General features: G+C 36.8%; 6 protein-coding genes and 1 long non-coding RNA gene across 9 annotated transcripts; 3 read left to right on the top strand and 4 right to left on the bottom strand.

Annotated features, from left to right (window-relative positions):
* Positions 1–3,469: 3,469 nt before the first annotated feature.
* On the bottom strand, positions 3,470–4,186 carry LOC110711399. The gene has a single exon (XM_021889776.1). It carries the CDS (start codon positions 4,184–4,186, stop codon positions 3,470–3,472), a length of 717 nt encoding a protein of 238 aa, XP_021745468.1.
* Positions 4,187–29,548: 25,362 nt separating this feature from the next.
* On the top strand, positions 29,549–31,418 carry LOC110711418. Its single transcript, XM_021889796.1, has 2 exons — positions 29,549–29,897; positions 29,973–31,418. Exon 2 carries the CDS (start codon positions 30,004–30,006, stop codon positions 30,742–30,744), a length of 741 nt encoding a protein of 246 aa, XP_021745488.1. The 5' UTR covers positions 29,549–29,897; positions 29,973–30,003; the 3' UTR covers positions 30,745–31,418.
* Positions 31,419–31,531: 113 nt separating this feature from the next.
* On the bottom strand, positions 31,532–32,536 carry LOC110711419. The gene is made up of 2 exons (XR_002509351.1): positions 31,827–32,536; positions 31,532–31,731 (listed from the first exon to the last, which is right to left on the bottom strand). It is a non-coding gene; the product is annotated as an uncharacterized LOC110711419 (long non-coding RNA).
* A 7,865-nt stretch (positions 32,537–40,401) lies between these two features.
* Positions 40,402–43,638, top strand: LOC110711408 (VAN3-binding protein-like). 3 transcript variants are annotated; one of them, XM_021889787.1, is made up of 9 exons: positions 40,402–40,714; positions 41,131–41,414; positions 41,519–41,584; positions 42,041–42,109; positions 42,209–42,590; positions 42,759–42,923; positions 43,004–43,053; positions 43,185–43,242; positions 43,341–43,638. In XM_021889787.1, the coding sequence occupies exons 1-9, from the start codon at positions 40,708–40,710 to the stop codon at positions 43,535–43,537; spliced, it is 1,278 nt and encodes a 425-aa protein (XP_021745479.1). In that variant the 5' UTR covers positions 40,402–40,707; the 3' UTR covers positions 43,538–43,638. The 3 variants fall into 3 exon arrangements, with proteins under 3 accessions (XP_021745479.1, XP_021745477.1, XP_021745478.1); XM_021889785.1 differs by lacking the exon at positions 40,402–40,714 and having other exon boundaries at positions 40,777–41,414; XM_021889786.1 differs by lacking the exon at positions 40,402–40,714 and having other exon boundaries at positions 40,782–41,414; positions 43,344–43,638.
* Positions 43,614–55,264, bottom strand: LOC110711409 (putative lactoylglutathione lyase). The gene is made up of 9 exons (XM_021889788.1): positions 54,881–55,264; positions 53,565–53,769; positions 53,357–53,481; positions 53,131–53,195; positions 51,861–52,073; positions 51,711–51,758; positions 45,068–45,175; positions 44,816–44,956; positions 43,614–43,823 (listed from the first exon to the last, which is right to left on the bottom strand). The coding sequence occupies exons 1-9, from the start codon at positions 55,035–55,037 to the stop codon at positions 43,782–43,784; spliced, it is 1,104 nt and encodes a 367-aa protein (XP_021745480.1). The 5' UTR covers positions 55,038–55,264; the 3' UTR covers positions 43,614–43,781.
* Positions 55,265–61,351: 6,087 nt separating this feature from the next.
* On the top strand, positions 61,352–67,749 carry LOC110711416 (aquaporin TIP4-1-like). The gene is made up of 3 exons (XM_021889795.1): positions 61,352–61,677; positions 66,274–66,515; positions 67,230–67,749. The coding sequence occupies exons 1-3, from the start codon at positions 61,548–61,550 to the stop codon at positions 67,605–67,607; spliced, it is 750 nt and encodes a 249-aa protein (XP_021745487.1). The 5' UTR covers positions 61,352–61,547; the 3' UTR covers positions 67,608–67,749.
* A 1,583-nt stretch (positions 67,750–69,332) lies between these two features.
* On the bottom strand, positions 69,333–71,231 carry LOC110711410 (protein JINGUBANG-like). Its single transcript, XM_021889790.1, has one exon. It carries the CDS (start codon positions 70,526–70,528, stop codon positions 69,632–69,634), a length of 897 nt encoding a protein of 298 aa, XP_021745482.1. The 5' UTR covers positions 70,529–71,231; the 3' UTR covers positions 69,333–69,631.
* Positions 71,232–72,089: the final 858 nt, after the last annotated feature.

Below are 72,089 nucleotides of genomic sequence, written 5' to 3'. Positions count from 1 at the left end.
TTACTTAATTATCTTCTGAGAATTGTACATCATATAAATAGAGTTTACAAGGAAAATAGGATAATTACAAAATATACAAAGTTAATATTTATCCCTAAGATTAAGGGAAAACTAAGCTAACAATATTTACATGGATAATAATAGCTGCGAAGATAACGCCGATCATATAACAACGAGATGATCAAGATCATTATCCAACATGCCCCCTCAAAACGGACTGTGATGGGAATGACAGACCGATTTTGCTTGTTAGTGTAGTAAATGTGAGCTTAGGCAGTGGCTTTGTAAGAGCATCAGCTAGTTGGTCGTTTGTTGATATGTAGGCAACCCGTAGCTTTACCAGCTTGCACATTTTCACGCACGAAGTGGTAGTCCAACGCAAGGTGTTTCATACGTGAGTGAAAGACAGGATTTGCACTTACGTAAGTCGCTCCAGCGTTGTCACAATAGATGACTGGAGTAGTTGACAGAGAATAGCGCAATTCATGTAGCAAATTTTGTATCCAGAGAAGCTCGGCGGAGACAGCAGCAACAGCCCTGTATTCGGCTTCGGTGGAAGACTTTGCTCTTGTCTTCTGCTTTCGAGATGACCATGAGATGGCATTTTTGCCAATGTATACTATGTAAGCAGTTGTTGAGATGAAATCGTCCGTGTCTCTTGCCCAATCAGCATCAGAGTATGCATGAAGAGACATTGGGGTAGACTTATGGATGGTAAGACCCATAGCAGAGGTGCCCTTAAGATAGCGTAGAAGTCTGTTGAGGCATTGCATATGAAAATCAGTAGGTTGTTGCATATATTGCGCTAGTTTGTTTACAGCAAAAGCTACGTCTGGGCGGGTTAGACTGAGATATTGTAAGCTACCAATAAGGGCTCGATAGTGAGTAGGGTCGGAGAGAGGAGTGCCCGTTTTTGTCAATGGTGGGTGAACAGCAAGGGGCGTGGGTGTTGGCTTTGCTTCATCCATTTTTGCACGGCATAAAATGTCGTTGATGTAGCGTTGTTGACTTAGAAATAGACCTTGGCTATGAGACGTTACCTCAACCCCTAAGAAATAGGAGAGTGTACCAAGATCCTTGAGGGAGAAGCGGTTTGAGAGTTGAGAGATAAATACGTCTAGATAGTCAGGCATATTTGATGTGATGATAATATCATCAACATATACCAAGAGATACACGGTTATGTTGTCTGCAAATAGAGTAAAGAGAGAAGGATCAGAGATGGTGTTGCGGAAGCCAAGTTGAAGAAGATGGTGACGAAGCTCAGTGTACCAAGCTCTGGGAGCCTGTTTTAAACCGTATAGAGCTTTATGTAATTTGCAAACATGGGTGGGATATTGAGGGTTTACATACCCGGGGGGTTGGACGGTGAAAACATCATCGGTTAGTGTGCCTTGAAGGAAGGCGTTGTTGATGTCTAGTTGGCGTAGGGGCCAACCGTTTGTGACTGCAATGGTGAGAACTAGTCTGACTGTGGTAGGCTTGATCACGGGACTAAATGTTTCCCCATAGTCAATGCCTACACGTTGGGTGAAACCACGAGCTACTAGGCGAGCCTTGTATTGTGTGATGTCACCGTTTTTATTTTTCTTGATACGAAAAACCCATTTGCAACCCACAACATTTTGGGAAGCAGAAGAGGGAACAAGAGTCCATGTGTTGTTGTTTTGAAGAGCATTGATTTCGGCTTCCATAGCTTTTCTCCACACGGGACTCTTAAGGGCTTGGGTGATGTTTTTGGGTAGGGTAGTGTCATGAGCTTCGACGTTGAGGTTTAATTTGTTTATGGGCTTGCGGATACCATGTTGGAGGCGAGTGATTATTTGAGGGGAGGTAGGAGAGGGTTGCGGGGAAGGTGATGAGGAGGTTGGTGAGGATAAGGAAGGATGGGAGCATGGCGAAGGAGTAGGTGATGTAGGGGATGTGGTGATTGGCGAAGTAGGTGCCATAGGAGGATTAGGTAAGGGAGTAGGAGTGGGCGTGTGTAGGGAGTGGATGACTAAGGGAGCCCATTGTTCAAGTAGTTCATTGTTGGATGTGCATGGGGATGTCGTTAGTGATTTGTAAGGGAATATAGACTCAAGAAATTGGACATGCCGTGATGTGTAGATACGCATGGTTGATGGATCAAGACAGTAATATGCGCTTTGAGAGGGAGAATAACCTATGAAGACACATGGTTTGGATTTTGGGTCTAGTTTGTGGGTGGTATATGGTTTAAGCCAAGGATAACATAGACACCCAAAACTACGAAGTTTGGTGTAGTTTGGGTTCGAACCAAAAAGTTTGAAATAGGGAGAGACGTTGTTTAGAGTAGGTGTGGGAAGTCGGTTTATGAGATAGGCGGCTGTAGAAGCGGCATTGGACCAGAAATCAAGAGGCATGTTTGCATGAGAGAGTAGAGATAGGAATGTTTCGACTATATGTCTATGTCGACGTTCAGAATAGCCATTATGTTCGGGTGTATGCGGAGGAGTGGTGAGATGAGAGACACCATCAATGGTAAGATGATGTTGTAGAGTTAGGTATTCTGTTCCATTGTCCGAATAAAGGGTTTTGAGTGGGAGTTGAAAATATTTTTCTACAAGTGCTTTGTAGCGGAGGAAAACAGACTTAGTATCCGATTTTTGTTTTAAGTTGTATAGCCAAATGTATTTGGAATAATGATCAACAAAGATTAAATAATACTTGTAATTGTCATGGGAGTAAACAGGAGAGGTCCACAAATCAGTGTAGACATATTCAAGAGGAGCATAAGATTGAATAGAAGAGATAGAGAAAGGAAGTTTGTGACTCTTATTACAGGCACATGAATTACAGTCTAAAACGGAAATTGAAGAGACATTTAATTTATTTTGCAAAATAATATGCTTAAAAATAGCCCTAGATGGATGACCTAAACGATGATGCCAATCAATGGAAGACGATGTGCTTGTGAAAACTGATGGAGTCGAGGTGGAAAGCTCATAGATGCCTCGACTAGGTGTCCCTTGAAATAACACTCTCTCCGTTGAAGGGTCCTTCAGGTGAAAAGAGTTAGATTCAAAAGAAATAGATATATTGTTATCACAACAAAGCTGAGAAATAGAAATGATATTGTTGGTTATAGATGGAACAACTAGAACATTATTAAGTTTGAGATTGGAAATAGTGCAGGAGCCAATATGAGAAATATGAAGGCCCTTACCATCCCCGACGATTAATTCTTCAGTACCATCATAGGGTGCATGGAGGGAGAGATTAGTGAGATCATTAGTGACATGATGTGAGGCGCCACTGTCAAGGAGCCACGAGGAAGAGGAAGGAGACGATAGGTGAGTGTGGTGTGCTTGCGGCTTAGATGGAGGCCGAGGGGATTGTTGTGTGGGTGAGTGACGTAGTGGAGGTGGTGAGGCAGAGGGGAATTGTTGTGTAAAGACAGGACAACGAGCCACTACATGACCCTTTTCTCGACACCATTGGCATTTTCCTAGGAAAGGACGGGGAGTGGATGTATGGGAGGGTGTGGGAAGCAGACCATTGGACGGCTTGGGGAGGGACGATGCTGCGGCTTTGTATAGGCAGCAAAAGCGGTTGCAGGAAGGGCCGGGGCCATGGTAGATTGGGTTTGAAAGATGGAAAGCTCTTTGTTAATGAGTTTCTCGTGAAGCTCTTCAAAGGAGATAGGTGTGTCTCGGCCATTTACAGAGTCTATGACGGATTTGTATGAGTCATCAAGACCAGCGAGAACACGGTCTATGAAATCCTCATGGTCAATAGGCTTTCCTAGAGCAGCTAGATGATCAGCACACTCTTTTAGAGAGCGCATATAATCAGATATGGAGGAAGGGCCCTTAATAATACGGTGAAACTTATCCCGTAATTGTTTGATATGGCCACGGGAAGGAAGGGCATAGGTTTGATATAATTTGTCCCAAAGTTGTGCCGATGTTTTGGCTTGGTTGATAAGAGGAACTAGGTTGGGATCAATGGTACCGATTAAGGAGCCAAAAAGGAGACGATCTTGGCGAGTCCACCATGCAAAATCAGGGTTGGGGGATTCGACATCATTGGTGATGAGTGTAGGAGAAGGACATGGTGTGCTTCCATCAAGGAAAGAAAAGACGTCATGACCAACAAGCAATGCTTCAACTTGGAGTTTCCAAGAGAGGTAGTTGGTGGGAGTGAGCTTGAGGACATTGTGCATGTTAACGACAATGAAAGGTTTCATGGGGTTGGAGGGGTTTGACAACTGGGAAGAGGCTTCGGTGGTGGAGGGAGACATGGTGAGGCAGCGTAGAGGAGGTGGGCGTGGGGTTTGCTTGGTCGTCAGATCAAGAATCTGATACCATATAGAAGATAGAAGAATTGTATTTTGTTTTACTTAATTATCTTCTGAGAATTGTACATCATATAAATAGAGTTTACAAGGAAAATAGGATAATTACAAAATATACAAAGTTAATATTTATCCCTAAGATTAAGGGAAAACTAAGCTAACAATATTTACATGGATAATAATAGCTGCCGAAGATAACGCCGATCATATAACAACGAGATGATCAAGATCATTATCCAACACTTTTGGTTGGGATGATCCTCTAACAATAACTTCCTTTACATCTAAAGATGAGAGAGTAGCATAGTTTCAAAAAATGGATCGCATGATGAGTATACAAATGCATTCCCATCTTTATTTACATCTAAAGATGAGAGAGTAGCATAGTTTCAAAAAATGGATCACAAGATGAGTATACAAATGCATTCCCATCTTTATTTACATCTAAAGATGAGAGAATAGCATAGTTTCAAAAAATGGATCACAAGATGAGTATACAAATGCATTTCCAAGGCCACGGTATTTTATTTTCAGCTTTTTAAATTTTCAAATTTAAATGTGGTTGCCTACCTTAGGTCATACTAGAGCTGATCATAAGTGGCCCGTCCCTATTTTGGATGGGATTTGAGCAGTTTTTTCTGGCCCGAAACCGGCCCTTTTTTTAATTTTATTTTAGTTTGGGCGGGCTTAGAAAGACATTTTTATGCGAAATTAGTTGATTTGTTTGGCTCGGCCCGAAAAGTCCGCATGGCCTAGCCATTTTGGATGGGTTTGGGAACAAACTTTTCGCCCCAGAGTTTGAACCTGTCCGACATACAGGATATTTTTTGGCCTAGTCCCAGCCCGATCTGCCCAATAATCACCTCTAGGTCATACAGGTTTGCTCCTAACTGTCTCTTGTGTGCTCACATAATTTTTATTTTTATTTTTTTGGTGCTAGTTTACATAAACCAATTAATTGCACAACACACTACGTAATAAGCTTGCAAGGGCATAATTACTTGTGATGAATGTTTCTTTTACTCGTATATTTCAGTTTGGATTCGAGTCCAATAATGAGTTAAAATTTGATTGTTAAAGTTTGAGTCAAATCCAATATGAATTTTCAAGAACTTCAATACAACCCAACTTAATTTAAAATTAGGTGTTTTGGATCTTATTCGAAATCCAAATTTTTTGATAATACCACTTCATCTATTTTATTTGGTATATGGGCCATAAAACTTATTTTCTAATAGAGATTTACGGGGAATATACACTACCTCCATTTCATATTATTATCAATTTTGAAGGTGACATGACACCTAGGCAAAATTTCATAATATCTTTTGTTGGTAAGGAGAACCCTGAGTAGACCTTTACCCTCGTGTTTTTTTTTTTTGGGAAATTATCAATAGTACACCCAAGGTTTGGGCCTTTATTGTACACCTGCTAAAATATTGTCTATCAGCGGTACATTCAAGGTTTTATACCATTATCAACCGTACACCTACCGTTAGACAAACGTTAAAAAAACGTTAGTTTTGGCTTTTTTAACTTAAAAACTGACACGTGGCGGCCTGTGATTGGTCCAAAAAAATAAAAATAAAATAAAATAAAATAAAATTTTAAAAAAAATTAGATTAATAAAATAAGATAATTTTTTTTTTAATTTTTAATAATTTTTTTTTAAACAACATATATATATATATATATATATATATATATTTCTTTTTTTTTCGACAGCCCACCCAGACATCCCAACCCCCTTGCCCCCGGTGCTGGCTAGCCAAACCCTCCTCGCCGGCTGCCGCCCCTCCCCTTTCTCGTAGCCACCATCCCCGAAACCACCTGACTCCCCCACAAAACCAACAACACCACCACCCTCCACCAATTCACGAACCCAGCAGCCGCCCTTATCACCGCTGCTCCATTTCAACACCCACCATCAGTGGCCGACAATTGTAGAAGTTGTCCACCATCCGACCATTTTCGACCACAAATAACATACCCAATAGCAACACCAAATCCCCTGCACCCAATCTCCACTTCACGCCACCACAATTCGCCACCCACCATCACCGTTCAATCCACACTTCGCGCCGGATTTGGTTACTTATAGCAGGAATTTATGGTGGTGGAAGGGAAGAGGAAAGAGAAAGGAAGGAGGAAAGAGAAGGGGAAGGGTGGTCAGAGGGGGTGGGATGTCTGGTTGGCTGCTGGAAGTTATGGAGGAGGAGGAAGGATGGAGGAAAGAGAAAGGAAGGAGGTAGGAAAAAAAAGGAAAAAAAATAAAATAATGTTGTTTAAAAAAAATTATCAAAATTAAAAATTAAAAAAATTATCTTATTTTATTAATCTAACTTTTTTTAAAATTTTATTTTATTTTATTTTATTTTTATTTTTTTGGACCAATCACAGGCCGCCACGTGTTAGTTTTAAAGTTAAAAAAGCCAAAACTAACGTTTTTTAAACGTTTGTCTAACGGTAGGTGTACGGCTGATAATGGTATAAAACCTTGAATGTACCTCTGATAAACAATAGTTTAGCAGGTGTACTATTGATAAAGGCCCAAACCTTGGGTGTACTATTGATAATTTCCCTTTTTTTTGTCCAATATTTGCAAGCTAGGCACTTGGGATTAAAGGAGAGGGTAAAGCCTAAGGGAATGTTCTTTAAGGTCATTTTGCATAGTTAATAAGTGATTAGTAATTTCTTTTTTTTAAAAAAAACACAGTGACTAGTAATTAATAATTAATGTTCTTCAAAGTCATTTTACATAGTTACAACTAACAGTTATCAGCTGATTTTATCAAACAAATTTATATATAACCAATAGTCAAACAACTAGTACAAACCAACAACCAATTGTCAAGCAAGGAGTTTGCATCTTTTTTTTTTTTTTTTTTGTTTTTTTTTTTTTTGAGGAAAGGAGTTTGCATCTCACAACCAAGAGGTTGTGGGATCAAATCCTACTTGCACTATAGAGTGAAGATTCTCTTACCCTTCACCCCCACTTCCAAAGTGCCTAACTCGCTAACCCAGGATGGGAGGACTTGCAAAGGTTCCAACCCGGTAGGACCATTCTCCTTACCAACTAAAAATAAAAAAAATAAAAAAAAAAAAGGCCAAACAAGGCATATATCAAATACGAAACATTATGAAACAAAGGGTGTATTGTTATAAAATAAGGAGCAACATGATAGAGATTGTGAGAGAATCGATCAGTATATTTCAATTCCATATGACGGGGGTGTATATATATATATATATATATATATATATATATATATATATATATATATATATATATATATATATATATATATATATATAATATAATTAGGGTTTGGTTGGATAAGAATATAAACCCTAGATTTATCTAGAATATTCTGGAATGATACAACATACAAGGAGTATAATGAGCATCCACACAATATTTCATAACACTCCCCCTTGGATGTCCATTATCGAAAATTGTGCCTCATTAAAACCTTATTAGGAAAAACCCTGTGGGATAAAAACCTAATGAAGGAAAAAGAGTACAACATTCTTCATAATACGTTCGATATGCTGCCTCATTAAAAACCTTACCAGGAAAACCCAATGTGGGATAAAACCATGGTCGAGGGAAAAAGAGTGTAGCGCGTATTTTCTCCCCCTGATGAATACATTACTTGAGATATACTAGTGTCACAGCAATGAATCCATTATGTTGGATATCTTCTCATATGTAGTAAAATATCACTCGTTGATCTTTGATCCTCCTAAACTGAAATTGCATCTTCAAGTCTTCACGCGAACATCTGAAGTGTCTTCATTTCACCATACATGTGTTTATCTCTAGTATCATTATTTCAAATCTCTGTTTAATAGTTGATTTAAAGGTTAAACTTATGCAGTTATGACTTCTTCTGAAAGTCATTAATAATAAATATCGATGATCATTATTTGATCAAACATTCATTAATAATAATTTGATGACAAAACTTGATATTATTAATGTCGTTCTTTAATCTCACATGAATTATAATATAACACATGTAATTATATACGCTAATCATGGTTCTTCTGGACCATAAGAAAACATTCTCATGTATAATTATTCCATTGATATTCTTTAGACGTTTCATAATTGACATGATAGCCTCTTGCAAATACAAATAGTAAATCTCATTAACTCTCATATGCTCAAACTTCAGATTGAGATGTAAATGATGTAGTTACATAGACTTTTCAAGAATTTGATAATAATTGCAATATTCAAGATATAAACTTTGTAGGTAAATACATCGTATATAAGTTCTTTAGGAACTCTTCTTACATGATTCACAACGTGCAATTAAATCAGTGTCATCAATAATTTCATCACAATTATAAGCCCATTGGAATATAAATATCTCTTTCTAATTTTTCATCAAAGTTTAAAGTTGTAAATATGTCTTACTATACTTTGAATGAACATTCACATACCACAGTTATTGTAAGAAACTAATGCATGCAATATGAGATATAGAAAACATGATAACATATTAAACAAAATGTACAATGAGTAATGGGTCTAACAACTTCCTACATATGCAATAAATAATCCATTAACCTATAACTCACACATGCACATGAACATAAGACTCAAAATGATGCAAGACACTGTACAGTGTGGATTTTAAAATCCATATTTCATTGGACTTCTGGTCCATAATAAACTTTTGATCATTTTATGTCGACATCAAGATGTACATATATTTCAGATCCCTTATTCACTAGATAGTTCATTCTATCATGCATATGCATATTATTTATCGGTTCCATAGTAATCCGGTATTATAAAATTCAGTAAGACATGATTTCGCATGCTAATTTACTATGATATCTGAATACATCTCCAATTGATACCATTATAACATTTTTCATATCATAGGCCATCTATTATAATTCTCAGATATCTATATATACCACTTTTATTTGGGGTATTTTATACACTATGGTATTTATATACTATTACACTGTTAAAAGTGTTAACTACACTATCTTGCCACATATCATATCTTTATTTTGGAACCGGTCATACAACATACACTTCAGGTGTAGTGATTCAAGTATAATTGGTAATATTTTATCTCAATGTATAGACATAATTTAATATGACCAAAATGTATCTTCAACGCTATGCAACATGAGTCATAACTGAATACAAATCAAATCATAAATGTGCAACATATCTTGATAATATATAGACAAAAGTTGGCATGTAACTTTCAAACTACCGTTATAGGGATCATCAATTAATTTATTTATTTTTATTTTTCCAACTTTTGTTAATTCATCTCTCCCTAAGTTGGTAAAATATTTTATTTATAGGGGCGTTTAATTCTATACCAACTTAGTATACAAATTTGCATTAAAATTCATTTCAATGGGAGGATCACAATAAAATATAATCTCTTAAAAGATTTGTATTAAGCAAGATTTATCTCTTCTGAAGAACAATTTCAATAAAAAATCATTTATTCATTAACTTTACATTACATATATATTTGTTATTACATTTTCCATAATATGTTCTCTTTTGGAGATCAATGTCAAGGGGGAAACATGTGGTTGTGCAGTTGTACATTTTTCCTTCTTCTCCTATTTCTTATGTGCTGACATATAATAGCCCCAATTAAAAGAATTGGTATACAAGTGTAAATCACTTGCTTGCTTGTAATTCTATTAGGTGGTGATCTTCTGGATCTTTGAAGACTCAAATAGTGTATTTGATGAGGTTCTTGTCACCTAACACTTGACAATAATATATAAGTTATACTGGTGAACTTCTGATCACCTATTACTCTTTCGTATGTATAAAAATCAAAACCGATTAACTCTTGAAACTTTCATCAACACAAATTATTATAGCTCAATCTCAGTGTTATGTCTTGGCATTCAATTCATTTCATATATCTAACATTGAGAGAGTGTCAGCACATTATCAAATGAAACTTCAGATTTTCATAACGGGTAATTATTAAACCCAGATGGCCTAATCTAATTATCACATCCAATCACTTCTCTAAATTACTAGTGATCATTTTATTAAACTTACTTTATGCATGGCCATGAATATGATGTGATATTTGAACACCAACATGTGTTTCTTTATACCATTGGCAAGACAATCAACTAATATTTTATCCAATAATTAATCATACTCTGCTGGAGTTTTGACTATAATCTTGATACATGTTAATCTTGTTGGACATTTCATACTCTTCTGGAGTCTTTTATATAATCATGGAACATATGAATTTTACTAAAAGTGATTTTTTCTAGAAATGTAATGGGATTTATCACTTTCTCAAATTTGTTATTGTCAATAGTTGTTCCTTTCCTTTTCGACGATACTGAATTATCTTTAGAACCTCTTGATCTATCACGCTTCACGCGTGCTATAGGTTCATAAGCAATTGATGTTGTCCTTCTGGGACATCAATTTTGATTGTAGCATTTAAAACTAGTATATATGATCAATGACATTTATTTTTATCCATCTACAGGATGGTATCGTTTCAAAATATTTAATTAACATGTGGTCACTTTTATTAAATAAATAGTTGATATTTAAGTTAATGTATGTAACAAACTGACCATCAATATATTTTTATTATTTATGTGCAAGGATTACAAAAAATAATGGAATAAATACAATCTCCCCCTAATCCTTGCATGTGGGGCATGAAATGAATCCAACAATTCCACCTTTTAAGGCATAAATTCTTTTAGTAGTGCATGTATCAAGCATAATAAAATTATTCTTATAAACTCGTAACTCTTGCCCAATTATATTAATCGATCCCTTATAAGTATGGGCATAATAAATATATATTTTTAAATAAGTTGCTCATAATGTCATGATTAGTTTCTTGAACTCATGACACTATTTCTAGCTTGTTCAAATAGATATCCCAATGAACTTTTAAATGAATTATAATCAAAAGTATATCATACAAAAACAAGCTTGTTACCTTTTTAATCTTATAAATTCTCATTCACTTATGGGATTGAGTAAATCTAATAATCTATAAATTAAATCATCAATTCTAACCCAGCGTTGGATATCCAAAGTACTATGTATTAATTTTTTTTTTTTTTTTTTTTTTGTGTATTCTTTCTTATGACATTGTGTTTATAGAATCTCACATCAATTAATGGAGATTATGACATCATGCAAATATTAGCAATCTCACTCATAAGGGTAATTAGAAACAATGCTATCATCAAAGAACCAAATCATACTCATAAATTTTAATTCTTGATAACGACGTCAAATATCTATAGACAAATATTCATGTGATCAATGAAATTATGTATCACCCAAATTCAAATTATCTCACTCATAAAGTACCGGCATATTACGATTATCGTCAAAGACTTCATTGCATTCCCATAAAAATTAACTCTACAAAGTTTAATTCATATTCATCAAAATCACTAATTTAATCAACGTTAGGCTCCTTGAGCAACTAGCTTAAATAGACTTATCACCCAATATGTACTTTCCTTAGGAGTGAACTTAATTAATATACCAAACGCATGCCAGCTATAATATGGATTATAAGATATAAACATAGCCTGACAAATAAAAGTTATAAATGCGGATTTAAGAAATAGCTTAGATAGAAATATTTATAATAAATCATATCATGAGTAATTGAAATCTTCTTAGATTATTATAGTGAACACATGACGTACACGTAACAAAAAAAAATCATACGATAAGGCTAATTAATGATAGCCCTAAAATCCGAAGGCGAAACTTGAAAAAGATAAATTTTAGTGGCATAATTATCCATTTACTTAATGGACGATTAGTTGATTGGAATATCTACTAGTATAATATATACATACAATTAAAGATTCAAAGGTTGCCCAACAAAGCAACATTAGGAACAACTACCCCAACAACAAAAGAGTCTAGCTAAAAGTGTAGCAAAAATAGACGCAAACTCACCAGAAAACTCTTGGTTACACTCTAAGGGGTCGATAGTATATTAAGACACTGGCAGCAACTGAACTAATCACTCACCCCACATTATAGGAGGATTAAAAAAAAAAAAACAAAGCCAATGTTAATCCTTGATGGGTAAATAATTCAAGAAGTCAAGCACTATGAAAAATAACAAATTCAACTTGACGTTTCACTTTTAAGAAATATAAATGCTAAGTCCTCAAGAGTTCACTGTATAAATATATAATCCTCATCCTTCTTTAGACACTTATAGAGCACCTTTTTTTTTAATTAGTAATTGGAGGAAGATCAAATATATTAGACAAAATCTTGTGCAAATAAAGCAAAGTCTATAAGACATACGATCACCGAAAACAAGAAAATCCAAATAAATGTTACAATAAAATAACAATGGAGAAAATACAAGATTGTCAACATTCCATCATATTAGAGTATAAGATTGCAAATCATTATTATACTTGCAAGAGTGCATATAACAACATATTTGCCATTAGCAATTAAAATTAAAATAGTGTATAGAGCATGAAACTAACGAGTAAACATTAACTACTCGAAATTAGCATGAAGCCATAAAAGAATTAGAGTACTCAATCGACATCTAATTAAGCGGCACAACCTCCATGCATAACATAACACATTAAATAAAAGAAATTAGAATACATGTGCTCTTAAATTTAACCAAAGATGAAGGCTCAACAATAAACCCACCTAACAAATTACAACCCTTTTCAACGTAAGTGACAACCACAAATAAATTCTATCACCAATTTTAACGACATCAATCATATGCACAACATGAATTTGCTCCAACTGAAATCATTATAAATTCGACATATCAAAAATCAGATATTTGAAATCAATAAATCATCTTTAAGATTGTTAGTAAAATAAGCAAATAAAATGATAAATACTTATCTTAATGTTGCGTGGACCAAACTGATAATTACCGCATCGTGGTGAACCATGGTGCTGATAACGTGTTATAAAATAAGGAGCAACATGATAGAGATTGTGAGAGGATCGATCAGTATATTTCAATTCCATATGACGGGGTATATAATATAATTACGGTTTGGTTGGATAAGAATATAAACCCTAAATCTATCTACAATATTCTGGAATGATACAATATACAAGGAGAATAATGGGCATCCACACAATATTTCATAACATGTATTTATATATTGGAGGATTTTTATTTATTTTAAAGTAGCTTTTTTTTTTTTAAAAAAGAAAGTAATTTCGACATCACTTTTAATTCCAAGAATAATTCAATTTGGATTGAAATCGACTTTAGATTAAATGCAAATAACTTTTCAATTAGTACTTGTAAACCCTCCAACTTCCTCCACTGGCCCACAGAAAACCCCATCTGAAAATTGACACTCATCTCTTCACTCGTCTCCTACACTTCTCAGTAGTGATCATATGAATTCTTCGAAGCGTAAGAATTCCAAGAAAACCCCAGAAAATTCACCTCATTAACACTTCAAACGCTCACTCTCTCTCCTACTTTCATCAAAAACCCTAATTCTTCTCTTAATTAGAGTTCAACTAATTAACCCTTTCCTCTTCCATTGTTATTTAACCCTAATTTTGCTTCTTTGGTTTCCTTTTATTTCATTAGGGTTTAAACAATACCCAAAATTCACTCAGGTGTGAACGCCATTGAAGATTGAGAGAAATTATTAAGTATGGTCATCTCTTCATTTAACCTTTCGTTAGACTGTAGACTTCCCCTGTTTTGGATTCTTTTGGTCCTTTTTTCGTTATTTTTTATGTGTATGTTCTTTTGTTTTGTAGGAATGATGGGAAATCGTGGACCAAAGGAGGGAATTGAAGTTGTGGAAATTTCAAAGAGGACCCAGGTGAAAATCAGTTTAATATTTTTTAGGATTACCTTTTCTTGATGTTGATGTTTGATTACAGTGATAGATTGTTGATTATAGTTTTTTAAGTTTTGAGATTATTATATACTTCATCTGTTCTTTTTTTCAAACTTTAACGATTAATAAATACAATTTTTAAAAATTATAAAAGTTATATATTAAGATAATACACGAATTTAAAAAATCCCACGTGAATATATTTTTCCTTCCCTATTATTTACAAAAGAGGGTCAAAGGAGGGTGGCGAATAGTGTAAAAGTCAAAGTGGGTTAGGTAAAAAAGAACGGAGGAAGTAGTACATTTTCTTGTTGTATACTTCGTATGATTTAATATAATTCTTGATATTGATGTCTGGTTATAGTGATGGATTGTTGACTATTTGCGTGAATTGTTTTATTTTATGCTGGGGTTATCTTGGAAAGGGGTGCAAATGTGAACTTATATTAGGAAGAAAAATTATTAGTACAGGGTTATATCACTTCTATGGTAATAAATCCAAAATTTTAAAATTAAAGTTGTTTTGTTGTTTAAAAAATTCTGTTGGTTGTCAAAAAGAGTTTCTGTTGTGATTAATATTTGGGGTTTGAAATATTGATGGTTGATTGTGGTCCTTTATTGTTACTGCAATTCTTATTTCCTTTTGGGAGACGAAAATTTCCACTTGTTGTGTTTATAGGATAGAAACTCATCATATAGTATGGATGGGAGTGATCCTGAAGTTGCATTCTACTGCTTACATTACAAAGTAATAATTAATTTTAGCTTTTCTGTGTTACTGCTAATGGTGGTGCATTGATGTAGTTTTGTGGGCGGTGTTGTTAAGTTTCGGATTTGTGGATCATTGAAGACCTTTGTCTTATTTGTGGATTGTTGATGGGGCCATTAGATTATTTGGTGCTTTATCTGGATTCTTTTTTAAAATTCTTTTGTCAGGATTTCATCTGTTTGTTTATAGTAGTGATAAATATTCAACCCCTCTTCGTTGTACCCATTTCTCAGTCTCCAAGGAAAAAGAGAGGGGGGTGGTGGTCGAGGGAGGAAGGAATGTGTAAATATTTTACCTTATTGACTTCCTGTGGAGAAATATGATGATTAAAAAACCAGGAACATGCATTGCTGGAAAGCATATTAAGATATTTAGATATTTAACTTTCTACATCATTTATATACGAGCATTCGGTAAAGAATAATCTTAGAGTCTTTCTTGTTTCATGCAGATGAAAATTAATATAATATATGTAGTACTTCTTATACTTGAGGCTGAAGGCTTTTATTTATACTATTGTCCATTTCGTTCATAAGGATTTGCTTTCATCGTAAATGAAATGGACATTACAGGTGTTTGATAAGAGCTTATTGTGATTGTTAGGTAAAAGTTTGCAACGTTTGTGGGCATCGCGGTTTCTCAAATGCTTTAATCTACTGCTCAAAGTGCTCAGATACTACCGTGCACCAGTAAGTCTTTTTTTCTCTGTATGGTTTAGTGGCTAGTTGAGGGAACTGGCACTTCTAGTCAAGCACTGCACGTGCACAACAATAACATAAAAAAGCCATATGGGTGATTGCTAAAACTGTGTTTGTTAGCCAGATATTGTCATGCTTTCCTTTTTGTATATTACCTTCGTAATATTTTTTTCCAGATACTATCATGCTTTCTTTTATATATATCACCTTTGTAATTTTTTTCCAGATACTGCATTGGCATATCACCTGGAAGCATCAATGATATTTATGAATGGTTTTGTGAGTACTGTTCTTCATCAATGGAATTTGAAGATCTCAAATCCTATGGCGCTAGGACTGAAGAATGTTTTGAAGATTCTACTATAGCACTTGAAAGGGAAAGTGAACAATGTACTTTATCTTCCCTTTATAGTTATATTCCATTATCATGCAAGCTCCAATGACAATATTATTCTCTGCCTATTATTGGATCATTGCATGTATCTAACAAGGTTTTTTTATGGGATTTTCCAGATAAGAATGCAATTGTCTATGTTGAAGAAGAGATAAAACCATTGTGCATTTTGCCTCTATCATCGCAGCATAGCATCTCAGAACTAAATTATACAGATTCACTTTCCTTGGACTATCTATTAAATGATAAGGAAGAGTATGAGGAAGCTGTTTCTTCTTTCATGGAATGCCCTGAAGAGATTATGAGGGGAGTAGTTTTATTGGCAAGTCCATCGGGGAAAATAGTTATCCAAAGTATGAGTTGTTTCCCTCCTCCCTTAGCTTCCAATCTTGATAAACCAGTTGAAAAATACGGAGAAGTTGCGTTTGAATGTGTTGCTCATCAAACTCTTGTTCTTGATGACTGTCTTGAAATGGATGAGAAATACTACGCAGGTCATTCTGATGAGGATATCAGGTTTTTTAATGGTACTGTTGATGCTTGTCAGAAGATTTCTAGTGAGGATGGTGAACCCCTAAAAGTTATAGTTATGGGTCTTCCAGCTATTGGAAACAGATCCTTCTCTGGGATAAAGAGAAAGAGATTGACTCTAGCTAAGTTTGACCTTATAACCACCCTAGGGCCTCATTGCAAGAGAGCTAGGAGTAAAAGGTGTAAGAATTCGACTTTCTCATGGAAGGAGATTGATGCTTGCGAACCTACCTTGCATGGTTTTCCAGCCATAGGTAACAGTTGTACTTCTGCGATGATCTACTTGAGTCTATATCAGCTAATTATCTAGCTTTTCCTTTTTTTGGAGCTAATTAATTAACGTGGTTTAATATTTGGACATTTTTCTCAGAAGCTGTTATGCAGAAGAAGTCATGCGAGTCAGATGGAGTTGACACCTTTATTAACATAAATCCTTTAAAGATTGATGGATTGCATGCTGAAGCCTTTAATCAAGAATTTGTTCTGTTAAACGGTATAGGAGATGACATTAATGCCAAAGAAAGAGCTCCCCAAGTTGATCATAAAATTACCGATCAAGGTAAGTTTTCAACTATTTATGATATGATGCTTTCTAATTTTTTCATGGGATAGCATCACTTGCTTGATCTGCTGAATCTTTTTTTTCTTTTCGTTTTACCCTTTAATTGTTGTTCACCATGTAGTAAAGTTTGCATTACGGACTACTTAAAACCTAGTGCCACATGTGAGTACACAAGGATAAGTGTTATTGCTTCATGAGACTAAGAGACAATTGTCACCTTCTAGTCTTCTACTACATCATCACTCCTTATCCTTAACGTGAAGGTTATTGAGACCAATTAGACCACTTTTCATAAGTTTGTCACATGTGATCATATTTTTCGATGGCATCAAATTTAGCACTCCTTGTGTTCTTTATATAGTGATGTACCCACTTTCTATATTAAGTATATGTTGTCTCCAATTTTACTTAATTCTATGTTAGACAAATACAATATACTATCTTAACCCTTTACCTTTTTATGTTTACAGCTTTTCTCTTACTTTACCTACCTTTTACACCTCAATTTTTTTTTTACTTTATCAACATTTTTCTTACACTTACTCAAATCTCCTAAAACAATAGTCTAGAGTAAATGGTTAAATCAAAAGAAAACGGAGGGAATGCTTGCAATCTAAATGATGTTTGATTAGCATGGAGTTTAACAAAAGAGCATAATGGTACATTGGAGGTATAACTCGTATAGAAAGTATTGTCGTTGTTGGATGAAAACAAGCAAGAAATAAACATTAAAACTCCTTCAAACATGTTGACTTTTGGGATGATAATAATATGTATGATGAAATGACTGAAACAAGCACTAGCGGATAATGGTTGTGGAAAGCATCATACTTCTAGTTTACGTTATCTTACCGGTTGTTTATGAAGCACTTTGGTCTTTGGCCCTCTCTTAATATCTTCACTTATCTCTTTGATTTTGTATGTTCTTATTGACACTTGTTGCAAGTTTTGAAAGTGTCTCCATGTCTTGAAATTTTCAATTGATAGTATTTGACACACGGATTTGTCTTGGATCATCCCCGGAGTGTGACTTGTATCAAGTTTAAGCATTATAGGTTAATGGAAAAGTATAGGAAATAAGGTATGGGGTTCAAAAAGTGGTATGCATGCAAAAATACTTGATTGTTCCGAAGAGGGACATGCTGTATAATTTTTTCGAAGGGATTGTTATATAATATGTTTTATGTGTATTACAACGAAATGTTAGTTTGTTGAAGGGCTGGGAATGCTAGTTTGTTGAAGAGCAAATGTACTTTAGCTTGCTTAGCAATTTGTATTACCATGTATTTAAAATAGGCATATACAAATTAGAAGACTCGAATAATTTTACTCAACGTCTCGATGACTAACTTCGTAAAGGTCCTAGGTTATGACGGAACATGTGTCCGTTTGGAGTGAGCCGCCCAATTGTTAGTTTGACGAATTTTGTTGTCCTTCCTCCTAAATTTGCCATATTGACAAGGGTATGTGTGCTTGTGCAACCCTCTTTGCCGCCGTTTTGGAAATTGGATTTGACTCGGTACAATACATATGAAGATGAAAAGTCTTTTGCAATTATTCTTGGAAGGTGTAATGGTCAACATGAGTTATGCTCTATCAACATGGATAGAAGTTGGCTACATAATTAGATGGAAGTTGGTTATCTAATTAGATCTAAATGGAGAAGTCTTTAAAAGTTTTCCTTCATTGTTAACCAGTAAGCTGTCTTTGGAGAAGACTCTTTGCTATTCATAATGAGTGTGGTCTTCAAACATCTATTAATGCTTATATATTCGCTTTGTGGGTTTTTATGGAGAATGGGAAGAAAGTGCTTTGGTGAACTATAATCTTAGGGTGATTGGGTAGAAAGTTTTGGTTAAAATTTAAGGATGTTATCTCGTGTGGTTTGCTTTGGGATAAAGTGCCTTTGATAACTCCTTTATTAGCTAAGCTAATTGCGGCTTTCTCAAATTATTCTATAATGGAGATATGGAGGAATTGAACTAATTTGTAAATTTTTGAGTTTATCTATATTACTCCCTATGAGTTTTAAAACATACTCCTTTTGTCTTAAAGTACGTTCTATACTTTACTTTTTCACCTATTTATAATTCTCTTACAATTCTATTTTTAGAAAGACATGTTTTAATAATTGTTTCGGGGTTTTCTGATGTCCTGCGGGAGAGTTACAATTCTGAGACTGGAACCGGACGCGTGTACCTGCAAAATAACGGAGACTCCTGGTGGTGGGAGCTCCGCCTCCAACGGTCAAGTTAGTACTTGATTAAGGAGTAATTAATGCGGAAATTAAAGTGATTGGGTCTCTCTAGGTGAGAGTGTTTAATGTAGGTAATATGCTTTGTTAGCGAGATCAGCCGGTTATTACTGTGTGTAATTAATGTGTTTTTTCGTAATTCCCCTTAATGAGGATTAAGGGAGGTATTTATAACCTTGGGAAACGTGCCCATCCTAGGTTTAGGTTAACCTAGGGCTGATTGGGCTTCCCTCGGAAGTTGGGCCTGGGTGGCCGGTTTCTCCATTGGGCATGGAGTATGCCACATGTCATGACATAATAGGTCCAAGGTGGACGAATAAGCGCGTGCCACGTGGCAAGACATGACAGTTCCAATTGGGGGACACTTGGCAGGACCTGATTGGCCCACGTGGCGCATTCCGATTGGTGGGAGCAAAATCCCCTAATCAATAATTATCTCTTCTTAATACTAAACATTTTGGTCCTCACACCCTCTTTTAACTCTTACCACTCTAATCTTTTAAAAACACAACATTATATAGCCAATAAACTATTTACCTCTTAAAATCTTCTCTGAAAAGTTTATTATAAACACGTTTTGGGTATGTAGCATTTTTTTTCTTATTAAACGATGTTTGTTATTGGAAACAAGAAGTATAATGTAAATTTTTTTTTTGTGCCTTTGATTGGCTAAATGTTAAAATAAAAATTTTAGGATAGTCTTTAACTTGCATTGCCGCCTGCCCTTTTCCGGACCCATCTTTGCCCTTTATACAAAGTCCGACTGTATCTGTGTCTATGCAAAGCAGGATGGCCAGAACGAAAAAGACTGCTAGGATCTCAAATTCAGACGGCTCTTCCCACAGGGTGCCGCTTAGTGAAACATCTGACCAGGCGCCAGATGTGGAAGTGAAACAAGGCGGCCTGAAAGCCGGCAATTCTGAGGGAGGAGTCATAGTGACCCCTTCCCATTTAACAGTTAACAATTCTGCTCCTTTTCAAAGAGAGGAGGCGGGCCCCTCCGGGAGAGGGGAGGAGTCGTCCTCTTCGGACTCGTCAGAGGACGATTCCGAGTCAAGCTCTTCTGGCCATGCTTCTTTGGACACAGAAGAGAAAAACAGCCGCCTGCAAGAGGCGAGACTTTCTCACGCAGTTGAGAAGGGGGACAATTGGGCGGAGCCATCCGCCTCTTACCGAGAGCAAAATACCCCCTACTACTGCACGGTACCTCGGGGCCAGATCACAGCCATGCAAGAGAAAGTGGAGAACTTTATTGCAAACCACACCATGGGCCCCGACTTTCTAGTGTTTTTGCCGGATCCAGAAGACACAATCGTCTGGCCGGCTGGTACCAGTTATGATAGCGCCTGCTTTGGCTGCTACGAGGCGGCCATCAAGGCAGGGCTGCGCTTCCCATTACATCCGGCTGTTCAGCGGATCTTGGATGGGTATGAGTTGGGGTTATGGCAGTTAGCCCCAAACTCCTGGGTCAACGTACTCGGCTATGTGGCCGGGTGCGAACTGCACGGGGTGGAGTCGAGCTTCGAGGCTTTCGCCCATATGAACTATCTCAGCCGGACCCTTAAGGCAGGCGGTACCGGCTGGTATCAATTGACAAGCCACAGGGGCTACCTCATGACGAGAGGTAAAGCAAACAAGTGGAAGGACTGGCGGAGCACCTTCCTCATCATTGAGAGTTCAGACACTGAGCTGAACAAGCGCTTCAATAGGTGGAACAGGAATCCGCCCCTTCTTGCAGGCGGCCGTAGCATGCCGCCTGTTCCCCCCAAGGCTAAGAAAGAGATCCTTGATAAAGGATTCTTTAAAGTAGAGTCGAGGGTCGACTCTACTTCAGGGGTACGAGAGCAAGTACCCCTGCACTGCGTCCCGAGCTTCAAATGGCTCTACGACGAGTAATTTTTGGCCGCCTGTGGCCTCAGCAGTCGGTGCTCAAGAGGTAGTCGGCTTGTCGAATACTCTGTTCCATACATTTCTTGTTATGACTTTTATTAACTTTGCTGTTTGTTTTTGCAGCTGACGCCATGAGCAAAATCACCGCCTCCAAGACTGCGGCGGCCATGTTGCGGGCCTCCATCATGCAACAAGCTTCAACCGACTCCCCCAAGAAGGGGGCACCCTTGGTGAGCTCCGAACCTTTCACCCTCTTTTTGGAGTGTTTATGCCTATACTGACTTTTTTTCTTCTTTTTTAGACGGGTGCTCCAAGAGCTTCATTTTCCCAACAGCCGGACCCCAAGGCCCGGAAGACGTCTGTTGGGAGCTCTCCTGGTTCTGCCAGGAAACAGGTGGCGGCTGAGAAACAGCCGGCCACTTCTTCTAAAGCTCCAACTGGGCCGCCTAGAGGTATGAAGTTGTCCTTGTAAATTTTAGACTTGCTCCCTTTGTTACTAAGTCTAATCTGTTTGTTTATGCTTGATGCAACCGGCCCCCAGGAGCCTGACTTGGTAGAGATGGCCAAGTCTATGATCATGGCAGTTCCTCCAGATGAAAGGGAGGCGGTCAGGGGTGTCGGCACCCTTGACCTTGACAGGATTGCAGGGGTCCTTGCTGAGGTATACTTAGCATATTTTTGAGTATTTGAATTTCAAGACGCCTGTTTTCTTTTTTGTTTGGAAACTGACGCCTGTTCCTTTTTACTTAGGCCCTGCTCCGAGTGAACGGCCTTCGAAAGCTGCTTGACCGGAAGAACAAAGAGGTAAAGGCTGCAAAAGCCATGGCCGCCTCCAACTGTGATAAGGCAATGTTTCAAATTGCCCAAAATGAAGTTCTGACCATTGATATTCTTTATTATCAGGCGCAGGCTACCGCCGCTATTCGGGCTCAGTTAGAGGCGGCCCAGAAGAGGAATGGCGAGCTGGAGGCGACCATCACCAATCTCAAGGCCGAGCTGAAACCTCTTCGCCTAAAGATGTACTCATACGAAGCCTTGGAGAAATCCTTGGCCAACGTAAAGGAACGCCTGGTGACCCAAGAGAAGAGTCTTACCCAGGAGCTCTCGGAAAAGGCCGAGCAAGAGAATAAAGAGCTGGTCCGGGAGATGATGGAAGACTCCGCTCAAATCCATCGCATGACTTGGGGCCGCCTGTTCCCTAATGCCGACTTTGCCTCATGGGAAAAAACGTACCGCCAGTGTTCTGATACATATAATCAAGAGATCCTGGCGGCTGCTGAGGAAGAGGCGTTACAGGAAGCGTTGGAGGAGGAGCCGGTAGTGGCGCTTGTGCCGCTTGGGGGTAATGCATCAAAAAAGGATGCAGCTGAAGCCGAGTCCAGCAAGAAGAGTGCTGACCAGGCGGGAGCTGCTAATATTGAAGATCTGCCCCCTTCTTAAGCTTTATGTATTCTTTCCACGGCCTGCGTGCCGTTTGTTTTGTATTTACCCGGCCAGGGGGCCGGGGCTTTGAATATTTTGCCGGTCTTTAATGACCGGCTTCTTTTTAATGAATTTTTGTTTTGCCTCAAATTTGTCTAAGTATTCCATATTCTAATATCCAATTGTTCACTAGACCGACTGTTTTACATGGCCGATAGTTGCAGACAGGTACGGATAGTTAGTCACGCCGCCTATGCCCCTGGACGACTGGTTGTCTGTTTCCAGGATAGACGATCAGTCGGTCATTTATCCAATCGGTATTCGAACTATTTTAAGGTCTGGATCCTTTTTAGGCAGGCGGTCCTGTCATTTGTAAATTTAACCAAGTAGGAAAGTGGTCTGACCAAGTAAACATGAGTGTTACCTAGTCGCCAAGGAACTGAGTAGTAGAGATAACAAGCGGCGGGTACCGGTTGTTTCCATTTATTCGCCAATGTTTGTTGGCTTTTAACTCATAATTTGTTAACCTAGCAGGAGTAGTGGTTGAGAGCCCCTGTTTGCTAAAAACAGGCGGACGACTCATACCTTTTAGGCTCCATACTAAGTTTGAGGGAGTGGCTATAAGTTAACATAGGAGTTACTTAGTCTCCGTCACACTCTAGATTGAGTAGTAGAGGTACCAGGCGGCGGAGGCCGACTGATCCCCTTGATTCGCCAATGTTTGTTGGCTATTAACTCAATAGGTTACCTAGTAGGAATAGGGGTTTGAGTGCCCCTGTTTGCCAAAAAACAGGCGGTCTACTCAAACCTTTTAGGTTCCATACCAAATTTGAGGGAGTGATTATGAGTTAACGTTGGAGTTACTCAGTCGCCGTCACTCTTGCTTGAGAAGTAGAGGTACCAGGCGGCGGAGGCCGGCTAGACCCCTTGATTCGCCAATGTTTGTTGGCTATTAACTCAAGAGGTACCCCCTGCATTTATCCCAAGTAATACAGGCGGTCATCTGACTCAGATGTCAACTGCTACCACTGGTTTGGTTAGTGATAGAGTTATCCTTGTCTCAAAAACGGCTACGTGGTTGCCCTTGGGGACAGTCGTATAGGTGCCGTGTAATTAGTTTATAGAGCAATGTTCCACCCAAAAGGGAGCTGCTCTCTGCGACGAATTTCATCCGGAGGGATGTCGCCGGACGCCTGCTATGATGTTGGGACAGGTCGTATTAGTCTTGAAGATTTGATCAGTTGGCTTGGCGCCTGGTCTGATCATTCGGCCTGTGGCCTTAGTTAGTTCTTGGTGAACGTAGGTGCGAAGTAAGAGGAGGGTAGCCGCCTGTTAGGAACAGGGTCGGCCAGGTCTAATCTTTTTTAGCTAAGTATAAGGGGGGTGGCTTTGTGTTTGGAACCAGTCGGCCCTCTTCTATGGAGAGTAGCCGACTATATGTCCAGACGACATGCCCATATGGCGAGAAAATGGAGAGTAGCCGTTTGTAAAGGTACAGACGGCATGCCCCTCTGAAGATAGAGTGAAAAACTCAATGGAGAGTAGCCGACTGTAAAGGTACAGACGGCATGCCCCTCTGAAGAGAGTAAAAATACTCAATGGAGAGTAGTCGACTGTAAAGGTACAGACGACATGCCCCTCTGAAAATAGAGTAAAATACTCAATGGAGAGTAGCCGACTGTAAAGGTACAGACGGCATGCCTCTCTTAAGTAAGAATAAAAATTAAACATGGAGAGTAGCCGACTATTTGGTAGTAGGCGTGCCCCTCTTAGTACAAAATTGAATAGTAAGTATGCAAACTTTTATTAAGTAGCTCTTGACTATTTACATCATTCAAAAGAAATATTTCTTAAGATTATCTACATTCCAAGTTCGAGGCAACGGTTGTCCGTCTGGTGTTTCCAGACGGTAGGTACCGTCCCTGACTTCTTCACAGATTCGGTAGGGTCCTTCCCAGTTGGGAGTTAGTTTGCCAGACTCATTAGCCCTACCAACTGCTTCCATTTTTCTAAGTACAAAGTCCCCTACTTTGAGTGGACGCCTGTGTACTTTTTTGTTGTATGATCTAGTCATTCTCAGGCGATAGATTTCATGGCGCAAGACAACATTGCCCCTCTTTTCAGGAAGTGAGTCTAATGCCAGGCGCATGGCTTCCCAGTTTGCCTCTTCGTCATATAGCATTACTCAAAGAGTCGGCTCGAAGTGTTCTATTGGAAGAACAACTTCCGCACCGTAAGTTAGGAGGAATGGAGTTTCTCCAGTCGCCCTTTTTTCAGTCGTCCTAATGGCCCAGAGAACATGTGGTAGTTCATCTGCCCATAGGCCGCCTGCTCGTTCAATCTTTTTCTTGAGACCGTCCGAGATGATTTTATTAAAGGCTTCTACCTGGCCGTTTGCTTGTGGACGGCCGACAGATGCAAAGTAGTTTGCAATTCCTTGGTCACCCAACCAGCTTTTGAGAACAGGCGTCTCAAATTGGGGACCATTATCAAAAACCATAGACATGGGAACCCCGAACCGAGTGATGACATTTTTCCAAATGAATGAAATTACATCTTTCGTCTTGATTCCCTTTACAGCCTCCGCCTCTACCCATTTAGTGAAGTAGTCAACGGCAACAAGTATGTACCTCATTCTGCCTGTAGCAGGCGTATATGGACCCAGAATGTCCATGCCCCACTTAGCTAACGGTAGTGGGCTATGAATGGTAGTGAGGTCAGTAGCCGGACGGTGAATTAGTTTGCCAAACCTTTGGCACTTGTCACATTTTTTCACCATCTCCATTGCATCTGCTTCCAAAGTAGGCCAAAAGTAGCCCTGCCGCCTTGCCCTTTGAGCAAGCGTCCTACCGCCTATATGAGAAGCACAGTAACCAGAGTGAAGATCGTCTAGTATCTCTCGTCCCTTTTCTGGAGTAACACACTTTAAGAAGGGTTGAAGGTACCCCCTTTTGTGAAGTTCTCCCTTTATCATTTCAAAACAGGTGGCTCGTTTTTTCAGTGCTCACCAGCCGGCTGAGGGTGGAACTCATCCGACCGCTCCTCTGCCAATGATTGCTATTTTCTTTCTTTTCTTGCGGCCCCTGTCTGGGATGCCTTTCTCTTCTTGCCGCCTGCTTCTTGAACAGGCGCACTCTCCTTGACATTGTCAAGGTCTGTTTTTCACCGCTTGACCCAGTGGCCATAACAGTGGGCTTGACATCCGAGAGATAGCACTCTTGTGCCATCCTCTGATCTCCCCTTAGCGAGCCGACTGTTCCATTATCCCTCTCAAACTTGAGCAACATAAGAGATGGGATTATAACAGCCTTGGAATTATTCAGGGTTGGTCGACCCAGAATCATGTTGTAGGCCGAGAGTTCTTCTACTACCAGGAATCGGACTATCATGTGTCGTCCTTCCCCTTTTTCGCCCAGGCGGATGGGTAAATCCACTCGTCCCAGTGGGTGGACGACTCCTCCAAACCCTACTAAAGGGTGGGAGGCCGGATGTATGCAATCAGTCTGATATTTTAGTTTCGACAGACATTTGCTACTGATGAGATCTGAGGAGCTTCCGGTATCTATGAGGAATCGGCCAACTCTCTGGTTGGCCACTTTACATTCAATAACGATAGGGTCGTCATGCGGCCCTCTTACCCCTCCTAGATCTTCTTCAGTGATGACAATCTCAGGAAATGAATATTTGGACGGCCGTTCTTGGTGAACGGAATTTACATCTAACCGCCTGATATTGTCTTTGTTGCCCCTAATAGTGGGGCCGCCTCCTGAGAAGCCGCCTGCAATGGTGTAGACGACTGCATCATCTGTATCGGAGCTGTCGGTCTGTTGATTCTTTTTGGCCGACTGCTTTTTTGAGGAAGTGTTCCCCGTAGATTTCTTGACATAAGTGTCAAGATCACCTTGCTCAGCCAGGCGGTCCAAATACCGCATGAGACTGATGCAGTCATTGGTGTGATAACCAACATCATCATGATAAGCACAGAATTTATCTTGGTTCCGGTTGTTTGCAGAACCCTTCATGGGGACCGGCTTCTCAATTGAGATCCGTCCCTTGATTTCTTTTAGGATAAACTGGTTATCTTTGTTAAACGCATACTTTGGGGAGTATGGTTTGAATTCTTTTTTCTTTTTCTGGGCCGGCTGTTTAGAGGAATCAGCCGCCCAGACCTCTTTTCTCTTCTCATCTTTGTTTGACGACTGTTTCTGTCGTCCTTCTCTTTTGTCGAACCTTTTCCCGTCCGACTGTTTTACCGTACAAAGATCAGTCGCCTGTATATAGGCTTCTGCTTCAATCAAGGCCTCTTGAAGAGTCGCCACCCTCTTTCGAACCAAATCAAATTTGAAGGTAGACCCGTCTTTGAGACCTCTGAAAAAGTCAGTATAGGCTACCTCATCCGGTAACCCTTGAATCTGTATTCTCATCAGGTTAAACCGCCTGATGTAAGAACGAAGCCCCTCCTTCTCGCCCTGCTGAATTGTTCCTAAATCAAGGGTCGTTTTCTTCGCAGGGATGTTCATGGCGAAGTTGGAGGTGAATAAGTAAGCAAGCGTCCTGAAGCTATTTACACAACCAGTCGGCAGGTTGCCGAACCATTGTTGTGCTATTCCTTTGAGAGTCGCTGGGAAACACTTGCACCAAGTGGGATCATCCAACCCTTGAAGGTACATCAGGTTGGTGAATGCCATCAGATGGTCTTCTGGGTTAGTAGTTCCGTCATAGGCGCCTACTAGTACATTTTTCACTTTGGCCGGCTGAGAGGCTTCAGTAATTTCCTTGGAGAAGGCCGACGGCTGTTCACCTAGTCTAAGCAACCGTAGCTGCCAGTCCATAGGTTGGACGTTTTTTGCTGCAGGTCCACCAAACGGAGGTGGCTGCAAAAAATACTGTTGTTGCGGCACAAATGGTAAGTTTGGTACCGCCTGGTCGCTATGAAAGCCGGACTGACGGGAGGTGCCGCCTGACTGACTCTCATGATACGACTGAGTATGCCTCACCGAGGCATTTCGCAGACTGTCTTGAATGTTTGAAGTAGAGGCCGACTCTGACAATCGGTCACTCTTCTTCTGCTCTAGCAGTAGCCGAGCGTCTGTGAATGTTTGCTTCGACCCGTCCGCCTGAATATGACGAACATGTTTCCTATTTCCTGTAGGAAAACGGAATTTTGTGAAATCAAGGGCAGGTGGCTCCCGCTTCCTAGATTTAGGATGAGGAGTCGCCTCTCGCCCTTGAACTGGCTTCCTCTTCAGTGAAGTTGAGGGTTTCTTAGCCGACTGCTCCTTGACTGGAGCAGGCGGCTTCTTGTTGATCAACTCTTGAATCTCTCCCTTGAAGTTCCTCATGAAGGTCATGAGTTCGTTCCTTGTGATGGAAGCAGACCCATCAGACGGCTGTTGCCGAACAGGCGGTGCGCCTGCTGGCTCACTTCCAGTTTGAAGATGTTCCCGTTCCCTCCTTTCGGTATGACGGGTACGTCGGGCCCTTAGGGTCCCGTCTGAAGCTGTGTGAGCTTCAACTTCAAATTCACTCTCGGTATCATGGTTCGACTGAACTTGAGGGTCGTCTAGGGGACGCCTCTCTTCAGGAGTCGGTACAGACTTGGATGCCATCTCAGAAGTACTCTCCCCACAGACGGCGTCAAATGTTTCGGGGTTTTCTGATGTCCTGCGGGAGAGTTACAATTCCGAGACTGGAACCGGACGCCTGTACCTGCAAAATAACGGAGACTCCTGGTGGTGGGAGCTCCGCCTCCAACGGTCAAGTTAGTACTTGATTAAGGAGTAATTAATGCGGAAATTAAAGTGACTGGGTCTCTCTAGGTGAGAGTGTTTAATGTAGGTAATCTGCTTTGTTAGCGAGATCAGCCGGTTATTACTGTGTGTAATTAATGTGTTTTTTCGTAATCCCCCTTAATGAGGATTAAGGGAGGTATTTATAACCTTGGGAAACGTGCCCATCCTAGGTTTAGGTTAACCTAGGGCTGATTGGGCTTCCCTCGGAAGTTGGGCCTGGGTGGCCGGTTTCTCCATTGGGCATGGAGTATGCCACATGTCATGACATAATAGGTCCAAGGTGGACGAATAAGCGCGTGCCACGTGGCAAGACCTGACAGTTCCAATTGGGGGACACTTGGCAGGACCTGATTGGCCCACGTGGCGCATTCCGATTGGTGGGAGCAAAATCCCCTAATCAATAATTATCTCTTCTTAATACTAAACACTTTGGTCCTCACACCCTCTTTTAACTCTTACCACTCTAATCTTTTAAAAAACACAACATTATATAGCCAATCAACTATTTACCTCTTAAAATCTTCTCTGAAAAGTTTATTATAAACACGTTTTGGGTATGTAGCATTTTTTTTCTTATTAAACGATGTTTGTTATTGGAAACAAGAAGTATAATGTAAATTTTTTTTTTTGTGCCTTTGATTGGCTAAATGTTAAAATAAAAATTTTAGGATAGTCTTTAACTTGCATTGCCTTGTCTTTACCTTATTTTTAAACCATCAAACACAAGACTTCAATAGTGTAGTTTGAGTTCTTTCTCATGGCGCACTTAGGAATGGGGTTTACACTTCAAGGTGCAAGGTGGTATGATGAGGTGTGTGCCTAATTGAAGTGGGGCCATTATCTTGCATTTGAAGTTAAAGTACATGTGAAGATGAAGATGTTGATTTCCATCAACAATTGAGTTGAAGATGTTGATTTCCTTCAAGTTAAAGTGATCGCATTCTTCAAAATAAAGGTTACTATATTTTAGAGGTGATTAAAATTGGACTGGGTTGGGTCTTAGTATAAAATCTCATGCCCAAACTTGCATAAAAGTGGCGAGTTTTTCCGTCCAAGTTCGGGTTTTTGACTAAAAATGTGTATTTTTTAGCCTGCTCAAACCCATACTTTTTTGTAGTTGATCACCTCTACTATATTCGAATTAGATTTGACCTTTTTCGGCCACACTTATGTTTTTTTCCTTTGTTTTCTCGATTTCAAAATTTCTTTGAAAATTCCTTATTATGTCTCTTGTTAGCTTACAATATTAAACGTTTTGCAGAAATTACTCTAATAAACACTTTGGAGTTTCCTCTAGATGTACAAAAACTTCTCTTGTTGAACAATTCTCTTAATAAAGAAGTTACGACTAGTGAAGCCTCGACATTTGCCATTTGTGCTTCTTCACTAAGGTTCGCCCAAACTAATTTTGATATCCACCATATTAAAGGAGGTGAATATGGCATAACAATTCCCTCTTATTGTAGGGTTTGTGATGCAAAAGTTTGCGAACAAGTCATGGATATTGAAGAGGAGGAGATGCTACGTTGCACACACTTCGAAAATGATGCTACTAAGGAGGGGGAAGTCCTACATAAGAACGCTCTGCACTTCGAATGTTTTGATATTAAGGAGGGAGAGGTGGTACATAGCAACGTTTCACACTCCAAAGGTTTTGGTTCCAAGGAGAGGGAAGCATTATGTGAGCACTATGAAGATTATGATCTTGAGGTGGGGGAGATACTAGGTGGCAATAATGAGCACTCTCAAGATTATGATATCGAAGAGGGGGAGATAATAGATAGCCATGCTTCTCACTCCAAAGAATTGACCTTTTCAAAGGTAACAAAGCAAAGGCAACCAATACAAACTTTGTATAGGAAGCTCACGGAGTGTCATGTGCCTAAAGAGAAGTTGAAAATTGAGGCGAATGATGTTCTTAATGAGGAGATTTTAAAAGAAAGCATTACATATCAAGATATTTGTAAAGAATATGTTGTAAAGATCCAAAAGCTTAAGAAAAATCTCGAGGATGAAAAGAATAAATTAGACGAGGTAGTTAAAAAGCATCGTCAACAAATGTGGAAGGTTGTGTGTGAGCTTGAGTCTACAAAAAAGGAGCTTCAAGGTAAGATCATTGAGCTTGCCAAGAAGACCGCTGAAGTTAAAATGGCCGAGAAACTTGCGACTAAGGAATGTAATAAGAAGGAAGCCTACAAGCTTAGGTTGAAAGCCTGTCGAAAGTGTCGTTATCATTAACCTAAAGTTGAATTGGGATGGCATTAAAAATGTGGGTAACTTAGTGTTCTTCAATATGAATAAAGATTAGATACAAAGTAGTAAATTTATGAAAACTAAGGTTTTGTTTGAAACCATATTAGTTCAAAGTAATATATTTCCATGTAAACCCTATGCTTGAAAGTTGATTGTGGTGTTAATAATTTTTAGCTAACATCCTTTTTGGTGTTTAGTGCTCATAAGCTACATGTCCCCCTTAATAGTTCTTGTGTTGTTTTTCGTCCTTGTTCCTTTGTTTATGTTTATGATACTCTTCATAGTTTCGAATAATATTGCTTATTTTTTTAAAACATCATATTCTTATGTGTTCATAACCTTTTCGCTTCTTTTGTTATACTCGATGTGGATATTAGGGCTAAAGAAAATGTGAAAAAATTGGGTAGGTGATAGAAAAAAGGGAATAAAGCAAGAAAGATAAAGTATAGTTTCCATTAGGGGTGAACATGGATCAGATATCCGATCTAAAACTGGGTTTCGATTCGGTTATCTACTTATCTGTATCCGAAAATTCCTATATTTCATATGCGTATCCGATTCGAAAAGATATCAGAATATTCGAAAATTTCCGATCGGATAGCTTAGTTATCCAATATCCGACCTTTTAATAATATTGAATAAATACTTATTTAATGGCATTTTTATTTATTTTTTAAAGGCAGATTGATATAGGGCCGTCTTGAACAATTTTGATGCCCTGTTCTAGTCTTAAAAATGGGCCTTAATACATATATATAAAAAATTATATATATATTATAAAAAAACCAACGTAAATTCGTACTATATATATTTCAAACTCTTTTATTAAACAAACTTATTAAAATAAATCAAACTCCTTTATCAAACTTATAAATTACATCTTAGTATCAAACTACTACTTAAAAAGAGCCATCCTTCTAACACTCAACCTCTAATTGCCCAGTTGAAGGTGATTTATCTAGTGTAAAAAATCTGCAATACAAAAAAATTCACTAATTAGCGGAAAAAATTACTTATCTCAATTTTAAAAAAAATGATTTATTAATTTAGGAAAAAAAAACGCATACCTTACTGCTTTTTCCAGATTTTGAGCAGTTGAACAGTGAAGATGAAAGCTTCCATTAATTTTCTCCAAGACTCCAACAATAAAATTGTATCAATCTTTCGGACAATTATAAAACTTTGCTGATTTGTAAGGCCAAATCAATCTAACTTTTTTTCCCTTAAGAACAAAATTGATCAATAATTTTTTATGAAAAGATAAAAATTTGGTAGGAGTATATATTGGATTGAAAATTTTAACCGTTGAAATGAAATTTAAATGAGGAAAAAATCGATTTAATTGCTCCATTATCAATTACAGAAATAAAAATGAAGAATATGGAAGGTTTGATATTTTTGTGGGAATTGCAAGAAAAGAGAGTAATTAGAGGGTTTTTTTTAAAAAAAAAATGGAGAAATTAAAGGAAGGTAAAGATTTGTAAAATGGAAAATTGAATCTTTTTGTTAAAATTTAGGAAGCTAAATTGACGGAGTAAACTAGGAGCATATTGTTGACTGCCAATCTGCCATTAAATATAGCTAAGGAGAAGGAAGTTTCTAGATTTGATTTTAATGCTTTTTTTTTTTTTTTTTTTTTAATGGCCCCTTTGGTTTTGGGGCCCTACGGAGGCCCAAAACCGGCCCTGGATTGATATATTTGCTGAATTGAACTATATTTCTGCAACAATTCTCTAAAAATAAATTAATTCATTGCAACTACTTTAACAAGAAGATCAAATAAACCAGAAATATAAAAAATCCAATAAGTAATTTTCACAAATTACAAAACAAATAAATTTTACACAAACTAATTACAAAACAAAGAAAAACAAACCTGCAAACTAATTGTCACAAAACACAAAACAAATAAATTTTAATTGTCATTCAGAAGAAGTTGAGAAGAGAAGCCGTTGTTGGTGCTGCAAGTTGGAAGCTTACGATATCCAATATTTGAAATCTGATATCCGATATCTAAAATCCGATATTCGATTTTTTTTCGGATATTGAATATCCGAAATTTAATATTTCGATATCCGATATGATCAAAAGAGTGGACAAAACGGATTACTTATGCATTTACAACTTAAAAAGCGACTAAAAGACCTAAAAGCAACTATGAAAGTAGCATAAACGTGTCTATAAATCCTATATAAATATGATTCATCACCGCCCACAGGTGAGAAGTAGGTAAAGATAAAAGTTTTGTACAAGCCAAACTGAATACAGAAGAGACGAGCAAAAAATACGTCATTAAACAATGAGAAAACTAGATCCGCACGATCCCGAGGCTGATTGCGTGACTTCCTATGCACTACCATTCAAAAGGATATATTCGCCAACACTCTTCGGGTTAGTCGTCTCGGGATCTTCCCCAAAAGGGGTTGAGGAAGTAGAGGGCTTAGCATTTTCTCTCTCGGCAGCCCGAATGTCAGCTTGGTTTAGAGCCTTTACTTCCTCGGCTCTAAACAATATGAAGCTCTAAAGTCGACATCCGGGTTGCTGATAGAGAAAAAGTTGTGCCCTCCACTTCCTCGGCCCCTTCTAGGGAAGATCTCGAGTTGACTATCCCCTAGAGTGTTGGCAAAGTTATCCTTCCGAATACTGGTGCATAGGAAGTCGTGTAGTCGTCCTCGGCCGACTGGGTGAGCCTCAGAATCGTGCAGATCTAGATTTTTCATTGTTTAATGTCGTACTTTTTGATTGTCTCTTCTGTATACAGTTTGCCTTGTACAAGAATTTATTTTTTTGCGTAGTTGTACCTTGGCAGCTGGTGTGGGCAGTGGTGAATCCTATTTATATAGGATTTAAGGGCACGTTTATGCTACTTTTCTAGTTTCTTTTAGTCGCTTTTTAAGTTGTAAATGCATAAGTTGTCCGTTTTGTGCTCTATTACGCTTCGTTTGTGTTTTCTTAATGTTTAGGTGATTTCATAATCATTTGGATGCTTTCGAAGTGTTTAGAGTTAATTTGAATGATATTTGGGCGGAAAGTCAATTCATCGAGTTCGTTGATAAAGGAGTCTATGTTCGTGGATGTTACTTTGAGGATTTTATGCACGGAGAATGAAATTATCTCTACGAGAGTCGTTATGCATCTTTCTGAAACAAATTTGAGTTAGAAATGAAGTTAAACGATGATTTAAGAAGTGGCAAAATTGACTCTTGTCCACTCTTTTGATCATAACTTGAGTTCTACTGATTAGATTAAAGTGATTCAAGTTGGTGTAAGAAAATGTGTATAAAGCTAAGTAAAGCTCAACTAAAACCAATTACTCCCTTTGTATTTTTTTTATGTGCTACACTAATTTTGGCACAAAGATTCAGGAGGGTTGGTTTGGAGAAAGTTTAATGTTGTGTAAATTAGGTTTATGAGGAATTCAAAATTATTGAAAAGTGATTGGGGGTAAGTAGTTTTTTCAAAGGTAAGAGATGTGATTGGAAAGAACCAACAAATTATGTATTAGTGGGGCCCATGTAAGGAGTGAAGGGAGAGAGTGGATACCCTAGTATTTAAAAATGCTACGTAGTAAATAGAATTAATTGTTGTCTCAATTCTGATGTACTATGTATCTTTTAATAAGAACTGAAAATTGGTACACTTGATTTCAAGTATCAAGGAGGTTCTTTGACTCATCTTAAAATCCCCATGAAATTTTTTCATGGTTCCATCAACTCCATGCCAATTGTTTCTGTAGCTACTAGTTGATTATGATTTTTTAATCTTTGATGTCTGTACTGTTAAAGTAATTTCTACTTAAGAAACCCTTGTGTATGCTTTTATTGGTTAGCAATTCCTGAAAGTGAGCAAGAGAACTAGATCTTCATTTTCAAAATAACTTGAGTCTAGGATTATCATGTCATCATCTAATAGGGTAAAACATTATCTCAAAGTTGGGACAATGAGTCTAGTTAATAACTTACATCACTTTATTTTATCAAACTTGAGTATTATTGTTTTCAAGTAACTACCTTCTCTTTGGCTATGGTATGTAAATTTTATATAAAACCTTTTCGAGCTAGGATTTTCTTTGCAAAACCAATAACTTCTTGGTCTTCTTCTCAAGGTGGATTATCGAGGCAGAGGATCTAGGTCTTTGCTTGGTGATCTTGGGCAGGGATGTGCTATGATTCTATGAGTTATGAAAAATGAGTCATCCAACTCTTTTTGTTTATACCCAAGTCTCTTCTAAAGAAGGCAACTTTATATAAATATAACATGATTTAGGTCTTTTTGCTTTCCAAATTCTCAGTTTTTTTTTTTTTTTTTTTTTAAATCTCTCCAATTGAGGAAGCCTTTTATTAATATGGCGTGGTAAATAATCTTGAAGCTATTTCTACTCTGAAATGACTGAGTTAAATAAATTGGTGCTATATGGTCACTTGATTCCAGCTATGGAACAACCATGAAAATGATATTTGGAAACCTTGATTCAAAGTGCTTGATGCTAGAGATCTGTCTTTTCTATCCTTCTAAGCTCATCTTTTCAATGCCTTTTAGTGATTAAATGTTTCTTCATCCTTCCTGTCCATATGCTACAAGATTTTCCTTAGCTTGATAGGTTTTACTGACCTAATTTATACAAGAAGAAGCTACAAGAAAATGCATTTCGCTTTCGTCGGATGAAGTCGCTTCTGCACAAAGAGAGGATGTCTTTGAAAGATAGCGACTTCTTATTTATATTGTTGGAAATCTACTTTGTTTTGTTAGTGGTTTTCTGCCGTTGGTCTGTCAAGGAATATTGGATTGTTGGGTTGATGCAGTCAGCTTTTGAAATCTAACAGGTTAGTAGAAAATTTCTAGCTTGGGGTGGATTCGGCAAAATCTGTTTCTTTGTAGTTAATTGCTGTCCATTGTTGATTTATATTATATTTAAGAAAGGTTAGTATGGACAACTATATATAAATAACAAATCCCAGATGTATCAAACTACTGATAGAGGATATAGGATCCATACTATGATTGATTAAACATGTACAAAACATTGTTTTAGTTTTATATGGTAACTGATTTTGTGTATTTTAGCAAGTAGCTCCTGCTGCCTGTATCATGCTGAGGGGTATTCAGGTCTTAAACACCTATAATAATGTTGCATTAACTTCCCAAGTGAGATACTAATTTCTGAGAATGGAATATATATATATATAGCTGAGATTCTGAATAATAGCCTTATGAACACCACCTGCCTGCTACTAGAGCTCAATGTCCGGAATTGATATGCTTGGCATCATACTCAAATAAGTAGCTGAATAAGGCTGTTTAGAGAACTAGTTCTCTGGTGAACCATAGGAGGGGGACAAATTGGTAATTCTACTTGAGGTAGGATCCATTGCCCTTCCTCTCTGTGGTTCAGAACTAGTTTTTCCGAACAGTTTTCTTCTATACGAGTGGCAGAGGGCATTATGGAACTATCTCATGTAGGTTTGCCCCTCTGATAGCTTAGAACAGGATCAAATTTGAATTTGTGCCCAATCTCATACATTTACGAGTTCAGTGATATGCTTGGAGTTGTGAATGGTATCAAGCGCTTTGGAAGAAAGCTCCGGAAAGGTCATTCAATACCTTTGATAAGATGAATTAAGTGGTGCGTGCCAATATAATGTGGTACCGCATTGCCTACATGCTGCAGCAATACATGTGGCTCTCAGGTTATATGTAAATTGGCTTGCCAAAGGGTGTGAATTTTGACAATTTTTGCTCTCATATTAAGAGCAAATTTGGCTCAATGCGATTAGGATGTTACGCAATCTAGGGAAGAAAAGCCAAATTCGGAAAGAGCTAATCTTTTTATGCTGCAGGAGAGAACAAGTCATCTGTAGGAATATACAAGTTTCTAATGCAACATGGTGGGATGTTGAACTGTGCTGTAAATTTCATTGGATTTGTGTATAAACGCATCTTTTGCAGATTATTCTAGTTCATGTTGCTATGATTTAGTATTGCACAAATCTAACATTGCATTTGTACTGTATTTATGGTTGTTAAAATGATGATGCTAGGAGACACATATATGTAACACATGTTTTTAGTAAAATGAATGTTGTAGGCACCTTAAATTATTCTGTCACGCTCTCGGAAAAAAAGAAAAAGAACAAAAAAATTGTTCTATGTCACGCTACCATTAATCGATGCACATCAGTGCGTGTGGAGTACGATAGAACATTACGTTTGTTTTATAAAGATATTAACACTAGTATGTTTACGGATATTAACACTACTATTTTTACGGTAATTTAGTTTCTGTGAGACTATATGAGAGTAACAAGTGGGGAAATGAGCGACCTATTATCAGTCTATCACCCAACAATGCAGTTAGACATTAATATACCGTAAGTGGTTAGTTGTGGTGTGCCATATTAGGGTTTATTCAATATAACATATGTCAAAAAAGAAATTAATTGTAAGTGGTAACTACATTAAACCGGATTAGAAAGAGAAAAATGTACCTTAGACGAAGTATATTGGAAGGGGTGTATAACTATCAAGTCACCTTTCGGGGATTCGTAGAAGGTTTCCCTGTGTTCGTGATGCAAGTTTTATATTACTCCACTGCATGCTAGTTTTTTCAATAATTGATGATAAGTGTAAAATATTTTCATGTGGTAATTCGAAAGCTCTGTGAACAATTATTACAATTTTATAGTACGGAGTATATGAATACACCAAGCTAAGCTTGACATAATGGTAAGGATTATTCCTTTAAAGGTTGGGAGAAACCTCCACATTGACTACTTTGAGAGTAGAGATCCCTAAGCTAGATGACAAAATCATCCACCAATTGATCCACAACCTACGCTTACCTACCCGTTAAGTGGTTTTAACCAAGTTTGCCTTGTAAAATGGGTTGTGTCAACCCGACCTAATGGCCACCTCCGTGTAACAAACAAATGGATCTTAGATAAGTTTGGAATAATATGCATATGATGTGATTATAGCTAGAGCTGGGCATGGGCCGTGTTGGCCTGCGGGCGACACGGGCACGGCACAATCCCCCCGGCGGCACGGCACGATGACCGAAGAGTGGGCCGTGGGCCGTGCCGTGAACAAAGTTTGGAAATTTCGGCACGAGCATGCGGACGGCACACCAATTCGGCCCGTGGCACGGCCTGCCAGCACGACATGGTTAAAACGGCTACTTTCCAACGTTAATATGCGCTAACAGCTATAAAACACTAGTTTTTTTATTTCTATTTCTATCGGCTAGTTTTTATTCCTAACAGTTACTTAATCTAATTCCCTAAAAATACATCACTTCACCATTCAATTTTTTCCACAATTCATATATCAACTCATCTATTCTCTTATTATATGCATTATTGCTTTTTGCTAAATAATAAAGATGTATAATAATAAAAAATAAAATTAATTATAATAATAAAAATAACATAAATAATAATAAAGATCTATAATAATAAAAATAAGAATAATAAAAAAGAACTATAATAATTTAATAATAAAAAAACATAAATTAATAAAATTATTTAAATAATATATTGATTTAAAAAATAATAAATTTATGTCGTTGCCAGGTTGGCACGGCACGCTAGGCATGTGGGTCGTGCCGTACCGTGTGTTGGGGTGTGCCAATTGGTGGCCCGGCACGACGCGACACGACCTACCACCAGGCACGGCTAGCGGCGGCCCGGCACAGCACGATGCCCAGATCTAATTATAGCCCTCAACCCATTTTAATAATTGTTGATGAACACCTCAACAAACTCATATGTGAGTGGAAGTGTTGTCTAACACTCCAACATTAAACAAATATAAAATGAAGCTCAGTGTTGGGATGTGTATACTACATGAAGAAACAAGAAAGTTGTGTTTACGTTATAAGGTTAAGGAACTCATTGTCAAATGATTTTGAAGTGGAATTACCTTGGACTTATGAAGTGGACATCAATGATTTTGAAGTGGAATCACCTTGGACTTATGAATTGGACACGAGAGTGAGGCCAACGCCCATTTGACAATAATTTTCTAGGCAATCTTTGATTCTTTGCAAATAATATAATAAAAGAAAAAAAAAATCCACTATTGAACACCTCTAGATTAGATAGATCTTATTAGTAAAATTACATAAGTAATAAAAGACTAAGAATAAGATAAATAGCATATTAGAGGACAAGTGATGCACGTAATTAATAATTATGCAACGTAAAACCCACACGAGACATAAAAAAAGCATATTGTAAAGTAATCATATGGTTTGCCACTTTCAAGAAATTGAGTACATTGGTTACGTATTATCATTAACTCATTTGTCAAATGTTTCTTTGCATTAGTGTCGGGCCTTGCAATGATTAATTACTATTTAGACGCATTCATATACTTCATTATACTACTACTACCTTAATGGATGTAACATTACGCAAATATGGCCATCTCTCAATATTCAACTTCAAATCGCAGAGTCTTATCTTTAAAAAACTTAAAGTACGACTAATATTATGCTTATTCATCCTTTGATAAGAAATGATGAGAGATTGGGTAATGATGATCGGAATTAGCCCATGATAATCTAAATTAAATTAATACTTCGTGATCAAGTTATTCTATTAGCGTATTACTTTAAAATAATACAATATATATTTAATTGATGAAACTTTTGATGTACAACCACATAATTTTCCATAATGGAAGGAAATAAAATTGAACAACATAATTTTTGGACACAAGTATGACGGTTTTTATACTTATCAAACTAAGATTAATGTATTTATATATGAACAAACCTATATTTTTCAAAAAAAAAATTCCAAGGCTAGTGAGGAATGAGAAATATAATTGTAGTGAGGATCGATTACAAAGCTAATGGATGACAATACACTTAACTTTCGTCAGCTTTGCATATACTTCATAGTTAAATGCATGGGGACTTGCCACCATTACAACTTAATTAAACTCCAAAGAGCAATGATTAAAGCAAAAATATGGTGATTTGTTGCGCCTGCTTTATTTGGTTTTGCTGAATTTAAGGACCTTCATATCTTTTTAATCCACTAAGACATTGTTTATTTACATAATCATGTTTGATGAAAGTGTTCCCGTTAATCATATGATATGATATACTCACCTTTAGCTACGAAGTATTTTATTCAATGTACCTAATTACCCTGGTCCAATGAGTTAATATGTACGAAGTATTTCAGTAAGTGATGGGCTCTTTAAAACTCTAATATTACAATTGATTGTAAAATAGAAATTGGTCGCCATGACTCAAATCCGAGACAAAGCAGGATCTAAGGCTAGCTACCTCTATACGCACAATTATGCATTAGGAAACATATTTAAACAATGCCACGGCTAATACAAATACGATATTATCAAACAATCAAATTCGCGAAACATAAAATATTATTCTTTTTGCACTCTGTACTGCAAAAATGCAAAGCTAAAACAAGTCATTAAACGAACGAATCACCTGTGCAGTCGTGCGCACAAACCAGGTCAAATGAGCGAGACAAAAGAAAACCATAAACCAAAACCTGCAAAAGCATATTCAATCATCAAACTAAACAATTACACAGCAGTTGCATAAAACTTTGCATATACCATTACCATTTTAAAGAAGAAAAAGGGCCCCAAATTTCTTACTTTAATCAGTAATAATGGCAGCAAATATGGCCATAAGTCATCAAGTATCTCGCCGCTCAATACTTTAAGACAGTCTTTATTTTTTACTCTTTCACTAGTTAAAAGCACGCTTAAAAGAGATATCACTGAAAATAAATTCTGGACAAAGTTGATTAATCTTTATTTCTGTCTTTTCGAGTCGATATATAGAATATATTACTCTGCTTTCATTCCTTGACTTTCACTATTGGTTCAAAGAATCAGGTTATATATATCACACTTCCCTGTAACATTCTTCATTATCCAGCTAGAGTTCTAGGTTAGACAACTACAATGAAAGGTAATTATGATATCTAATAGATAATGCGAGGATGGAACACTCGCTAGTGCTTCCATTCCTACCACCCTGCCTCCTCGAAGGCAGGGGTTCAATTCTTGGAGGGTGGGGGTGTTATAATGCACCCGGCAACCCAGGTGTACCTAGAGCTAGGTGCATATAAGGATATTTTTTTTTGCTCATTTGATGATTTTTGAAATGAGCAAATGTACATCTGAGGGTGCACCTTATACTAGATACACCTGGGTACATGCAAGAATTTTTGGGGTGCTATGGGTAGGTTATATTAGGGGGGTCCTGTAGGAGAAAGTTGCTGTGATTATACAAAAATAAATAAAAAAAATTAAAGCAATGATATCTAACAGCATTGTATAGGAAGGAAAATTTCATAATGTACTTTACCTGTTTTGTGGATGCAGAGATTAGTATGGAAGGCATGAAAAGCGTGGCAAATAAGCTTGCAAACATTGATGAACATGGTCCTGCAAAATGGCTGCCGACATCTGTACCTCCACCAGAGACTCCAACTGAGTCCATGGAATTTTTAGCAAGATCATGGAGTGTTTCAGCGACTGAGCTCTCCAAGGCCCTCTCTACCACCCATGTGACGCCAAAATTGACTGAGAAGACGGCATTTGATTTTCTTAAAGATGAACTGAAGCTGAATGTTGCAAATACTCATACCATCCTTCCAAATAATTATGTAATATCATCTTATCTAAACTCATCTGATAAAGGAACATTGGTATGTAGACGTTATATATAGATATAGCAATCATTCTTATGAATTTTGTTCTCTTTTGGCAGGAAGATCAACAACCCCATCGTGGAGAAAGTCCTCCAATTTCTCCAAGAGGTAGTGATGATACAAAGGTATATACTTCTAACTTCTTCAGTCCCATGCCTTCCATCATCTTGATTCCTTCAAATTATCATGATCAGAAAATGAAGTTCTATTATTTAGACACAGTAGAGAACTAAGAAACAACTTACTGTATGTACTAAATTCTTTAAGCGTCATGTAGGAGAGGGTGAAAGCTTAAGAGTGATTACATGTCTTACACAGTTATGCAAAAGAGAGCGAGAGAGACAAAGAACATGCAACTATGCCAGTGCTTGAAAAATTCATCTACTTTAAATTTGTTTATTCCATATTTCTACTCAATATATATCATAAAATGTAGAGATGAAATAATTCATTGCGTATTAATTAGGGTGATTGAAAAACCAGACCTTTCAGCTTTCTAATGTTTACATGGATTTTGGTGATCAGCTAATCCTGTTTACTCGTCACCTCACCTATATCTGACATGGGTCTAATTTGGCTAGGAACTCTTCTTACTTCATCAAGCACTTCACCCTGATTTTCTATCCAATCAACAGCTGTTAAGAAGTGGGGTAATTAAAAATCTACATCCTTTCGATCTGGTATTAAATTTAAGTTGCTAATTTTGCAAACATAACAGCAACTATTAAATACATGTTATAATTATGCAGCTATGCAAAAGCATAATAAAAGGGAGAACAATGGGGAGACGGATGAAGGATCAAAGGGAGAGAAAGAAGCATGAAATAAGAACTCACAATGCACAGCTACATGCTGCAGTGTCAGTAGCAGGTGTGGCTGCTGCTGTTGCGGCTTTAACAGCCTCAAATGCAACACCAACCGAGGCATCATCCGGACAACCAAAGGCACCAATAAGACCAACTACTGCGGGTACTGCCGTTGCATCTGCTGCTGCACTAGTAGCATCCCATTGCATTGAGATAGCAGAGGATATGGGGGCTGATCAACATCAGATTCTTACAGCTGTTAATTCTGCAATAAATGCAAGGACTAATGGAGATATCATGACTTTAACAGCAGGAGCAGCTACTGGTATAGTAATACTTACACAAACTATCTAATGTGGTATATTTGAACTAAAAAAAAAAAGCATAACCAATACATGCCACTATATAATAAGAAAATATCTATAAATTCCTACTTCCAATCCTAAACACTCCATAAGAAAATTTATTGAAAAATTCTAATCACACTATGCAGCGCTAAGAGGAGCTGCAACCTTGAAGGCAAGGCTACACAAAGGGTATGGAGCACCAGGTCTTGCTCTAAGTGAGGAGCAGTCTGAAGATGGCACAGAATCAAACTCAATGACCGCCATGAACTTTGTGATGCAGGGTGGAGAACTTCTGAAACGTACCAGAAAAGGTGATATAGTAACTACTGAGTCAGTCATAGGCAATGTCCCGGTGAAGAGTGGCTAACTTTTTGTAAATGTTTGACCCCAGGTGATTTACACTGGAAGCAAGTCTCTTTCAGCATAAATTCAACATTAGAGGTAGAACAAATTGTTAATATTTTTTTTTCCCCCACTTTTAAAGGAAAGACAGTATAATGCTTTGGTTTTCAACTATATTAAGTAAATAACATAGCATATAAGCAGATAACTAAATCTTTTGTGCTAAGCAGATAGTAGTAAAACTAAAAAGCACACATATAGCAGGGGCTTTCACGAAAAAGAAGAAATGTAAGCAACTGATTTCCTCCTCCTTTATTAGCACTCAATATGAGCAATATCTTGCTCACCTTTGTCATGTCTGAATTTAACTAGTGACATCGTTTCAGCAGTTACAGTATCTGGAGTATATTCTGATGTTTTAGCATGGTCTGGAAGAGAGCGAGAAGACAACAGCGAGCAGAAGGCTTACTTTGGGATACAAACAGCTGACAGGGTCATAGAATTTGAATGTAAAAACAAAGGCGAAAAACAAATGTGGACTGATGGGATCCAAAATTTGCTGAATTGCCGCATTAGCATGTAATTACAAACTACTGTAAGTGTAAGAGTTATGTTGCAGGTTGGCTGGTATAAAATCTGAAATTTCTTTCACAAGTGCATAATGAAAAAAGTTTCCTGATAAAATCTCATGTCATTTATAAAGAAACTTAAATTTACAACATACAGCAATCTTTGACATGATGCTCATACAGATAATTTCCAAGCATCAGAATTGAAAATTGTACCATCTCCATATTACAGAAAGATGGAGAAGCAGCAGCCCTTGGTCACTCAAGTTCCTTAAGAAAATCCTTGTTGTCAACAAATACCTGCAGAAATCACATTTGCAAAAACGTAAAACTGACATCATATAATTGTTCAAGTTCATACAGAATTGTTTAACAGACACTAAAAAAATTAGAAATTGAAGGGCGAATCCACATTTGTGAAAGGAAAGTCACAAATTCCATCACAGTACATCTCATATTCTCATGTTGACAACGATTACTCTATCCTGCTTTATGTAATATGTTTATATTGGGATGAAGCAAATAATACAGCGAAGTGCAAGAAGAAACAACAAAACTGTTAATACTTTCCATATCCCCACCCCCCTCTTTTTTTTTTAAAAAAAAAATGTATCTTAAGAATATTTCTATTTATCAGCAGTTGAAGTAATGTCACACTAAATCCACGCTTCAGGCAGCTTTTGGAAAGCTAAAGTACTAAACTGTTGAGGAACTGGAACTCTGCAGGCGCATAAGGGTAATATTATTGACTTAATGTCTATGTTTTGCTAGTGTCTCAAATTAGTATAAAGGGAAAATTAAAAAATACAGTTTCATCCTCCGAAGTCCAAATGCACAAAGCCTCACGCATTCAGGAGACACTCACTTAGCATCATAAGACCCAAAGAAGTTCACCCAACAAAACTAGATCTTTATAAATAAAATTAAGCCAATGTGACATGACTAGCAGTCTACTTGGTTGGCATTTGCACCTTATTTATTCCAGCTTCCTAAAATTATAAAGCTTAAACTCCACAACGGAGGCATGGTGGCCTATCAACTCCTCTAATTTAATAGGTGCTGGCCTGCAGCTTGGAGATTACTGTATCAAAAACTTACTAATACAATGCATTTAAGGAACTTTCCGGTGTTGCTTCAATCACAATGTAACAATTTAGAACTTCAAATTTTCATAAGGCTAATTAAAAATCTCCCTATACCATGAAATTGCCACCAAGAGGAAAAATCATGAAATTTAAAGCTAAATAAAAATAAAATTAAGCCGTTTCATGATTAGAGAAATCAGATCATACCGTCTTCCAGCCATCAGGATCCAAGCAAGTAGTTATCTTGGTATTTAATCCAGGCAATGGGCCTGGATCGAGTACAATTTTCCCTCCATTAAGTTTAACTGCCTCAGCTGTTTTATATACATTGTCTGTTCCAATAGCAATCTGAAAGAAAATAAATAAATAATTCACACATATGAAAGTTAAAGCCAAGGAAACTAGAGTAGAAGCAGATACCATACTTCAAGTCCAAGTTCATCAAGATCAGAAGTTTACCTGTGCATAACCATTTCCTTTGTCATACTCTTTGACTCCATAATTGTATGTTAACTCCAGAACAGCATTGTTATTCTCTGGACCATAACCCATTATAGCTGTTGTGTACTGGAAAACATCATTTTTCAGTCAGCAAAGAGGTTTAACATACAATACCAATCAATAAATTTAAAAAATAATACACCACAATGAGTCAATGACACATCAAGAATGATGAGATAGCACTAAAAGCCACTCTTTTCCATTGCTGGATCCTAAGATATCTTAACTACTTCCTTGAAACTTAGAATTTATCTGAATAGATTAGGTTCCAAGCTATTCAGTTCACTATGAGCCAAAAGTCAGCTTCCTGAAATGGTCAAGCCATTTTTTCAACGCTAATGCTTCTAAAGAGACTCTTTCCCTAGGTGGGAATTCACTACAAGAAAACAACTTATTTACAACGGAAAAATTCCGTCGAATACTTATGAAAATGTTATAGGACTGTCCATTGCAACGTATGAGTCCCACATCGGTCATATGGGGGGCTGATGTAGGGTTTATACAAAACAATGGGCTCTCCTCCCCTTGAGCTAGCTATTGGGGATGGCTCTCCTATTGTCTTGTATCAATGGTATCAGAGCCAACCTTGGAGTGGTGGCCCATGGAGTTGGTGGCCTGGAGAAAGCCAAGTCGTGACCAAATGTGGCCGTGACCAACGAGGACGTTGGTCCTTAAGGAGGGACGAATGTTATAGGACTGTCCGTTGTAAGGTATGGGACTCGAGTCCCACATCGGTCATATGGGGGGGCTGATGTGGGGTTTATATAGGACAATGGGCTCTCCTCCCCTTGAGCTAGCTTTTGGGGATGGCTTTCCTATTGTCCTGTATTAGAAAATCCGTCAAAAGCCAGCTTTCCTGTCGTAAATTGTCTGTTGTTGGAAAATCAAATCCGTGGGAAAACGTATTTCCGACAGATTCTTTTCTGTCAGACCCAGATTAGCCCTGACATATAATTCCGTCGCAAAGTTCCGACGCCATGGGATCTGTCAAAACTGAACATATTTCCGATGGATATTTATTCTGCCGGAAATGTAATGACGAAATTCTGTGTAATTTTTCTGTCACAAATTTCCGATGGAAATAAAATCTATCGGAAATACATACAATTCCGACAGAAAAATCTATCGGAAATGGTTGTTTTCCTACGGATTTAAACTTAATTTCCGACAGATTTTTTTTTCGTTTCATGTTTTTAATCACCATAAATACCTGCACCTATTTTTGGCCTTAATTGAAAAGAATTTCATGAATAAAGCAAAATACGCTTTTTAAATTACTACGTAAATTATGTACGGGCAAAATACATAATTTGAAGTTACTACATGTTAATACCAGTACAACAAACATACACCTAATCAAAGATAATAACAAAAGCTATGCTACATAAGAGTTGGGGTACCTGCTAGCTCCACAGCCACCCCTGTCGTCCCTAAGGTCTCGATGCTGAGGACGGATGGTAGAACAAGTGCCGAAATTGGTGAAGCAACTCATCATCTCATCCATCGTCTCCTCGTTTCTCTTCTCAATTTCGGCCACCCGGGCATCGAATTGAGTTTCCAATCAGCTTTCCATCTCATAACCGCACCCTATGTTCAAACTGATCCTACATTTGAGAAACAATCAAACACATGTATTGTTGTGAAGAACCGAAAACTCGACCCATTCGATTGACGTAGTACAGCTCTGCTTTTTGGCCAAGTCCCTTAACACGGCCCTTCTTACTACGCCCACCAACCGTTTGCCAATACAACTCTTTTGGACTCATCTGAATCCCTTAACTGCTTGCTTCTTCAACTTTCTTTAGGTACATCTCCTACAACATATAAATGATATGCACAAATAATCTTAAAAACAACCACCAACAACATAACTTAAAGGTTCATATTCATGGAAAATCAAGCAAATTTGGCGAAAATGAATTCTACTTTGCCTAATTTTCTCATTTCTTATCAAATGAACCCATTCTAGCTCATAACACACCAATATTAGTTAGTTTTAGGTGTCTAAGGTTTGAAATCACATGTAAGGTGCAATAAACTAAGTTTTAGGGTCATTTTCATCCAAATTGAAGCAAATAAGGCCAAAATGACTTCTACTTTGCCTATTTTTCTCATTTCTTATCAAATGAACTTATTCTAGCTCATAACACACCAATATTAGCTAGTTTTAGATGTTTAAAGTTTGAAATCACATGTAAGGTGCAAGTAACTAAGTTTTAGGGTCATTTTCATCCAAATTGAAGCAACTAAGGCTAAAATGACTTCTAGTTTGCCTATTTTCCACATATGCCAAGATTATATGTAAAATTTCATTTTATTTAAGTTGTTACTCCAATCTGCTTGGATTTGGTGTTCCCAGGCACTTTGCCTTTCCCAAGCACGTCCTTGAAGTGTGTCTTCGAGAAAAGGTCAGGAGCAGTTGGTATCTGGCCTTGATTCTTCGCTGCCTTTGAATGTCCATGCTGAATATCCATATTAATATGTCATACCAACCTTGAACCACAATACAAATATTCCTTGTATTTTACTATTATGTTAAACAAACTTACCATTCTTTTTGCATGTTGTACAGCTGAGATAAAATCTTACAAGTGGGTCGGTTCAACCACATTTTCTATGAAACTGCCTCTTATGTTCAATTTTTTATGTGGAGACCGCTTTTTATGCGTCTCATCTTTGGCTGGAATTTCCATTATTCTCTTGTGGACGTCTTCCCTGATCCAGCTTGGCTTGACCCCATTCGTCTTTGTGTAACTGTGTAGAACATGTCACATAGGCGATTTTCGACCCCGTATTCGAAGTTATGCTTAAGTGCCTACACTAAGTCACAAACACAGCTTCAGGGGCAAGACGTATGAGCATGGAGGTAGCTCAAACGCGTCAGTTTTCCCAATTTTAGACCCAACTACGCTATGGTACGTCATACGCTGAACAAGTTTTAGGCCCAACTACGCTATGGTATGTTATAGTGTAGTTGGGTCTAAAACTGGCAAATCGAACGCATTTAGGCTACTTCCATGCCCATATGTCGTCGTAGTATGCGAATGCTCTTGCCCCTGAAGCTATGTCTGTGACTGGGTGTTAGGCATTTACGTGTAACTTCGAATTCTATACAGTCACACGGAAAATGAATGAGATCAAGCCAAGATGGACCAATGAAAACATCCACAAGATAATGAATGATGTCAATGAGGTGGGGCGGGGCGGGGCGGATGTTGGCCTTCCCATCCCCATCCCCATCCCCACCTAATATTTTCATCCCTATCCCAATCCCCACGACTGGTTTAAAATTCATCCCCACTTCAACGGGTACAATTCCAAAATTATCCGCGCGCCGCACCCCCTACTTGGATATCCACCTCTACCTAAAACCTGCCTAATCCCAAAAAATCATTGTTAAGATTACACACTTTTTGTTTATAATATAAGTGTATTACAAAGTATTATATTTACTATTTTATTTTACATAATTATTTAATAAAATAGTATAAAAGTATATAGTTTTGTTTTAAAAAATATATATAGATGTGGGTATGGGGCGGGTACAACTAAAATCCATCCCTTCACCCGTGGCGGTAAGGGTGTCCATTCGGTTTTCGGTTTGGGTTTAGTCCAAATCCGATCCAATTCGAAATATAATTCGGTTTTCAATTTTCCAATCCGATCCGATCCGAATTTCTCTCTTGATCCAATCCGATCCAATCCGAATTACAATTCGGTTATTTGGATCCGATCCGAAAATCCGAATTATAATACATTATTTTTTTAGCGCCTAATACAATTATAAAAATAAAGCTTTACTATAAATAAAAGTCTTCAAAAACATGATTAAAATACACAGTTCAACGTCAAGTCATTAATTAATTAATACAAAGTCTCTCTAATTTATTTTATGTAGTATCAAGTATTTGAGTTAAACTTCAAAATATACAGAAATCCATATTTATACAAGCTTAATTTTACAATTCGGTTTTCGGTTTGGATTGGATCCAATTAGGGTTAATCCGATCCAATCCGAAAATCCGAATTTCCAAAAAATCTCAATCCGATCCGATCCGATTTAAAGTTCGGATCCGATCCGAATTGATAATTCGGTTTGGATTGGATTGGATTTCGGTTTTTATCCGAATTATGGACACCCCTACATGGCGGGTATGGTTTTTATCACCATCCCCGCCCCACCACGCGACAAACTGAGACCCATCCCCGCCTCACTAGGGCGGGGCTGGGACAGGTCTCCTACTTGACCCGCCCCACTGGCATCCCTCAAAATTATAGAAATTCCAGCCAAAGATGAGACGCATAAGAACCGGTCTCCACATAACAAATTGAACAAAAGAGGCGGTTCCATGGAAAATGTGGTTGAACCGACCCACTTTCAAGGTTCTATCTCAGCTGTACAACATGCGAAAAGGATGGTAAGTTTGTTAAACATACTAGTAAAATACAAGGAATATCTATATTATGGTCCAAGGTTGGTATGACATGTTAATATGGATTTTCTGCATGGACATTCAAAGGCGGCGAAGAATCAAGGCCAGATACCAACTGCTCCTGACCTTTTCTTGAAGACACACTTCAAGGACGTGCTTGGGAAAGGCAAAGTGCCTGCCAACACCAAATCCAAGCAAATTGCGGTAACAACTTATATAAAATGAATTTTACAATATTCTTAGCATATGTGAAAAATAGGCTAACTAGAAGTCATTTTGGCCTTAGTTGCTTCAATTTGGATGAAAATGACCCTAAAACTTAGTTAGTTGCACCTTACAAGTGATTTCAAACTTTAGACACTTAAATTTAGCTAATATTGGTATGGTATGAGTAAGAATAAATTCATTTGATAAGAGATGTGAAAAATAGGCAAAGTAGAAGTCATTTTGGCCTTATTTGCTTGATTTTGGATGAAAATGACCCTAAAACTTAGTTACTTGCACCTTACATGTGATTTCAAACCTTAGACACCTAAAACTAGCTAATATTGGTGTGTTATGGCAAGAATGAGTTCATTTGACAAGAAATGAGAAAAATAGGCAAAGTAGAAGTTATTTTCGCCAAATTTGCTTGATTTTCCATGAATATTAACCTTAAAGTTATGTTGTTGGTAGTTGTTTTTAAGATTATTTGTGCATATCATCTATATGTTGTAGGGTATGTACCAAAAGAAAGTTGAAGAAGCAAGCAGTCAAGAGATTTGATGGGTCCGAATGAGTTGTATTGGGAGACGGTGGGTGGGCGCAGTAAGAATGGTCGTGTTAAGGGACCTCGCCAAAGTGCAGAGTTGTACTAGGCCAACCGAATGGGTCGAGTTTCCCGTTCTTCACTGCAATACACGCCTTCAATTGTTTTTCAGATGCAGGATCAATTTGAGCATAGGGTACAGGCTATGCGGACTGAAATAGAGGTTGAGATGGAAAGCCGATTGAAAACTCGATTGGAAGTCCGGATGGCCGAAATCGAGAGGAGAAACAAGGAGATGATGGATGAGATGATGAGTCGCTTCACCAACCCCGACACTTGTTCTACCATTCTTCCTGAACATCGAGACCCCGGGGACGACGAAGGGTAGTCGCGGAGCTGGGTAAGGTACCTCAACTCTTGTGTAAAATAGCTTATGTTATTATCTTTGGTTATATGTATGTTGTTGTACTGGTATTCACATGTAGTAACTCCTGATTATGTATTTTGCCCGTACATAATTTACATATTAATTTTAAAAGCGTATTTTGCTTAATTAATGAATTTCTTTTCAATTAAGGCAAAAATAGGTGCATGTATTTATGGTCATTAAAAAACATAAAACAAAAAAAACAAAAAAAAAAAAAAATCCGTAGGAAAACAACCGTTTCCGACGGATTTTTCCATCGGAAATTTGCGACACAAAAATTACACAGAATCCCGTCGCAACATTTATGGTGGAATCAATATCCATCGGAAATATGTCCAACGGAATAACCCATCGGAAATATCTCCGACGGAAATATCTGTCGGAACTGGAGATAGTTCCGACGGAGACGGAACTTCGCGACGGGATTACATGTCAGGACTAATTTGGGTCCAACGATTTTTCATCGGAAAATGTTGATTTTCCGACAAAGTGGTTTACGACAGACAATTTACGTCGGAATCCCGTCGAAAAGCTGGTTTCTGACGGATTTTCTTAAGTTTCTGACAGCATTTTTCCGTCGTAAATAAGCTGTTTTCTTGTAGTGGAAGAGGAAGCCAGGCTACGCAGCCTTACCCCTGCAACGAATAATAACAAGGCTGTTTCAAGTTGACACCTGGACACCTTAAAAATCCTTGAGAGCTATGAAGATTTAAATGTGCTGGCAGAAAGTTTGAGCATAGAACTCACGAGTCCATCACATAGACACTGATGCTTTTTACAGGCTCACTTCTTTGCACAAGAGGCCAAAGCTCTAGAGACAGAAAAGACAGTACCAAATACCCTTTTACCTCATCATCGTCCCATAAAGCAATGTTTTATAATGAAGCAAGTCACTGAAAAATACTAAACCAGCCCTTTCCACTCCACCATACGGTAACAAAAGAAAACTTTCCCCATCTGATTTATACCTAATGAGGCAATGGTTTTTTTTACCTTGTGCTCAGGAAAATCCATCTTGCGGAATAGCTCCATGCCATATGCCTTCAAACTCAAAGAAAGCGCACAACAAATGAACAATCAGACATGCAGCAGGTAAAAAACACCCCCTGATGGCCAAAAAACCAGCCATTGAGTCAATGTTACCTTTTTATAGAAACTAATGGCACGATTAATATCTCCAACTCTAAGCATCACCTTGCAAAGGGGATCTAATGTAGATGCCCTTTCCAATAGCTCAAACTTATAACCATCTGGATCTTCTATAAAAGCAATAATGGAACTTTCACCTTTAGCTGGACCAGGTTCCCTTGTGACCTTTCCACCCTTTGCCTTAACAAGATCCACTGTTTTAGCAACCTACAGCAAAATAATATCCTAAAAAACTGGCCATATTCTCATAATAGCATGCACATTTAAACAAAAACTGAAGTTTCAAATATTCAAAAGGACGTCTACAAGGAAAAAAGTCCAAAATGAAAACGAAAATTGAAATGTGACATGTTAAGAGAAAAAGGCTACACGGAAAGCTAGAATCTTGCAAAAAGATCAGTAATAATCCTTCTCAGTCAAATTGAACAAATGCGTTCACTATACTATATCTGGTGCACATGATTACAGGAAGATGTACAAGAAGGCTCATGATAACTAAAAACAAAAATAAAACTTCATCTCATATTTAAGTTAGCATATTCTATTTTGGGACGTCCCATGAGTAAATTTTCTCTCTACGTTTTCTATTAAATTGGGCCCACTCACCGACCACTTAATTTCTTTACTTTTCTGCAAACTACATGGTACACCCAGGTGCACAATGCTCATGGTGCGCTCGATCAAAAACAGCTATCTATGTTCTTTGAATTTGAACTATACACTCTTGTGGTTTATGCAACATGCTCTTTTACAGAATGTTGAGGTATTCTATTCGTATGAAGTGGGTGCTCTTTATATAGTTCTTTGTATATTTCCCTCATGTTCTATTGAGAAGGGAGGTGTGCACCTTTAAGATTGATCGAGCTATAGTTTAAGAACAGGTGCACACAAACCAAGCAATTCTACTCTTCACTCTCCGTAATCTCCATTCTCCATGCAGAAAGTAGATGTTAACCAAAATAAGAGGTTGAGACCATATATAAGATATCAACCCAAAAGTTAAGAAAAGAAGGTAGGGCCTAGGGGAATTGCAAGCTCTCAAACAAGCAAAGCGACTTTCAGGAAATATTAGACATGAATTGATTGTATCAGAAATTCTGGAAGGATATAATTTCTCCATCTAAAACAAGTTTCCAACTTTACCAAGATTATTCTAAAGTGTGACATTGGATATAGTTTCTACTTACCTCAGAAGATACTCTGCACTACATAGTAATCTATAGCGTTAAGTGCTGAAAAATCTAAGAAATTCAAGGAAACTCACATCCTCAACCGCAACACCAAAGTGACCAAAACCAGCCCCAATGTCATATTTGTCAACTCCATAGTCTGCAATCATTAATTTAATGATAACACCTTATCATGTAAGAAGCACTTCACATAGCAAAGAAATAAAGTAACCGCATGGAAGGTAAGGTAAATCAACTAAAATAATAGGCCTGGGTGTTCATGGTATTGGAAATAAATGGAGTTAAAGCCAGATAGCTTACTGTATGTAAGTTCAACAGTAAAGTGTGACTCTTCAGGTCCATAACCAAGAAACGCATTTGAATACTTCTCCTCTGGAATGTCTCTTTTCCGTAATAACTTCATGCCAAGGCACTCCGTATAGAATCTACAGGCTTCCCACACAAATAAGTCATCTGCTTCATAATGAGCAAATCTTAAAATCGCAGATGTTAAAAGTTGGAAATTTACTTTATAGTCTTATCTAAATCCCCGACACGATAGACAGCATGAAGTAATCTTCTCTTGTCATTTTTAGCCCACTCCACAGCATATTCCTCGGTGACAGAAGGTCTTGCTTCAGCTATATTACCGACTGTACCAGCCTCCAGTATATTCTTTTCTGGCCTTGGCAGTGTAGATTCCTTAAGACCAACCAACTGCGGCTGTGAGACAGCTGTAGAGCACGAAATATGTATTAGTGCAAACTTGATACTAACTTCAAGAGATCAATATCATTTCCTCCCACATTTTTCAACAAATTTCCTCCTAACCAACAACATTTCCCAAAAGAATACACAAACTTTAAACATCCAAAACTCCTGGCAGCACCACATCAAACAACAACAACTTCTGCAGATACCAAAGTACAGTTTTCCCACCTAAACCATTCTCCGGTAAGAAATTCATTGTCATAGAGAATGGACAAGAGCTTGCTTCAAAATTTCCAGATACACTTGGGGTTTCATCCCATCACCCCTTAGTTGTGAAATTCCTCATTAGGATTCAAAAATTTATATCAATTTTTATGTGATCGTAGGCTTCAAATTCTTTCTTTAACGTCTCTCAACGCTACTTTATAAGATTCACAAGCCATCATGCTTGTAAAAATCCTTCCAACAGAATCAAAAAGAAGCATCTAACTATACAATGGATTCAACTACAATTCAAAAATTGCAACAACTGAATGACATGATTTTTTTAATTTTTTTTAATCGCACAATCCTCGAAACAAACATTTTAAGTTTTTAACAATCGAACGCCACCCTACAACTTTAAAACAATAGCGTGATTCTATCCTATCTTATAAACATTTGTCAATTAATCCTCTACAGTACATCAATAAAAAAAAATAATAATAATAAAAAAATAAAAAAAATAGTAACAATAAAATAATAACTTATGGAAATAGATTTTGTTACTCGTATAAGTTTAGCAATGATATTATTTCCATTTTATTTCTTCAAAAAATAAACTCTGCAAAAATGTACTTCTAATAATGAAAATCAGCAAAAATTAACAAATACTGAGTATTGTGAGTAAAATCAAACGTGTCATAAAATTATTTCAAAAAAGAAGCATTATATCTAAATTATCATCAATTAGGCCCTAAAATTACAAAACCAATTATTTCAGCATGAAAAACATGATTATAGTTTCTTATCAACTAAATAAAACAATCAAACATTAAAAAAAAAAATCAAAAAATCAAAATTCGAAATGTATTTAGACAAATATCATCGATGCATATGAAATTCCAGTAAGAAAGAGGAAATAGAGATAATTACCAGCACCGAAGTGAAGGAGAGAGAGGCGACGAGAAATATAGGAGGAGAGAGAAAATGCGACGCGAGAATGAGAAGCGAGAATCCTTGTGTTGGAGAATGTTGAAGAGAGAGACTTTTGAAGTGGAGGTGCGAATGAGAGTGGAGAAGACGACGCCATTGTTGCTGTGTACTGTTAATTTCTGTCTCTGCAACAGATTTTTTTGGCGCTTCTTATCCTTGGTTTGGTTCTCCGTCTTGAGTATCGACCGTGACACTTAGCCAGTGGGTCTAAAACTTTATCGAGCCCAGCCCGACCAAATATCTATGGCAGTAGTTAATGGCTGAGGTCGCGTTTGGCCAACATTGGCTGAGGCCGCCGCCTACTATTACAGAAACGAATATCTTCTAACTGAACATATTTTACAATAATTTTGTATTTCTCAATAACTAAATATTCATTTTCAAGCAGTATGATGTTTCTTTTTTATAAAATAAATGTTCATTTAATGTTGTATGATGTTCATTTTTATAAAAATAAATGGTCATTTTATTTTTTAATTAATACTCCGTATATAATTTTGTGTTTGTTCAGTTGTATAAAATATTCGTTTTTATAATAAAGGATGTTCAATTAACATTAGCATTAATAATGTTTGACATTAGCATTTTGTTCATTATTAAAAAAACATATTGTTGATTTATTTAATTGGTATTAAATCATATAGCTCAATTGAAAGATAACATCATATGTTCATTTTTATTTACAACTGAAATGTTTATTTATATAATATTAAATGTACAATTTTTTTTTTTCAATTTCATAATCTCTTTATTTTACTCATATTATAAATGTTCATTTTTATACAATGTAATGTTTAGAAATAAATGTTCATTTTTTTTTCTAGTAAATGTTCATTTGCTCGGCGTGACCTCGGCCAAAAATTTGCGTATCAATGGGTCACGCTGGATCGGGCCTGAAATTGCAAAAACATGGCCAAGCCCATGGGACTTTGTGGGCATGTCGAAAGCCCATGGTCCCACGAGCTATCCTCAATTAATTTAGTACTCCCTCCCTCCCTTAATACAAAATCTCATTTCCTTTTTGAGTAAATCAAAATACAATGATTCTTTTTATTTTAAGCTATAATTTTTTACCAAAATAACCTCATCTCTCATTTTTAATCCCTTATTTGCCCCTTAAAATTGGTGAGGTGTCCGTTTTATTTTTTGGAAGACTGAGCTAATACTTTAGGCATTAAATGCCTCAACCGATACTATTTACTCTCTCTCCTCACATTTCCACAAATTTCTGGATCCTTCATCTCACTTTTACTCTCTAAACTCATCTTCATCCTCCCTTCATCTCTTAGATTATTGCTTTGTGATTCAATTTTTTTTGCCAAAAAATTCTATACAATCCTCACAATAGTCCCCTAAATTAAACCCCTCGATCAATTTGATTTTTTTTATTATTTTTCCGTTTAATTTGAGTGGATCTGCGATTTTACAAGCTTTATTTTCTCTCTTTAGTGGAAAATTGCTATCTGGATTTTTTTTTCCTTCGTACTCCTTCCTTTGTCACTTTGATTTTGCACTGTCACGAGAAATCCCCTTTTGGTTGATTTGGCGGGACTTTAGAAATTTTCAGATTTCTTTTGGCTGTCTTTAGACGAATCTGTGTATTGTCAAACAATTAATTTGATTGGTCCTTTTTATTTTCATTAAATGAATGTTATTGGTGTACTTAAAATGTTATGGATTGCTGACATATCACTTAATTGGTGCATGTACAACTTTTTTCCTCTCTCTTTTTCTGATCAGTATTTAATGAAGCTATCCACTTCACTTGCACTTCCAATTATTGAGTTTAAGTAATCAGATTTTTCCCTAATTCTCCTGCAAAAAACAAAAGGGACTTTGTATTAAAGGACGGAGGGAGTAATTTATAGGCTTTGTGAATTATGATTTATACTCTGAATTGGCCACGTATGCTATGAAATGATGAAGGATGGTTGGCTATAAAATCTACTTTGTTACTCCTCGTTGTTATAACTAATTGTTCAATGTAATACTCCCTCCGTCCCATAATAAATGAGACGTTGGATTTTTTTTTACTATTCATGCATTAGATTTGAGCATAATTTTTTACTAACATAATTAAAATATATTTTCTCAAAAAATATGTTGATAGATAAGTATTAATATAAAGTTTCATAATATAATTTTTAAAATAATTTTCATTAAATTTAATTATATAAAAATAAAGTCAAACTAATGCATTGACATGTGTATAATGTTTGACTGTGTCATGTATTATGGGACAGAGGAAGTACTGTTTATTTGGTTCTCATGTTACTTAGTGTGTGTCTTTTTGGTTGTTTTGTTTGTATTAGTTTGTCTTCAGGTTGTAATACTATTTTTTGTTAATAGAATCTGTTGTCAAAAAACAACAACCAAAAAAAAAAACCTAATTGTTCAATGTTTCTGACATCTGCATTAGGATATTTTGTTGTATAATGATGATGGGCAGGTCCATGGGCCGAACTTAGTGAGCTAGCCTGTGGGTAATTTCGTGTTTCTATATGTCCTTATAGGGCCGGGTGTATAGAGTTTATTTTAAATCACACCAAACCTTCTTTCTCTTCCCACCTTTTCCCACCCTTTCTTTTCCATCCCTTTTCTTTATCCAAACACATCACAAGCAACAACAAATTGAACCTTCAAGAAATCAAGACCACGTCTTCAAAAGAAGTCATGTTGTTCTGTAATTAACATCATACACACTTATTGCGTTCCTTTCATCATCTTAAGATTGCTAGTCACCTTTCTTTACCTCTTTATACCTCCATCCTAATCATCCCAAATTTACATCTTCCTCAATTCTCCAACTTAGACACACACTCCTAGTACATTTATTGACATTCACACAAACAAAACCCAACGTATTGTACAAGAGAGCCAAAATCAGCAAACTCAAAAGGGTATCATCCTACAGTAACAAAGATCAGAGCAACCACACACTTCCCACGTTATACAACTAATACGCACTGAAAGCAATAAAGAAAGTGAAACAAAAGAACACCTTAACATGCATGAAGAACAACAAAGAGGAACGAAGCAAGATCAAAACCTACTAACGCCCAAAAACCAGAACATGGGCCATAAATAGACCTCAACGGCAACAAAATTGGCAAAATTAAATCCAAAATATGTCCTTAATACAAGTATAAGAAATGGATCAATGGTTTGGATTTCTGCTGTCTTGTGCTAGACCCCGGCAACTAGCTAGACTCTAGCCATTTAAACAAGTATTGTTGACAAATGATATTGATAAAAGGGCGGCCACTCGGACAAAAGTCGTACGTACTTACGTGCTTGCCAGCTTTAGTATGCAAATAATTCACACAAATATTTTATCAACTTCAAAGGAAATCATCATCCGCCTTCATGCACGTTCAAACTTTTGGGATGGTTGTAATTATTTTTATTTGTCAATTGTGTAGTGGTGCATAAACGTAGACACCTTTTGGTCCAAATTACTTTGTATTTTTTTATTTTTTTTTAAGGTAAGGAGAAGGATGCTGATTGTACCTTAATCTTCATGGTTTTTTGGTCTCATATTTGTAGATCAAGACATTTTGACAGTGAGGGGAAAAGGGTAAGAGATCCCCATCCTCAAAGTGTCTCTAGTAAGGATTGAACCTCTGGAAGGTACAATCTTTACCACTAGACCAAGCTTAACTTGATATTGATGATTCCAAATTACTTTGTATTACTAACTTTCTTAACAAAAGTGACAAAACATAAGCATGCAACGATAAGATAGGGGGTAGGTAGTACTCGATGTTTGTCATTTAGGGGGTGTTCATAAATCGGTCTGGACCTAAAAATGGACCAGACCGACCTCGGACCGGACCAGACCGAATTAATCGGTCCGGTATTCGGGTCTAGAAAATTATTTTTTTGGTTTTCGGTCCGATCCGGTATAAAACCCTATAAAAACCGATCTTGGACCGGATCGATTTTTTTTGCTTAAAATATGTGTGAAACCTTAAATAATGGTTAAGATTATCCTTAATAAGCTTAGAAAACTTTAATTTTATGAGCTTTTTTGTACTAAACATACAAAAAAACGTTAAAATATAGTTTTTCCCTTACTTTTTTCGACTTTTCAATAAAATTATTAAAAATTTAGATTTTTTTTTTAAAAAATTCTTAAATCGGTTCAAAGCGGTCCCGACCGGGGTTTGGATCGATTCTTTTGATCTGGTCCGGTTTCGGTCCCAGGTTAATCGGTCCGGTCTTCGGTTCTTAAAATTCTAATTTTCAGCCTTCGGTCCGATTGGAGTCGGTCTGGTCCGGTCTTTGACCGATGAACAACCCTATTGTCATTGATCCGAATTCATCTATACTACTAGACTACTACCTTCCTACCTCTATGTATTCCATATGTTTCAATATTCATAGTAATTATATTTTCAAATTTGAATTGACAATATTTGTCAACTTTACCTTGATTATTGTAGGAGTAAGTCGTAGCAATATTGATTTCATGGCTGAAAACAAGAATATTGCAATAAAAGATAATGAGGGGTGAGCAGATATACAAATGAGATGGTTCTGGACACCAAGTAGGTGGGCCCTTTCAGGAACCCAAAGAAGCATGCACCTTGATGTCTAACTTTTCTGGGCTAAAAAATGTTTTTCGGGGCTAAATTTGAAGGCTAGCTAGCAGCTATAACGCACGAAAATAGATCATTTTTAGATATTTTGGAATTTAGTGTCGAAATCTGATCAAAGGATGCAACCCAAGATCATATTGAATTGTTTGTAACTATATACGTCCTCTAGTTAGTCACATAAAAGCTCGTGACGGCTTTGAATTGATGAAAAGGCGACATATACTTCCTATGTATTTGGCTAAATCAATAATTAAGAGGCAAAGTGGATGGTTACAAATTTACAATCACCTAAATGTTCACCAAAGATCTTGTGGAATCCATAGGAACTGCCTTGTCCCCTTTCCTTTTCGAGCAAAGAAAGTCGGGAACTATTCAAACTTAAAGACTATATCCATGCTTTAAAATTAATTTCGAAAAAATTTCCAAAATTGAAGTGGTTGTGAAGGGTGTCCCTCCAAATTATAAAAGTTGGTTTGTAACCATAATAAACCTAAAAATAATAAGTCTGCTAGTTGATTTGTCACTGTTTTGAGGTCAGATGTGCGTAACAAAAGTTAAAAAAAAAAAATTCCAGAGTCTTCCAAAACAAAATAATGTGACAAAGACGAATCCGTTGTTACCCATAATAATAAATCAATTCAGCTAGTTGTTTAGCCTTTTTTTTTGGTGCTATCTTTGAATTAATAATTAGTACGAAGTATGATGGTGGGATGCAAAGCGCATAATTAGTGGAGATGGAGAATGATTTTGATTTAACGCAAAAACCTCCTTTAATTTGAGTCTTCCCTATTGGTTGGACGTTGACCTGTGAAATACTATTAAGATATATTTTGAAATATATTTAGGAGCATATTTTCTCTAGGATATATTTTCCCCATATTTATCTTGTTTCCTTAGCTAGTTGTTGGTGTTTGACTAGAATTAGGAAACGTAGGACCTTGTATTATATATTAGGTGCTCTTGCTAATTAATGAAATCAAGCCATCATTCATAATCTTCACAAATACCTTATTTAATAGAGAATGTAGTACGAGTATATGAAAATCTACAATATACTTGCACCCCCTTAAAAGAAAAGAAAAAAAAAAAAAAAAGTCCCAAATAAGTGATCCATATACTTCTTTAAAAATGATTTTCTCAGCGTATTATAAATAGTTTCCTTCAGTTTTTTTTGTTTTCTTTCTACTTTTAACCTTTTCTTCTCTAAAAAAAAGTCCCAAATAAGTTTTAAAAAAAATTATAAAGAAGAAGAAAATAATATGGAGTAATATATCAACTCATCAAGTGGGATGTTCGGATTCGACAAGCTTCACAAAATCACAATAATCTAACCAAACCTACAACTACAAACTGGAGTACTTTTTTGTCCCTAATTTTTTGCCTCATTATTAATATATACGTGGGTCAAACTTTAAAAACTTTGATCATAAATCTCTGTTAATCTATAAGAAATAATTTAGTCAGGTAGAATCTTGTTATTAGATTCATTTCGTTGTACTCCTTAATTCTTATATTTTATTAATATAAAGTATTTATAAATTTTACACGATTGAAACTTGAGATATATATGTACTTTTTAGACCTGCACATCTTAAACACGGGAAAAAGTCAAATAATGGGACAAAAAAAAATAATAAAGAGGGAGGGATAGCTCATAAGAGAATAGTAATATTTTTAAAATGCAATAAAGGGTGGTATAATTGAGAGATTGTTATATAATTAAGCAACAAATAATATTGTCAAGCATAATATATCATTTTCATCCTTGACCATATAACATGATCACATGGACAAAGGAATATTCACCTTTGCAGCTCCAGGCCACCCTGTAGCCTTCACTAATAATCTTTCTCACTATCATTGAGTTTCTATATATATATGTATGCACTTTTTTAGCTAAGGCATTCATTTGCATCTCATTTGTCAAACTTTTTGTACGTAAGAGTAGTAGAGTATATACTACTCTATTATTAGAGAGAAAAAGTGTGTACAATTACTCCATCAACATGAGCAGCAGAATAGCCCTTGGAACAAGCCGAGAGGCAACACAACCTGATTGCATCAATGCCCTCGTCGTTGAATTCATTTGCACCTTCCTCTTTGTCTTTGCCGGTGTTGGATCCGCCATGGCTGCTGGTACCGCCTTCTCTCCATTCTTTTGATCATTTTAAATAAATAGTACAGTATATACGGAGTACTTCAAATTTTATACGTAGTAATTCAATTAGAGAAAAGGAAAGAGGCTCGTTAATAAATTAATTTTCTTATTAATTAATGTTTTACTACGGAATATTCTGTTAGCCATGACTCCTGTAGGTCGTCTAAGCTACTTTGCGTAATAATGATAAGGTTTATGCTCCACATATTAATTAGCTCTACTTGTATGATATTCCACACATACGTTATCCTGAACCTACCAAAAGTCATCATTGTATGTTACATAACCAGACCTGGGCACCGTGCCGGGCCGTGCCTGGCGGGCCACGGGCTGGTTTGTGCCGTGCCGGCGGGCCCAGGATTTCGTGCCGTGCCGTGCCGGCCATTTTCACAGGCCAGCCCACGGCACGGCCCTCGTGCCGTGCCGGGCTCGTGCCGGCCTGCGGGCTGGTGCAGTTTTCAATTTTTTTTTATTTTTTTTTTTTATTTTTTTTTTTTATATATATATATGACAACATTATAAATTAATAAGTTTATAATGTATATAAGTTATAAAATTATAATTATAAGTTTTATAAGGTTATAACTTATAAGTTTATAACTTATAAGTTATAAGTTATTAAGTTATGAATTTTATAATTATAAGTTGAATATTTATGTTTTATAATTTGTATATTCAATATTTATATTTATATATTTACTTTATACTATTACTTTAAAATTTAATGTTTATGATTTATTAGTAATTGGTATAATTTTATTTTATTTTTAATATGAATTTACAAATTATAACAAAACGGGGAAAAAAGGCAAATTGGACTTTGGATGTGAATAATGCGTACTTTATATTATTATTACTTGAGTTGAGAAAATTGTACAATGATAACAATGATAAAAATCATACAATGATGGTATTAAACAAAAATTGGAAAATGATAAAATTGATATTTTTAAAATCGTACAATATACAATAATTGTCTATTCTTCTTCTCCTTCTTCTTGCTCGTCTTCGTCTTCGCCTTCGCCTTCAAGGTCATCGGCTAGTTGCATAGATTGGGAACTAGTCGAATCCGAACCAGAAGCGGAGGTTCCTTCTTCGTTGTCGTTGTGGTCGTAAGAACGGTCTTGTGAGCGATTTTCCGCATCCAACCAATCTTTGAAACACACGCACATTTCTAGTGTTTCGGGTTTTAGACTTGTTCTTCTATCGTCTAAAACCCTTCTGGATGCGCTGAAAGCTCGTTCGGAGGCGACGGAGGAAACTTGGATAGCAAGAATGTCTCGTGCCATTGCCGCCAAAGTTGGATGCTTCGAGCTTTGTTGTTTCCACCATGCAAGGAGGTCGAGGCTGTTTATCTCATCGTCGTCCATGCCTTTGGTGAAGTCGTAACTCAGGTACATCTGCAACTCCGAGACGTCGCTTTGCGTTCTCCTGATTGATGAATCACCTGAAAACCTTGAAATCAAGTTAGTAGCTTGTGAAAATAAATGTTTGGCCTTCTTACTTACGTTTTTGGATGGTTGGGAAGGCCCTGAGCGAGGAACGGTGCCATATTTGGCTTCATAGACTCTATATAAAGCAAAAAACTGATCCTTCACATTAGTCTTATAGTTTTCTACATCATCGTCAAGAAACATGCATTGAAAGTAAATGTCAACTAACATAAATGTGTTTTCATACTTTTGCCTAGGATCTAATATGGAAGCAAAAATATAAATCAAAGGAATCTCACTATAATATTTACGCCACTTTTTTTCCATTGCTGGAAGATACTGATCATAATCACTTTGATGGCGATGATCAGCGAAAAGTTGGGCGAGTAAGCATGCATTAGAAAGAAAGTTTTGAGCACAAGGATTGTAAACAGTAGAAAAACAATACGTCATGTTATATAATAACTGTAAAAATTGCATATATCTTTCACAGTTATTCCAATCATCATCATACAAAGCATTTTGTGGAAATTTTTGGTTGTAAAATAATGTTAACGGGCCCTTGTACTCAATTGCCTTTGTTAACATGTCATAGGTGGAATTCCACCTAGTTGGGCAATCGGTTCTAATTTTTATTACCCTTATCTTTTGTTTCTTGGTATCTCATGTTAGAGCTATTAATAGACGGTGAAGCTCTTCATACTAGATGTGTTTGCCATGTACTTAACTTATGTGTACAGGATGGAGTTCGGGCAATTGGCCCACATCTCTGATTTTGCTGTAGTATGGGCCAATTGCCCGAACTCCATCCTGTACACATAAGTTAAGTACATGGCAAACACATTTAGTATGAAGAGCTTCACCGTCTAATAGTACATCGGTTAAGTTTTGTTTGATAAGATTAGCTGTGTATGTCATAGAGGTTGCATTATCAAAAGTCATAGACATCATTTTATCTCGAAGGTTATATTCGTCTATTGCTTGCATTAAATGGTGAGCAATGTTAATGCCGGTGTGTGGGTATTCCAGCATTTTGAAATGTATTATTCTTTTTTGTAACATCCATTGATCATCTACCCAATGGCAAGTCACACATAAATAGTGATATTTATAACCACTATCCCAAGAATCGGCTTGTAACCGGACTTTGTACTCTAGGAAATTTTTCATTGCGGCGGAACGAACGGTTTTCCTAGAGATTCTTTTATGTTGGGGTTGTAGTGCTTTGTTAATGTAGGTGTTGAATGCGTCACTTTCCGAGAAAAGAAAAGGTTGTTCGGCGTGTACTATCATTTTTCCTAGTTCATCCCTATCCCTCTCATAGTTGTATGTAAAGCCGTATGGATGGAATTGGGAAATTTTGGTGGGTTGGATCACTAGCTGGTTTTGCACAAGCTTTCATGTGTCTAGATAAGTGTCCCGTCCCGTTTTTGGTAACTGTCGTGAATACACTATTACATGTTTTACATTTTGCCCATTGTTCACCATCTTTACTTAGGACAAAATAACGCCATACCTCACTCCTTCGGTTTTTCAAAAGTAGCATCTCAGTTTCGGTTAACCATTCATGATGTGTGTGATGGTTAGTAGTGGGACTAGTGGGAGTGGCAGTAGAAGGGGTAGAACCGGAGGGAATTCGGGTACTTTCTTGGCTACCTTGGCTAGAACAATAGTTTTGTTGATCACCGATATAATTAGGTGAAAATTGGTATGGTGGTAGTGGAAATTGGTTTAGTGGTGGTGCTGGAAATCCCGACGTATTATATGGCTCATAGCCCGGGGGGAAGTAAATGGGGTCATTGGTTTGACTCGTAATTTGGGGGCTCGTTGTATTTGGTGGTTCCCTAGAACTACTACTACGGATAAGTCGGCCTTTCCCCCTAGACCTAGATGATGGGTTGTTCGATGCCATAATTAACAATTAATTTTTTAATAAAAAGCGGTTAACTATAATAATAATAATTAATAACAACAATTTTAACAATAAAAATATCAATAATAATAATTAATAACAACAACTATAACAATAACAATAACAACAAAAATAAATAATAACAACAATTGTAACAATAATAATAATTAGTAACAACAATTATAACAACAACAATAACAATTAACAACAATAATAATTAAACAAGATTATTCTAATAATAACAATAAAACAATAATAAATTTAAGATTAGTTTAGATCTTACAACCGTGCTTCAACGCTCCACTAATTACGATTACGAACTTTTTAATTTTTTCCGATATTAGGAAAATAATTAGAGAATTTAAGATAATAATTAGAGAATTTAAGAAAATAAGGATTATTAGAGATTTAGCGAATATAAGAGATAAGAAGAAGAGATTGTGATTTTGTGATTTGGGAATGAAATGGAGGTGAGTATTTATAGAATTTTTGGGGAGCAAATTGGCAAAAAACTAGCCGTTTTTTGGCTTATTAAGGAGCTAGAATAAACGGTAACATTACCGTTGGCCCGCGGGCCGTTCTGGGCCGTGCCTACGGGCCGTGCACGGCGGGCCATGGCCGTGCTCGTGCCGGGCCGTGCCTGGGAATTCTCAACCCTGTCCGTGGCACGGCCCGTGGCACGGGAGTTGAACTTAGTGCCGTGTCGTGCTTGAATTCGGGCCGTGCCGGGCTGCGCCGAACGGCAGGCCGTGCCGGGCGGCACGCGGGCCAACCCGGCCCGTGCCCAGGTTTAGTTACATGTGAACGAAAACTCATCTTAAATATTACTTCCTCCATTCTTTTTTACTTGACCTGTTTCATTTATCACGCTTGCCTAACTTTAACGATCAATAACTTTAATTCCCCAAAAGTAAAAATTATAGAAAATATATATTATGATAGTACATGTTGAGTCAAGTCAAATAAGATCCCACATAAATATGTTTTTACATGTATATAATTCACAAAAGACTATCAAAGGAGAGGTGATGAATAGTGTAAAAGTCAAAGCGGATCAAGTAAAAAAGAACGGAGGAAGTATAATTTTTTACTACGTATGACTTTATCCAGCTAAGCTAGATGATATTTACGACTTTGTATTGTCAATTGATCACTTGGTATCATCGAGAAAAATGTTTATATTCCTATCATGCATGTTTTAATATGGTTGAAAAATGTGAATTTTACAGATAAAGCAGGAGCAAGTACAATAGTAGGGTTGTTATTCGTGGGAATAACACATGCATTTGTAGTAGCAGTGATGATTGCTGCAGGATTTAACATTTCTGGAGGGCACTTGAACCCTGCTGTTACCCTTGGTCTTGCTATTGGTGGCAACATCACAATTATCAGATCTCTATTGTATTGGATCATCCAATGTCTTGCTTCGGCTCTTGCTTGTTTTTTGCTTACCTATGTCACTGGTGGACTGGTAAATTATTTTCCTTTACCTCACTTATCGTTTCGTTTTTATCTATCCTCCGCTTTCTTTTAAACTACAGAGTAATTGTTTCTTTTGTTCGAACTCAGTTGTTAAATTGTCCTAACATTTAATTGAGGATCTTATGTTATCATAATATATAAACATACTAAGTCATTTAATTATAAACTAAATAAAATACTTCGTAAAATTAATATATTTGTTGATAAATCCTTATATAATACATACTCCCTCCGCCCACAATTATCTGCACCAAACGTCCTTTTTGCGGACTCCTAGGCAAAAATTTTAGTGGAATTTAATTAAATTTGAGTGGGTTTAATTAAGTGGGAAAAAGGAGGGAAAGAAGTGGTCCCTTAATTTTTTGTTTTTGGGTGAGTGGGAAAAAGGTGGAAAATTGAGTGTAATTAAAAGATGTTAAATAAAGTTAAAAAATAAAAGTAAGGGTAAGGTGGTCTTTTTACTCTTTAAAATTTACTAAAAGAGAAAGAAAAAAATTTGTTACACATAATAGAGAGCACCCATTTATGGCAAATGTTGCAGATAATTGTGGGCAAAGACGACTCTACGGTCCTGCCCTATGTGACTCCTATTTTTGAACAGCGGAATAATATAATAATTAAAGTTTTAATCATATCGGTGAATAAAAAAAACTATAAAACGTAGGGAGTATTAATTTTGACGTTTTTGCCTTTAACAATGCAGGTAACCCCTATACACTCTCTTCCAAAGGGGGTGGACCCTCTACAAGGATTGGTAATGGAAGTGATCCTAACATTTTCTCTCCTCTTCACAATTTACACAACCATTGTAGACCCAAAGAAGGGCCCACTTCAAAGCCAAGGTATATTGCTAACTGGGCTTGTGGTTGGGGCCAACATCTTTGCTGGTGGGCTTTTCTCTGGGGCATCAATGAACCCAGCTAGATCATTTGGGCCGGCTCTTGTAAGCTGGAACTGGACTGATCACTGGGTTTATTGGGTTGGCCCACTCATTGGTGGAGCTCTTGGTGGGCTCATTTGTGACAACTTTTTCATTGTTAGATCTCATGTTCCTCTTACAAGAGATGATGAAGCTTTCTAATGTCATTATTGTGCAAATTAAAATGTAATTTGTTGCACTTGAGCATTTGCGAAAAGAGCAAGCTTCTTGATGTAACTTTGCAATTAAGTGGATGATTTAATGGAATATTGGCCTATAAAAAACAACATAAGTCTTTTTTGAATATTGTTCCATTGCACTTTTCTATAGCATAAACTTTAAAAACTTTTATCCAAAATATCACTTATTCACAACTGACAATATATGGTTATATGAAATATGGAATCAAAATTACATAGTTTACATGTAAAATATATACTTTAAAATGTGTATAAGATATCGTGAAAAGTAAAATGAGACAAAACTTAAAGCTAGATAACTTATACAGTACTTCTTATTTGGTATATCAAGGCCGTACTCAATTTTTACAATATAATCATAGAACCTTTGATGCATGTATGTTCAAGAAATTATCAATGCAATAGTGACATACATCAGATACATGTGATACATATATATGTGACCATGACAGATCAATTATACTGTCCAACAATTGATTACAACATTTGCAAACTTCTCTAATAATAACTCAGTAAACTCACAAAAAAAAAAAAAAAAAAAAAAAAAAGAAGAAGAAAAAAAGACAAACTATACAACGGTTGAAAGGACACAGCAATAGTGAAATGAAATACAGAGTAATTAATGATTCTGCAAAAGTACTAATATTAGACTTCAATTATAAACAATACTTACAAGATAATTTTGATGCGCAACGAGTTTCTACTTTACTTTTTAACCTATAAAACGAGTGTTATAGAGTTAGAATATGTAAATTACATAACTAATCAAGTTGCAATTCCTTTGTTTCTATCAATTTAGTTGAAACTCTTTTGGACTAACGTATTTTCTAGTACTTCTAAATATCTTCGACTATTAATAAAAAAAAAAATTATATAGTGAATTAACAAATCTAAAAAAACTCTACATAATTATGTTATTCTTAAGTATATAAATCATAAGAATGTCATCCAAAAGTAACTTATATATATAGTGTTAAAAGTAATAATATGTCAACTATAAAAAATAATATGATTAAATTATAAAATTTTATTTGGATAAATTTTCCTTTAAGCTTAGGGGCTCTAAACATTGTTGTAGGTGTATTTCCTGATTAATACATCAACTTTGTAACATTTTACAATACTTGAAGATATGACAACAACATACGTACTCGATCCACATAATTTTTCCAATGTAATAAAATCTAATACGTTAAAACTATACATATGCTTCAGAACATAATTATGTGAGAATTTTTTATTTTTTTTTTAATTCATTTCAATTTTCAATTTCTAAACCATCCTAAAAAAAAGATAAATCAGAACGTTAGTTCCGAGCTCAAACCAAAAGGACTCTCAAGAACATAACGGAGGGATTATGTTTTATTAAGCAAAAGCATGTGTAGAAGGGTGATTTCATGCATTAATTGGCACAGATTAGAAACTCAAGTGTCAATTCTTATCTAAAAAAGTCAAGTGTCAACTTGAAAGAAAAACTAAGTTGTGATTCTATTTATGGTTTAGACACCTACTCATACTTACATGCCTAAACAAAACATAGTAGACTCTACATCAACAACATACATAGAAGAATATAGGATGATATGAAATCCTAAATATATATATGTGATCAAATTCCGTTTAAATTACTATCGATTATTTATGATTGGTTGTACCTAAAATAAATAAAACTTTATATTTTTTTAATCTTTTATTGTATTCTAGGTCAAAGGATTTGAGGTCGTAGGCAGGGCAAGTTAATTTTGCTATTGATAGATCGTGGTACATCTTTTTTTGTTCCAAGATTTATTGAAAACTTTAATACATATATTAAGTATACAATACTTTGTCGCACAAATAAATTAAATGTAATAACCTAGAGGGCATAGCTAGGTATGGAATTAGGATAAATAAGATAACTTATGAGAGTAATAATATGGTCTATACTAATATAAATATAATTAAATAACACACTACATAAAACTTAATCATCATGTAATTAAATTATTAAACCAACTTATGTAAACTGCGACTAATTTGGAGCTTCTTCTTCACCCATGAAGGAGACAACACAGGACTTGTCTCAAACTCCATTTGAGATTTACTCTCCTCCCTATCATCATCATCATCTCCGAAAGGCGATTTCTTTACTTCCGGAGACAACTTAACTCTCCACGCCTTAAACGTTTGATCCAAACTAGCACTATACACCAAGAAACTCAACGCAAACTTATCCTTTTGTAAGAAAGTAGCCAAGCATCTTACAGGCCCTCTATGACCTTCCAACACGGCGAGGCACTCGTGTATATTACCTCTTCCTTTTTCTCTTTTCCATATCCTAATCGTCGAGTCCTCAGATCCACTAATCACTATATTCTCAATAGTCACAAGGCTAAGGACTGCGAACCTATGCCCTTGTAAGAACCCTCCATGAGTGTACCTACAAGAAATCTCTTGCTCCCAATAGTTTATCGTACCATCCGTAGACCCCGAATACAAGAAGCTCTTATTTGACACCGCGACACTAAAGGCTAAGGCATGAAAAGGGTAGGCATGAAATACAAGAACCCTGATTAAGGCATGGGAGTTTTCACCATAAACCCTTAACCACATTTTTACCGTTCCATCGGACGAACACGTAATAAGATAGCCATTTTGTTGGTTAACCACCATATCATTTATATTACCACCATGAGCTATAAATGAGTCTACACATTTCTTCTCATTAATCCTCCAAGCTTTAACGGTTCGATCGAATGAGCCGGTGTATAGAATCCCTTCAACATGGTAGTAAGCCATGCAAGAGATAGTGTCCCTATGTTGTGGGATAATTATTGGCTTAGAAGTGCCCTTAATTTGTGGGGTAATTGGCCTAGAAATGATTTTTTTTGAAATGACTATCATTTGGTAGGGTAGTTAACTTCCTAGGTCTAAAGCTGCTACTACTACTATTACCACTACAATCCTTCATGTTCCAAACCCTAATCTTGTGATCCTTGTGTGATGTAAAGAGTACCTCACCATGAGCCACCATGGCTCGAACCTCACCCGAGCTTGCATGTATGTACCCTTTTGCATGGCAGTCAAGTGGCTTCCAAGCATGGATACGATGGCTAGATGAGCCAGTTAGCACTAGGTCATTTGACACCGCGATGGAGTAGATATCTCCATCGCGATGCATAGATGAAATACAACAATAAAGTAGAGATGGGTGAGTAGGGGTCAATAGAGGTGAACGAGACCATATGGATTCGGGACTTGGTGGGAGCAATGGTGATGGCGATGATGGTGGTTCGGGGATGAAGCTAAGGTGGTGTAGCGAAAATTGATTAAAACTTGGTGATTGATGAACTTCTTTATAGGCTTCATCATCTTCATCATCATGAAAAAAACTAGACATAGAACTATTTCTCTCAATAATATTGACGCTTTGTATGGTGTGGTTCATAGTTAGAAAGAAAGAAATTGAATAGAAAGTGAAGAAATTATGGAAAACGTTACGTTGTAAGGTGGTACGTGTAGGGCATTTAAGCATGCAAGACGCATTTAAAAAACGCCGAAAAGTTGGCTAATCGTAATTTAATGAAAACTTACATAAGGAGTAAAGATTTTTGGCAATGTAATGCTTAAAGTTGGTTGAGGAAATGGCATGCATTTAAACACGCAATTCAAATTAAGCAACAATTTATTATGCCCCCACAAAAATTAATCTGTTTATTTTTATGTATGTAAGAAAAATTCGCACCAAAAAAAATGCACGTAAGAAAATGTGTGCATGAATTAAAATCATTATTGTATCGACCGCAAAAATAGTTTAAATTTATTGCACTGAAGTATATATTGAACACATCGTTGCATCTATCACCACAAGAATAGTTTACAAAAGGCCAAATAATGTTTGATTAGGAGACTATTTAATTTGATTCGTTATATATGATTTTATGACATATATATGGAGTACTTACTAAGCTAATTTTAGGTTTAATTGTTGTGGTAATTAGTAATGAAAAGGGTCGGGTATACAAATTATAAAAGGGTAATGCTACCCAATAAGCTATAAACAAGCATTATATATCTTTTCTGATATGGTACTCTGTATTAGTTGAGAAATGCATAAACAAATCAGGCGTAAATCAGTATAATTAGTGAACACTTTCTTCTGATCTTTTAGGTTCTTATCATTTTCCTTTATAAAATTATAAAAATAATGTTTATGGACAAATGTGAATTAAAGGTTCCGTCAACTCAAAAATGGGTAACGAATATGAGATGAGGTTGGATGTTTCCAATTAGTTGAATGGGTAACGATGTCATCATAAGCCAAGTTAGCACCTTGTTATATAATGTTATGACTTATGAATATTGGACAATTCGTTATTGAAAACATACATCCAAGACATCGAGGCACATAAAATTAGGCATAAGGACATGTAGCTCTAAATTTTAAACAAAATTCATTAAATTT

This window comes from Chenopodium quinoa, unplaced genomic scaffold (genome assembly GCF_001683475.1).
Source record: "Chenopodium quinoa cultivar QQ74 unplaced genomic scaffold, ASM168347v1, whole genome shotgun sequence".
Lineage (NCBI taxonomy): Eukaryota > Viridiplantae > Streptophyta > Magnoliopsida > Caryophyllales > Amaranthaceae > Chenopodium > Chenopodium quinoa.
The sequence above is the reverse complement of the archived record's forward strand: the minus strand, read 5'-3'. Positions and strand labels throughout refer to the sequence as shown.

Coding starts and splice junctions, on each gene's coding strand:
- LOC110711409 (XM_021889788.1), bottom strand. CDS start 55,037: ATGGCGTCGTCTTCTCCACTCTCATTCGCACCTCCACTTCAAAAGTCT. Junction 51,759..51,860: donor CCATTAGTTTCTATAAAAAG/GTAACATTGACT, acceptor TTGAGTTTGAAG/GCATATGGCATGGAGCTATT. Junction 44,957..45,067: donor AAGGAAATGGTTATGCACAG/GTAAACTTCTGA, acceptor ATTTTCTTTCAG/ATTGCTATTGGAACAGACAA.
- LOC110711418 (XM_021889796.1), top strand. CDS start 30,004: ATGGATATTGAAGAGGAGGAGATGCTACGTTGCACACACTTCGAAAAT.
- LOC110711410 (XM_021889790.1), bottom strand. CDS start 70,528: ATGATAGTCATTTCAAAAAAAATCATTTCTAGGCCAATTACCCCACAA.
- LOC110711399 (XM_021889776.1), bottom strand. CDS start 4,186: ATGCACAATGTCCTCAAGCTCACTCCCACCAACTACCTCTCTTGGAAA.
- LOC110711416 (XM_021889795.1), top strand. CDS start 61,548: ATGAGCAGCAGAATAGCCCTTGGAACAAGCCGAGAGGCAACACAACCT. Junction 61,678..66,273: donor TGGATCCGCCATGGCTGCTG/GTACCGCCTTCT, acceptor TGAATTTTACAG/ATAAAGCAGGAGCAAGTACA. Junction 66,516..67,229: donor CCTATGTCACTGGTGGACTG/GTAAATTATTTT, acceptor TTAACAATGCAG/GTAACCCCTATACACTCTCT.
- LOC110711408 (XM_021889785.1), top strand. CDS start 41,103: ATGTACTTTACCTGTTTTGTGGATGCAGAGATTAGTATGGAAGGCATG. Junction 43,054..43,184: donor GCATAAATTCAACATTAGAG/GTAGAACAAATT, acceptor TGTGCTAAGCAG/ATAGTAGTAAAACTAAAAAG. Junction 43,243..43,340: donor TTTCACGAAAAAGAAGAAAT/GTAAGCAACTGA, acceptor ACATCGTTTCAG/CAGTTACAGTATCTGGAGTA.